Source organism: Electrophorus electricus, chromosome 15 (assembly GCF_041902795.1).
Source record: "Electrophorus electricus isolate QZ-2024a chromosome 15, ASM4190279v1, whole genome shotgun sequence".
Lineage (NCBI taxonomy): Eukaryota > Metazoa > Chordata > Actinopteri > Gymnotiformes > Gymnotidae > Electrophorus > Electrophorus electricus.
This window is the reverse complement of record NC_137511.1, coordinates 13,073,225-13,135,000: the sequence shown is the minus strand read 5'-3', so window position 1 is coordinate 13,135,000 and position 61,776 is coordinate 13,073,225. Positions and strand designations below refer to the sequence as shown.

The 61,776-nt window shown below is 39.6% G+C and overlaps 1 protein-coding gene across 4 annotated transcripts; it reads right to left on the bottom strand.

Moving 5' to 3' along the window:
* Window positions 1–8,663: 8,663 nt before the first annotated feature.
* On the bottom strand, window positions 8,664–35,252 carry pax2b (paired box 2b). 4 transcript variants are annotated; one of them, XM_027021548.3, is made up of 10 exons: window positions 34,648–35,252; window positions 33,140–33,305; window positions 32,310–32,507; window positions 28,300–28,379; window positions 27,540–27,659; window positions 21,176–21,351; window positions 18,426–18,543; window positions 12,261–12,362; window positions 11,432–11,518; window positions 8,664–11,052 (listed from the first exon to the last, which is right to left on the bottom strand). In XM_027021548.3, the coding sequence occupies exons 1-10, from the start codon at window positions 34,688–34,690 to the stop codon at window positions 10,979–10,981; spliced, it is 1,164 nt and encodes a 387-aa protein (XP_026877349.1). In that variant the 5' UTR covers window positions 34,691–35,252; the 3' UTR covers window positions 8,664–10,978. The 4 variants fall into 4 exon arrangements, with proteins under 4 accessions (XP_026877349.1, XP_026877350.1, XP_081554227.1 ...); XM_027021549.3 differs by having other exon boundaries at window positions 8,664–11,033; XM_081698101.1 differs by having other exon boundaries at window positions 33,208–33,305.
* Between the last annotated feature and the right edge of the window lie 26,524 nt (window positions 35,253–61,776).

Sequence of the window (61,776 nt, the reverse complement as noted above, 5' to 3'; positions counted from 1 at the left end):
TTCTGAACTTGGGAGCAAACAGCACTCCTCTGTTTGAGAACTACAAAACATTGCATTTAACTGGACCATTAAGGCAACATGACACAGACACCTGAACCCCTAAATGCCAATCAGATCACCCAATATAATCAAATTTACTCTAAACATTAGCCTTTAATTCATGATGCATCACACAATAGCCATTAGGAGTAATTATTTAACAGTGACAGAGAATGAGCTTTGGCTCTGAGAGTCCTGGCCAGTACCTTGGAACAGTTTGTCAGTCTTCAGTCTATCTCTCTGTCTGCTTCTCTCTTATAATAATAATAATAATAATAATAATAATAATAGATTCCATTTATAATGCACTTATAAGTCAAAGCATTACAAACCAACAATTAAAAAATACAAAAAAAGTCCATGAAGACTGAACTAAAAAGATAGGGTTTAAGTAGCTTTTTAAAAATAATCCCAAGTAGGTGTGTTTTTAATAGGGTCGGGTCTAGCATTCCACAATTGAGGTGCACTACAAGAAATATATATCTTGCTTAAGGATTTAAGATTTCAGAGAGGCTGCTCTAGAGTGAAAGCACTAACAGAGTGCAAAGAGTGAGAAGGAGTATAAAGCTTCACCAGGTCACAGAGGTAAATTGCAGCTAAACCATGAACAGCTTTATATGCTCAAATAAAAATGTTAAAATCAGTACCATCATGTACAGGAAGCCAGTGTGGCTCATCAAGTCATGGAGTGACATGAACACGAGATGTAGTGCGAGTGGGAACTCTGGCAGCACAGTGTTGTACATACTGAAACCTCTGGAGAGATTTAGACGGTAGACCAGCAAAAAACACCTTACAATAGCCGGCAGAGAATAAAGGCAACATAAAAGCTTCTTAGCATCAGATAAGAGAAAAGGCCTGAGTTTGGTAATATTACGTAGTTGGTGAAAAGAAGTTTTGGTAATGTTCTTGATGTATCAATTTTTAACTGACTATCAAAACTGAGTCCTAGGTTATGTACCACTATGTTATGTAAAGTGTAAAAACTAAACATTACCTATGTGAAGATTAAAATGACTAGATTTCAGGATAGATGTCTGTCTGCCAGCTAATATACTTCTCAGTCTTAGAAGAATTTAGCTGAAGCAAATTCTGTTGCATCCAGGTTATTTGATATAGGCTGTCAGAGATTAGAACACAAGCAGATGCCACAAATGGCTCTTAATGATGAGAAACTATCAAGGGCAGCACAAGAAAATATGCATATTAAGAGGCTCCGTGTTCAGTGACACAAGGAGATCATTCAGAACCCTCACCAAGGCACTTGCAGTAATATGCCCAGCTTGAAAACCAGACTTTTATTAAGATTGGTAGGAAGAGGGTCGAGTATAGTAGCAGACCTTAATGTTAGAAATCAGACTGGAACTTTACATGAGCAGAGATCTGCAGAGTACAAGGTTGAGGGCTTGAGATGGTACATTCTTTAAGAGGCGCAAACTGGTCTAACTAAGATGTTTAGCGAATGGTCGAAAGTCCAGTAACAGACTGAGAGAAGTGTTCATAATGAGCATGTTTAGTATTTGGGTAATTAACCACTCTCTTTACTAGAGAAGAGGAGTTGCATATAAATGTAAGGAGATTATGGTCAGAAAAAACCCATGTAGATATCCTGTAGATTTTCAGTATCGGTCCCAGATGTATAGACCAAACACAAAATGCAACCTTTGTTTTAGGTATGGCATTGAGTAAGGCTTAGACAGACTGATCTCAATGAGATGAGCTGCAAAATGACATGAAGGATCATCTACGTGAATGATAAAATCACCAATCAGAAGCAGGGCTGAGCACGTGGCACTAAAGAGATTTAGACGTTCCACAAATTCAGAGAGGAAAACTTAAAAGGCATTGTACTTAAAAGGATGTTAAGTGAAAACTACAAGAACAGGAGAGGTACAAAACATTTTAAACATTCAAAAGATGATACACTAGGAATAGCTATTCGAACAACTGGCAAGTCAGAGCTATAAATGACGGCAAAGCCACACCTCCTGCCCAGTGAGATACAAGTAGCATGATGGAGAGCCCAAATCGAGAGCTAAGTAATCATTAGGACAAAGCCAAGTTTCAGACATGCAAAGCAGATCAAGTTGTTTGTCAAAAATGATCTTGTTCAAGAAAGCACATTTGTTATTCATAGTGGGGATAATAAGGTGTGCTATTCTATCTCAGAAGGTCTCTGTCTCTGACTCTCTCTCTCTCTCTCTCTCTCTCTCTCTCCCCCTCTCCCTGTCCCCCCCTCTCTCTCACTCACTCACTTTCTCTCTATTTCTCTCTCTCCCTCTCCCTCTCCCTGTCCCCCCCTCTCTCTCTCACTCACTCACTTTCTCTCTATTTCTCTGTCTCCCTCTGTCTCTCTGTCCCGTTTCTAGTTTGTGTGCTTTATTTGCATGACTGTCTTTGTACAATATTGCTGAAGCATTACTGTCAAAGCGTACAGGAAACCTTTTGTTAGCAGGAATACTTCGAATTAACACACGCACAATCCAAATATGTCAGAGGGCGATTCCTGGTAGGGAGGTTATGTAACTTGTGCGTGTTGTTTTGAGGTGTGTGGGGCTCTGGGAAGGCTGGGTGCTCCATCCTCCCCCAGGCCCTGACACAGTAACACATACTTTGTGGCAATAGCATTGGCTGTGTCCTTCTTCAAGGATGAATTGAAAATGATCACATTCTGGTAAGAGAGAGAAATTTAGGATGACTTCTTTTTTTTTTTTTTTTAGATTTTAGTAAGTAGGTCTTTCTATTTCTGTAAAAGTTTTCACATTGAAGACTCGTTCTTGTTTTCCTCTCTCGTTTGTACTCCTTGTCTTTGTTAAAACATGAATGGTAAAATATTTAGCTTTTATGTATATTTTACTACTATAACATTTTAATTCAACCCAGCCAACACAGACACACATACACACCGGCCCTGTGGTCATAGTTTTCATGATATCCCACCATTCCCATGTGAACATATTCTTCTCATACTACATTGTTCTATACTATATTCTTATATCGTCTCTCTCTCTCTCTCTCTCTCTCTCTCTCTCTCTCTCTCTCTCTATATATATATATATATATATATATATATATATATATATATATATATATATATATATATATATATATATATATATATATATAAAATGGCTTAACTGTGGTGACTAAGCCAGTAATAGGTTAGGATCCATCTCTGCTTTTTATTACTGCCAATAGAAAATATTTCAATCATAAACTCTGTTTAGAGTTAGAATTTTAATTTGCGGTGCACTATAATCTCCCTATAGTGCTCCACTACAATCCGGCTTTATATTGATCATGTATTTTGCTGCACACTTCAGCACTGCCTGTTCATAGCTGTTGTGTGTGAGGGATTAGTGGTAAGCACCTCGTGGGTGGGCTTGATTTTATGGCTCTGTAACTCTTATCTCTGAGACGTGTCCCCAGTGCTTTTCTCCATACGTCGTTACAGGATCTGCATGATTATGGCTTGTGTTTGCCATATTTTGGTGGTGCTCTTTCAATCTCTAGTATACTTTTATCTTTTTTTACCCACTGCATTTCCATGGATTGTTTCTTAAGTGGACACAGTAGGCCTCACATTCTTAAGGTGATAATAGTTAGGTATCAAGATTTTAATTAGAATGTCTTTAAAGTGTTTTTTCAAACTGCATATAAATCTCTGGACATCTCTCTCTCCCATCTCCCTCTCTCTCTTTCTCTCTCTCTCTCTCTCCCTCTCTCTCTCTCTCTCCCATCTCCCTCTCTCTCTCCCTCTCTCTCTCTCTCCCTCTCTCTCTTTCTCTCTCTCTCTCTCTCTCTCTCTCTCTCTCTCTCTCTCTCTCTCTCTCCATCTCCCTCTCTCTCTCTCCCTCTCTCTCTTTCTCTCTCTCTCTCTCTCTCTCCCTCCCTCTCTCTCTCTCTCTCTCTCTCTCTCTCTCTCTCTCTCACACACACACACACACACACACACACACACACAACTCTTTCGCCCCTTTGCTCAAGCAGTCTATTTATTATCTTCAATCCATCATTGTTGGGCTATTAGCGGTATATCCACATAGAGTTTTCTGCACAGGCCTGTTGTCTCTGGTCAGATATTCATCCGTAATTGCTACTCAGCAGTCCTAACAAGCTGGGCTGCCTGCCTCCCTCAGGCCGTGGCTTGGCCTGACGGATGCCTGCCAGTGCCATAATTTATTGCCAAATCCAATTAGATGCAGAACATAAAGCAGCAGATAGATTGGCTGTTGGGTGATGTCGCCGAGCTCTTTTTGATAAGAAGATGTTAAACGTGTGTCTGATTCTTCCATTTCCAGAACGAGGCTGTGGCCAATCAAGCTATCCCGAGGATTATAGTGAAGATGAACTGATGAGACAAACTGTAGTTGCAGTATAATGCTGCCTTGTTTTAAACATGTCGCAGGCTGTTAAATGTTAAATGCTTATTCGTTGTGCACTGGGCTGTGACATTCAGACGGGTTTGTGGAATGATGCGGTTTTAGTGTCGTGAGAATGACAATCATATGTGGCATGCAAGGCCTGTTGCTTTTAAGCCCTTTTAAGTAGGCAAATGCACTTAACATTTCTGCAGCAAATAAGAACTACAGTTATGATTGTAAATGTATCATGGTTGATGAATACATTAGTAAATTAGTAAATCATGATATATTTACAATCATATCTGTAGTTCTTTTTTGCTGCGCAAATGTTAAGTGTATTGGTCTACTTAAAAGGGCTCCACCATCTCCACCATCAAACCGTAGATTTGAATTTTAATATTTTCAAATAAATTGAATCACATTAAAAAATATAATATGTGTGTTTGTATGTGTCTGTACCTCATGAATTAATAATGAATTTAGTGTTGACTTGTGCAAACTATTAGAAAAATAAATAAACTAATAAAGGTGCAGTTGAGCGCCGGCCCCCACCCTCACTGGTAGTACCCTCACTGTTTTAGGGGATCATAAGTAGCTGGTTGCTCAGTTACTGCTCGGCTTTGTTTAATATTGGTTCACACGCAAAACACTAAAAGGTTTATTGTTTGGTTCTTAATGATGTGTTTGCATATTGTATTTCCTGTGTTCCTGTGTTGCATATTGTCTCTCAACATGAGATCAAAAATCACTGTTAAAATCACTGTTTAACATTAAGAAGCTAGAAGGAACTGGTGAGCTTAATGACTGCAAAAAAAAATCTGGCAGACCACATAAGAAATGCAGAAATGAATGCACCAAGAAAAACGTTTAATTGTGAAGCTAAGCTGTAAAAGTGGTTTACAAGGATTCATCACCAAATGCCTTCCAGATCTAAGTCTGGTTCTCACCTGCTCTGATCCTAACATCTCTGAACTCAGTGTTAGGGACATTCACCTTGCAGTGGGACAATGATAACAGCAAGGACACTTCTGAATAACTATGTATCTCAGGACCAAAATGGATAATGCTTTGGACACCTTTGAATATCTAATGAATTATATCAATCCTTAATTAACATTATTAACATTGTAAATTATACAAAATGAATATTTCTGCTCCCTGTTCATATGTCCTCTTTGACCTACGTACCAGATTCAAGATTCAGAGTAGTTTTATTGGCATGACTGTACAATATTAGCAAAGCATTTCAACAATAACAAGAAAACAACAAAGCACAAACAGACACAGACAGATACACACACACACACACACACACACACACACACACACACACACACACACACACACACGTGCATGCACAAAGCCAATAGCAGCGGTAATTTCAAAATAAGATAATATCTAAAAGATAATAGCTAAAATATATATATATATGCACACTAAAAAAAAAGAAAGTATAGCAGCAGTATGACTGTAAATATTGCACATGGTTAGGTGTGTGTTGTACCAAAGGATATTGTAAGTTGTATAGTAATGCTGAACCTCAAGCTTTTTCCATTTGTTAACAATATATGGAACCAATCAGATGGTGTAGCTGATTTAAAGTTTTGTGTGTAGCAAAATGTGTGTGTGTGTGTGTTTGCTGAGTTAGTGAGCTTTCTCTGATTACCATGATGCAGAGCTTTATACTGTGTTGCAAAAACCTGTGCATGAGTAAATTTCCACAATGCAGTCAGTTTTGTGTGTGTTCATATAATCATAATATTGAGGAGCCCTGACAGTGGCAGGTGCATTTTTATAATGCCTCTCTGATGAAAGCCAATCAGCTTACCCTGTCTCAATCTGTGTCTGTCTTGTGTCGTTTTTTCTGCACCGGACGTCATCTGGCATGCTGAAGAAACACTGCGCTTGACTGGCAGCTGTAACCAGGTTCACAGTTTACTGGTTTCTGTGAAAGAGCCAGATATGCCAATTTAGACAGTGGAGTGACAACCCCCCCCCCCCCCCTCCAAAAAAACCCTGTGCCTTTATATGAAATAATTTTACCACAGGGATTTCCCGGCAGAGGAGAGAAAGAAATCAGGTGGGGTTTTCCTCTCACTCACTAGTAAGGCCTCAATGACAAACAGAGATGGCAGTTCGAAGCTGGCAACACATCCGACACTGATGCTTTGCAGGGGACTGTGGGAACAGACTCAAAGAAGAGTGGTAGTTGACAACACTGACAAAGAAATGATTAAAAATCTATTTGTTTATAATGTGAGAAAGCCACATACAAAAAAAAAAAATTAATAGAGGGCTAAACATATATCTGTTGTGACAAGGGGTGTTTTACCTGTGTACATTTTTACTGCTTAAATCGTTTGATTTGCTAATGAATGTATTTCATTTTGAAATATTAAATTATGCAATTATTAAAAACAGGAAAATGCAACGCTCATTGCAGGACATGGAACTACATTAAAAATTCTTTGTGAGCAATTTTGGAATTTTTTTTTAAGTACTCAGTAGTAAAAAAAAATGCCCTTTTGCTTCCTCATCCCTGTATGTCTCATGAACAACAGCTAGGAATTTACGTAAATTTAATTTGTTTAAGTGGACATGCTGTGTATTATGTGTTAATCTCTTAAACTCAGATTCTTTCTCACAAGAGTAAGAAATTGGTGTGTCCTTAAACTATAAGATGTTAACATACAAAGAAAACCCTCACAAAAAACCTGATCTTGCTGATTATTAATGAAGTATAGTAGGAGCTGGTTAACATAATGCAAATGAAGCCAGCCTAACTGTAGCCCACTAGATTTCATTCACTCTTTTAATGAGTAATTTTTTTTTAAATTTTTTTTTTGTTGTTTAACGAACGACCTCATTTTTCTCTGTTCATAAGGTCTGCTAAAGGAGCAATCGTGTAATGGTCAGGTTGCAGTTGGCTAGATGAAAATAGCCTGCAACAGGGCAAGTGAGCTAATTCGAGTGGAGAGAGCACAAGGGTGTCTTGCATCATTTCCTCCACACAATGGAAATCCATGAGCAATCCTGCAGTGTTAATCTACCCACCCCTGGGCCTATTCATGATCAATAACAAGACATAAAGACTTCTCCAAGAACCTGGAAGGATTACGAGGGTAAAAATATGTATATATTTCTAAAGAGTGGAAATAGCTTCCTGTGTTAGGTTTCCTGCATAAGTGTTTCTGGAATGTTTCTGGAATGCTTCTGGATGGTCGAATGAGCTCCCACTTGCTGTCCGGACAGCAGAGTGCCTTGCAGTCTTCAAACACAGACTGAAGACCCGTCTATTTGCAGAATATTTAAAGGACAACTGACACTGCTTCCATATTGACTGACTAAATTAGTACTTATTGTAGGGAACTGTTTGTGTTGTTTAACAAACTCTAGCACTTATTGTTTATAGCACTTATCATTGTTTAAGATGGACCTTATGTATTTTGCACTTCTAGGTATCAGCATTCATCCCTGTATTCTAGTTCATTGGTATGTTTGATTCTAACCTACTGTACTGTACTTGGATATATTCTATGAGTAAACGACAAAGCACTTTTGTAAGTCACTCTGGATAAGAGCGTCTGCTAAATGCCGTAAATGTAAATGCTTCTCTCTCTCTTTTATCCAGTTCTGCTAATTGAATTAATCTTCATCTTTAGAAATAGTATTTCTGCTTTCCAAAGCATGGAGAGGTTAAACACTTGATGTGCTCAGGCATCCAAATCATGAAGCAAACGTTCTTCCTCCCGTCTTCCCTCTGAATGCTGGTTTGCCTCCACCTCCCCAGTACTTCATTTGCTTCGCTTCAAATTTCCTAATTACATTTTGAATTGGCTGAATAGAATGTTGCATTAACATTAAGCGGTTTATATAAGCCCAAGGGACAGGCTCAATCAGTCCCTCAAGCGGTTTGTCAACAGGGATTCACAAATGATTTTGGGAGTGAATTGCAGATGCAATAAACAAGAACAGAAGTGCTAAGTGTGGTCAGACATGGTCTTCCTGAATGATGTGTTATTGGTTAGTGTACTCATATGAATAACACATCGTAATCACTCTGCTCTGAACCATCTTTTTTTCAATGATTTCTTTTTTAAAAACATTTTTTAAAGTCAGAATGAGAGATTTTTTTTTGCACTGGTTTTGGTGTTGGTAACCATAAAGTCTTAGTTTTATATTTAAACAAAACAACTTTTTAGAAAATATAATTATAGGTTTTAAAAACGAGTTCCACATATTGAAGTCTCTTATTTCACATATAAAATTTATTTCTCATGTGCACAAAAATTTAGACTCATATTTAAACAATGATTGAAGTCATACGATTTTGTCAAATAACTGACAGCATCTCTTCATGATTAGGACATCCTTTACCTCTCAATCTTTTCTTTTTTAAGTGTCAAGTCTGCATTTAATAATAAGTTATTGACAAACTGTGAACTGGAGGATTTATTTAGGAACACTGAACAGTTAGTGGAGTAGTCAGATTCTAAGTGAAGCTCAAATTTGACACACTTCCTTCAGAGCAGAGGAATAAGTCCTTCATAAATCTTGTTCAGTGCTTTCCCTCATTTACAGTGTGTTGCGTCATTCAGGTACTTTTTTATCAAAGTTTTCCCCAAAGTATCTTGTTATTGAGACAATCATACATTGGTATAGAGATTTTCATTTGATTGCTATTTTGAACAATTAAAGTGATTATTGTAGAAAAAAAACATTTCTGTGTTTCTTACAGCATCGCCATTTATAAAGGCATGCAGCTTACTCTCCCAGTGCTCAGAATCGTTGTGACCTGGAAGGGATATTCCAGAAGAAATGGAAAATATGTTTAAAAAACTGTATGTCTTTTAGGTGGAGATCTTTTGCAAAAATCCATCATACATACATATAGATTTCCAGGAAGGAAATGGATGGATGAACCAGTGGAAATGGATAAAACCCATACATTAACAAAAGATAATTTTTAGGTACTCAGTTAAACAGTGCAATTGTCCTGTAGTGATGTTAGTCCTCCCTAGGTTATCACTACAACTGTTGCATGACACCAAGAAGCCTGATACAGTTGAAGGTCATGTGTGATTGTTGTTGTTTTTTACATGACTGTATTTACAGAGGGAAAATTATTTGACTCAGTAGTAAAATAAAGCAACAAACTTTAGCAAAACAACAAAACTAACATAAATAATGATCAAATACAAACTAAAAATCTTTTTCAGTAGTTTTGTATCCATATGACAGCCATATTACTCTGCATAGATACATACATAAAAATTGTTTTTACCATAATACTGTTATCACAATACACTGTACTGTAAATAAAATGTCAAACAAATAATCTTTGGCAAGTGTGACAAAATTACTGTATATATTATTCACCATCAAATGCTGGAGCTTGTCTGATTTCCTGTGCATGGGAATAGGATGGACAGGGAATTGCACCTAAAGCTTTGGATGAAACAACTGTTGTTTACTGAAGAGCTGTTAAGCATCAAGCCTACTTCTTAGTTATTAAATTATAACTAAAGTGCAACTAAATAATTAATCTTGAAATGTCAGTTATCACATGAGTAAAGGATATCTTGAACCACTTTTGGAGCTTTGTTGAATTTTTTTCTTTATCAAACTATATTGTTTTCTTCTGTTCTTCTGTTCTTAATTTCTCTTTAAGATATTGGAATATTTGTGGTGCAAAAATGATACAGGAATGCATGGTGTTGCCAAATCCAGAGTACTTTGACAACTAACACTGCAAAAAATAAACATGTGTACTGCATTTAACCATTCAAAATTATGAAACCAAAATAAAATTTAAAAAATGAATTTTAAAATGTTATATATTTATTAATTCTGGAAACTGGTTATCTGGTGGACTTGTCTTCTGTTGTGGATTGACCTCTTTATCCTCTCATTTAAATTTTTATGTATGGTAATTTTTCAAAGGGGAGGTGTTCCAGTAGTCCTTCCATGGCTTAATCTGAAGGAGTTGTTTACAGGATGAGTTTAGATGCATGTTTAACTCTATGTTAAGCATGAGTGTATTAATTGCGTGCGGAGAAGCACCAAGCTGTAGGTCCAGATGAATGATACTGGATCTTGCATTGCACAGCTGAGAGGGGGGTGGGGAAGAGTGAAAGACAGAGAGGGGGGAGTGAAAGAGAGAGAGAGAGAGAACAAGAAATGTACGAGCAAGGAAAAGTTCACTGTCGCAAGACAGAAAAGAAATATTTTCCTCCAAAGACCAAACTCAAAATATGAAAAACAGAAACCAAAATGCATTGACTCATTAAAAAAATCACCTCATCTGCGTTCTGCCACTTATATAATAATTCTTATACTTGACTAAGAATTATTAATCAAGTTTTGGTAGTCTTTGAGATGTGTACGGCCACTGTAACAGTTGGCCTGTTGTATTCGGATGGATGAATGTGGGTTAGCCGTCTGGCATCCTGGTTGGCCTGTTCTTCATCATGTGATATGAAGGAGGCCTCTGTCCGATCAGCTGCACTGTTCACACTGGCACAATATGAAGTCCGAGGCTATGGATTTGGTGTCTGGTTCGGTTTCCGCGATAACTAGTGGCGGTCGTAGGCAGCGGCAGCAGTTGGGGGGACGGAAGCTCGGGATGCACTATAATAATAAGGGGAACCTGGAAGTTAATGAGAGAGGAATGTACTATTTCAATATATCATTCATACACTCATAAGATGAGAGTTACTGAGAGAGGAATGAGTGATCCAGATACAGATACAGCCAGATACATCTTTTTATGAATGAAAATCTGAAATCCTGACAATATTTTTGAGGATTTGCTCCAATACACAACATAAAAAAATGCAACTTGCCAATAGTAGATTAGTTTATATAAATAATTCTTTAATTAACTTAATTTATTCAAATTTAGAAATGAAGCTTAAGGAACATATTACCTAATGTTTTGAGTTTATTATTGCATGAATACCCAAGAAGGTTAATTAAGTACAGGTTTATGTTGGTATTATTTCTGAACAGGATGCATGGATACTCACTTAGTAAGGCTGGGTTGCTGAAGCGCCAGGCCTCGTTGTATGTTGTGTACTGTGGGTGACTGTAGGGATTCCCTGAAAATTCACTCCCTGTAGCAAAAGACACATTCAGCCAATTAAAACCTGCTTGTACTTCATCTTGGAAAAATGCCATTCATTCCCTCTCACAAGAGACTGACAGGCAGGCCCAATAACCACTGTGTACTGCTGCCTGGAACTTTGCCCTGGTTTCGCTGTTCTCCGCTGACTAGTAATCTCATGCTAAACTCAGGGCGGAGCGCCTTCCCAACCACACTGGCATGGTATTGTAGCCCAGATCCTTCCTTCTGACACTCAGAGTAAGCATCTTAGTGACTACTTTCTCTTCTGATCTTTCTACTTCACCAAGTTCCTGCTTTGTTTTTTTGCTGTGGAATGTCTTTCTGCCGGACGGCCGACTGTGGCAAGCTGTGGTGTGGGATAACAACCTCTCGTATTTATTAGCCTATAAAGGGCAGGTTTTATTTGACAAAGTTGAAGAATGTCTTTCTTGGCTTTAGCAGTTCTTGGGACCTGTCTCTAAATCACTTTCTAGTAGGCGTTGGAGAATAGGAAAGTATGCAACAAATCTCTAGCCACAGGACAGTCCAGATGTTTTGTATTGCAAAATCTCAAAAAAGAACCTGTCTCAAAAATGTGGGCTAAATTTATTATTTGTATTAGTGTTGGTACTTTTCAAAATAATAAACATTAAACTCACAAACTGTCTAAACCTTTGGATAAAAACTTAGTTAAACAGATTGGTGGCAGACAGTACTTGTTGGAAGTGAGACAAAAGTTCAACGTTACTCACCAGGAACCATTCCAGCCAGGGTGGATGCCGGGTAGCTACCCTGGCCAGCAGGGGGCACATGAGGTGGGTAGCCAGGTAGGGTTGTGTTGGCCATATCTCTGCCTACAAACCATGTAAAAATGCATTGAATTAATTGCTTCCTTTTAAGTGTTTATTTCATGGCTGTAGAACACTTCCATTTCCATTTTTTTATAAGCTTGCAGTGGAAACACTGGAAAGTACAAAGAGAAATACAATCACTCTACAAAACACTTCATATCACTTAAAAAGTAAAACGTAATGAAAAAAGCAGACTTTCATTCAAATTCGAATATCATTGTTTACTCTGTTGGAAATACAAAATGTCCATGAAAAACTATCCCAACATCTGAGTACACTATGCAAACTACAACAGGAGGTGTGTGAATTGCAACAAACTACTTAACCAGCCCCACCTGCCCCAATAGAATTGGCTAAGTGAGGATCTCTAATTTCTAGTACATTCAGGCACCTTTAAATTCTGGGTAATGTCCCACCTATGACACCGATGAGAACAGATGCAGGTCTAAGCCTTCCTGGCCCCTACTGTCACCCTGGCGGATAGTCAGAGCCGAGCACGGGGAGCTTTGCATTCAGAGCAGTAATTGGGACTGATGCTCCGCTTTTCCCAGGCAGCACGTGTAGCCCCAAGCCAGCCAAGGCAGACAGGCGAGGGCCCCTTAACGGTATGGTTGGAGTGCGAAAGTGGGAAGACAGAGAAATGAGGAGAGAGAGAGGCTGCAGGGACGAAGGGAAAGTCGGTCACCGGTGCAACTTTAATGAGCAGGCCAGCAACCATTACGGCAATCACAGACTATCCAGTCTACTCCACAGAGAGCTGGAGAAGAAGTAGCTTTGGCCAGTGTTTTTGCACAGTCTGCAGTGTTCTGTTTATTCAATATATTAAGCTTCCTCCAAACCTTTAGAAAGGGCCATCTCCCCTTTGCCATATGCACTCTCTTCCTATCTCTCTCTCTTTCACACACACACACACACACACACACACACACACACACACACACACACACACACACACACACAGAGAGAGAGAGAGAGAGAGAGACTAATTCCACACACGCAAAATTTGGTAATCAGTGGCTTCACCAGGATTTGAAATGTTTGTCACAAGTATAGTAATTCTACGACTTAACCTAATTGGATTTTAAGTGACTTAATGTGTCTACTGCACAAGAAAAAGCCATGAAGAGTATCAAGATTTTCAACGTAAAATGTTTGGTTTCACAACTATTTTAATGTATTATTACTCATTCATGCAAATATTGAAAACAAATGTTCAAGTACAGAGCCTGTTCTTTAATACAGCTGGCCATCCAACTTCATAGTCCCTTTGAGGCTTTCCTCGCACTTAGGACACTCTGTTCACAGAGTGGCAGGCCTCTGTAAACACACTCTGGCTTAGCCACGCTAGGGTTAGTTCTAGCTTAAAAGCCAAGGAAAGATTAGATATTTGGGGCATAAAATCAAAGAATAATAGAAAATAAATTGCCAAACTGCTGAATAAACTGATGGAAAATGTCGGCAGAAAAGGGGTTTTCAAACGGCCGGCAAACCAACATAATGAGACTTTTTATTAGGTCTGGCAGACTCGCCTACAGTAGTGGAGCGTACCACTGTCCATAACCCGCAACACACCAACATCACAGGAGACATGACACAAAGCAAGCCAACAAATAAACAAATAAGGAGAACACAAACTGCTAGGCTTTGGTCTGTACTGGCGCTGCCTTGAAATAACAGGAAGAGTTGAAATCCATGGTGCCATGGGAGCAAATCCTGGTGGACATGTCGGATCTAAAAACCCAGGATGTGTTTTATATGTGCCCTTGTCAAGGTGAGTGGGCACTCTGCACTTTAGCCTATAGCTTATAACCTTCGCTGTTGCAGATACATCTATTGTTTGCACTAGTCAAATGTTGTCTGTATCATCCCACTTAGAACTAGCTCTATACAGAATTATATCTGTACAATTTCACACAGTAATACATTGCATATACTGTATATATTATGTCTCTCTAGACCTCACCCATATGTACATATCAATATTCATTTTTATTTCATACATTTATTCTATTCTGTGTAATCTACTTTAAATAGCCCTTATATTTATATTTGATATGTTATATAGCTACTTTGCAACTTTCAATCATAGTTCATTTACTGAGATGGTTCTTATAGGTTCTAAATGACATCTGTTTAAGTATAGATTCTGGAAAAACACCTCTTAAACTACTTGATCTCAGTGTCACCTTTGTCATCATCAATGATAAAATACTCTGATGCAGACTTGAGAATGGGAACAGGCTCTAAGGATCAGTCCTAAACTGTTTTGGGTCATATTTCCACAGCAGGAACTACATTATTGAAATCTGCGGATACCTATGACCCTTTGGTGTCCCTCAGGGCTCTGTGTTTGGGCAACTTTTATTCAACTTATATATGCTTTCGCTTAATCTGATCATCTGATAACACTTTGGAATATCTCACCACAGCTATGCAGATGATTTATTTGGTTGTATCATTAAATTACTTTGGTCCGATCAAATCACCATGTCAGTGCCTTGCATGTGTTATTTGGAAATAACGCTGAGAGATTTAGATTTGCTGCCCATCTTGACTCTACAGCCATTCAAAAGAACATGTTTGCAACTGAGGTTTTCTCAAGGACTCTGATCTTGGTTTTAGTGGTCATGTCAAAGCAATTGCTAAATAAGCATTATATCATCTCAAAAATATTAACAAAATTAGAGACTTGTTGCCAAAAGAAGACCTTGAGAGACTCATTCATGCCTTTATTTCTAGCAGGACTGATTACTGTAATGGTCTCTCTACCGGTCTTCCTAAAAAGATAACAAATCCAGTTTATTTAAAATGCTGCTGCCAGAGTTCTTACTAGAGCCAAAAAACGGAACACATCAGCCCTATTCTTAAACCCATATACTGACTCCCAGTAAGTTACAGAATTGATCTTCAGGTACAATTTTTCATCTATAAATCACTAAATGGTTCAAGGCCAATGTATCTATTTGACATGCTCAAACAACACAATTTAAGCAGGCCTCTTTGATCACTAGGAGCTCATCAGTTAATCATGCACAAGGTCCACTCTAAGCACAGAGAAGCAGCATTTAGCTTGTGATGGAATCAACTGTCACATATCCTCCAATAGCCCTGACAGTGGACATTTTTAAATAATGACTTAAACCCTATCTGTTTGATTAAGCTTTTAGTTAGACACAATATATTGTGCTCTCATTTTTTTCCTTTTAACCAACTTTAACTATTTTAATAATTTCTCTTTTCTTTCAATGTATTTTCTTCTTTTAAACATTTTATTATTTCATTTGTTTTCTTTTCTATTTAAATCAACTGCATTTAATTTTTTTAAATAAATGGTTTTATGAAACTTTTTCTTCTTTTTATGGGTAAAAGCCTCCTGAGGTGATAGATCACAAGATATGATCATTTAGTTAATTCTTCTATATCTGTGTAAAACACTTTGAATTGCTGCTATGTATGGAAATAAACTTGCCTTGCTTTGTCTTATATGTGCACTCACCCAGACAAATTCTTCATATGTGTTGCATACCTGGCAGATAAAACTGATTCTGATTCTGATATTATACAACAATGCTCTGAATACAGCCTTTCCCTATTGTTATAATGGATTTAGATTGTAATTTGTAATTACCAAGATCTATAGCAAACCTATAATAATAATAATAATAATAATAATAATAATAATAATGCAGATGATGATGATAACAATAATAATAATCATAATAATGCAGATGATGATGATGATGATGATAATAATAGTAATAATAATAATATTAGTTATTATTATTATTATTATTATTATTACTATTATTATCATCATCATCATCATCATCTGCATTATTATTATTATTATTATTATTATTTTAAATAATGCTTTCTGTCAGGGAAATATTGTTGTACAAGAGCATCTTTTTTGTCTTTCTGCTGTGTTAAATCTCTCATGACAGGGACAACTTCATGTTTTCAACAAAAAGGCGCAGAGATCTCCTGACCTCCGTTTTCCATATTCCGGATGGAGCAATTTATCACCAGCCAAAAGCTCCAGCACCCTAATTAATTATGGCTAAGCAAAGGATGTTTGCAAAGCCAAATTGCCTTAATTCCCTGGCTGCATAGTGAAAGTCGTTCATTATCAAATGTGTGCTCAAAGGTTAGTTTGCTTTTGTGAAGACAAAATAAGCATTAATTCTTGAGCCTGAGAGCGTGAGTGTCTCCTGCGATTGCGAAGACAGGTGCTTCATTAGGAGACAAACTGCTGGGAGCTGGTGGTGAGCTGGCTGCTAGTGTGCTTACCTTCCCGCTAAAGTGGGAGTGGGTGTTTATACTTTACATTTATGCTGTAAGATATATCTGTGTAAAATAATTGGCAAGAGCTTTATGTGGTCTTTACAGTTAGTATTGGACAGCATTTTCTTTGTGAAAAATAACTTGAGCAAAGAGTTAATGTCTGTGTCTTTATAGTCGCACTGAGCTAGTGCCGGAATGTTCCTTGTGGCCTCATTAAACCCAGCTCATTAATTTACTTTGGTAACGTATAGAATGAAGCACAGGTATAGTCAGTATCAGCTTATGGCCAATCACAATGTTTCAACTTTTCAGCAGACATTGGGTTATGGCTAGCAATAGAACAGACCAGATTCTAATGAAGGAATTAATTATATGCTGCATATAATTGGATCATCTTCTCATGTCAAGATGCATTGAAAGGTTTTATTTAGTTTAAAAGAAGCAAAGCAATTTAATAAGTAATGCAGTGTCAGGGGTGAGGGCCGATAACTCTCTGGAGTTGACTTTTTGGCTATGAATTTTGATGATATGCACAATAAGTTTAAATCCCTCTCTCATTTTTGCAGTGCCTTTCTTGGTAGTGCAAAGGCTTAATGCAATGAGCAGAGGACACAAAAGATTCCTATCTGGAAAGTATTCACACTTCACCAACAATCCCTGTCTCTTCTGGCACAGGATGCCTCATGAATCATTCATTTTTAATAGATTATGCAAATTTCCCTCCAACTAAAATCAACATGATCAATAACTGTGGCCATTTTAATTGGTGCTGGAAAACATTTTAAGGATGAGTATAATCTGCGCTCCTGTCCCTCGTAAAGGAGCTATTCATTTGGAAATTGGATCTGGGCCTAAAGGCAGAGATCATTTAACTCCCTCTGCTTGGCTTGACTTTCAGTCTGCTGTTTATCACTCGAGTGTAAACTGAAGCACTGCCATTAGCACAGGCACAAACCATACACCTGATTACAACATACACAGAGCTTATTAGTGTTAGCAGTCACTGTGGGGAAAATAAACACCCACACACACACACACACACACACACAAATCTGCACATGCACACGCACGCATGCTGTGTACACAGTGAAATACATCCACACAACCTATTTAACTTTGATAATATGAATGGGCTAAAATTCTCAAAGGCCTTCCAGAAATAGTTCTACTTAAAAAAAGGCCCATTTCTTCACATCAACATTGTCCCGTCCTTCTGAACATTCACAAAAAAAGATCAGTATAATTTGTCGAGGTAGTCATTACTGCTCTCTGTCCATTTCTCTCTCTTCCTCTGGAGTTGCAAAGAGGAATCCACTTGTTATGGCCCATGTTGACTGGCACTGCCAAGCTACTGAAAAGTGATTTAACACTAACTCACATCCCTTTTTACAGCACTTTAAGTCGTCTGTGATTGAGTTGGTTCACTTTTATAGCTGTGTAATAAGAGCATCATGGTTAGAGGCTCGCCATAATTTCCTAAGAATGGAAATTTAAGTCAATGGAGGACCATCAGTGGAGGGATAATAACTCACAACATTATAAAGCTGAATAATTAGCATCGTATTCCATGACCATGTCAGCTCAGAGAACATGTTTTTGTTTTTGTTTTTTTGTTTTTTTTAATTTTATAACTGAGCCTACTTGAGTAAGGTAATTTAGGCTCACTCATTACATGAGTAGCGTGATTTAGGTGTGGGACTATGTAAGACAATGCAGTGCAGCTTCCCTGAGCTACACGTGTGGTGTGGTACGTGGTCATTGAGAGGGGCCAGGTGATCTTACCTACAGGGTAGCTTTGGGAGACGCTGGAGCCCAGGTCAGAGGAGGAGCTACTGGAGGCCAGGCCAGGCTTTACTTCATCCAGGCCCGCGTTCAGCGCCGGGAGGGCGTACTCGCTGGCCTGCAAGCATGGGCAAGATAACGGGATCATATTACTGGTACACTTATGCATTTGTGCATGACAGAAAAAGAATGCGAAAGAGCAGAAGAAGTTGGACTTGTAGTGTGTCTGTAGACAGTGCAATAAGGTTGTGTTTGTGTGTTCTTATTATGGAGAGAATAAGGCTTTACTGAGACTGAGACTTTACTAAAATGATTGGTCTTTTTAAGTTTTGTTTAAGTTTTGTACCTCCTGACACTTGGATAATGAGTATAGAAAATAATCACTGATAAGATCTATAAAAGGACCCTCATTAAAATCTTATTGGTTACTTTGGGATCAAATAAGTACTTCCACTTGGCTATGTCTTCATGGATACTCTCATTGTGAAAGTGCTCTCCTTTTGCCAAACAGACTCTTCGGACCATATCAACAGACATGAGATTTTTTTTCCTCCCTTTTGTTATTTAATCGAATGAGACTTCCGGCGTCTGTATGTTCATAATGTTTGGTGAGGGCTGTGTGTGTGTGTGTGTGTGTGTGCGTGTGTGTGTACGTGTGTACGTGTGTGCATGTGCTTGCATGTCACAAGAGAGGCCCCTGACCCCAGCCATGTCTGTCTCTATCACAGATAAACTCTAATTGTCTGCTACAACTGTTCGCTGTGGCCCCAGCTGATGTTCCCCTCTTTTCCTGGGAGGCCCTGGTGCAGAACGGCAGTATTCTCATGCAGATGCCAGCGTTGCGGGGGAGAGGAAGGTATGAAAAGGATGAGCACATGGCCAGCAGAAGTGTGGGGGGGGGGAGGCCATCTCGCTAGGCATCTTCAAAATGGCTTTGTAATGCCTCCAACAGAACACAGACACCTAACTAATAACCCTACATTTACATGCACCAGAGAGAGAGCGTATGAGTGAATGAGTGAGAGTTGGGTAGGAGATTCTAGAGCAGTGGGGAACGGGGAACTACAAATAGAAAAGTGATCTGATTAATACCTCAGCAAATTAAAGCCGATTTTTGTAGAACATTCCATGGCCATTTGATTTTCGTGTCCGGTCTCTCTCCTGGTTTCCCCCATACCTCTCCCACATGTTTAACACATTCTCTGGCGCTGTTTGTGATAGCGAGTCATTTCCAATTCATTTTGGTATTGATCTTGCAGTGAAAATCAGTTTTGTAATTAGCTGCAAATTAGGCCTTCTTCTGGAGGTGAGTGCTGTCGGCCTGATTAATCACTGAAGTAATGCCACACGATTGCACCCAAATTAAAATGAACTCAATTAGGTCGTTCCCTTTATGGTTCACATTTCTGTTTTCATGGGAAAATTAATAGTCGTGGGTTGTTTTTTTTTTAGTCTACCAAATGTAAATAATGTAAATTATCCACTGCAATAAACCATAGTGTCTTGGACATATAAAGGACACACTGTTGTAATAGCTCAGTGAGTTCTACTATTTATCTGTTTGAACAATCATATTCAATCAGAAATGTATCAATTTCCTCAGAGTCTCTGAATTTTGGAAATAATCCAATGTAGGATGATGGTTATTGGCTTGAAAGATTATTGGTTTAATTTTTGGTCTAAGATATTATGGTTCGGTTTATATTTTAAACATCTTAAATATGAAGGAATGTATTTATAGATTGATAATGTGTTCAACTAAAATGTATGATCTTTATTTATGTATTTTATGTATAATTTGAGCTTTGTTGGACAATATCAGATGTTATGAATGTCAGCTCTGTTACTATATTGCTGAAAATCAGAAATGGACAGAAAGGAACAGACAGCAGATGGGATTTCATTTAATGTTCACTTTTTCTTTTGCCGTATGGTGAGATTGGGAATGTTGTCTATTTATTTATTTGATTTTTTCCATCACAAGCACAATAAAACCTAGATGTTTTTACTCAGACAATCCCACTACATTGTCCATGCGCCTTTAGAAAGATGGTCAGCAACTGTTTAACAACACGGCCACTGGCCAGTTATTCTCTCTCTGTCCACCACCATGTCTCTCTCTCCTTCTCTCTCTCTCTTTCTCTCTTATGCTCTCTGTCTCTGCACAGTTTATAGCTTATTGGAACATTCTAGCCCCGCCGCTCCTATGGTAATGGCACATGGAAGATGACCAGGTCTAGAAGTATATCAGATACTACACATAGTCACAGTAGTTGGTGATGTATGAGAGAAAGCAAAACAATGTATTAACATCTGAAATAGAAGATTTATAAAGTAATCATGCTAAAGACATTCTAAAAAAAGACCATGGGCACACAATTTATGCATACTTTAGCCTTCTACTACATACTATAAAATTCATGTCTTCCCCCTACAGGAAATCTCATTGCTGAGCACTACACAGACACACATGAGGTATACATAGTGTGTAGGCCAATCTGCAGAAAATATGAATGCTTAGGTAGCTAATTCTGCTGTTATTAGAGAGAGAAAGAGAGAGAGATAGATAGATAGATAGATAGATAGATAGATAGATAGATAGATAGATAGATAGATAGATAGATAGATAGATAGATAGATAGATAGATAGATAGATAGATAGATAGATAGATAGATAGATAGATAGAGGGACAATTAGAAGGAGAGAAATACAGAGAGAGAGAGAGAGTGTGGGGGCCAAGGTTGCTCACCTGTTCCGGTTTGATGTGCTCAGAGCTGGAGAACACTTCCGGGTAGGCCGGCCGCTCAAACACTCGGTCCAGGGCCTCCAGCTGTTGCTGGGTGAAGGCATCTGCACGGAGGTGTTTCCTCAGGCTCTCCACACTGCCCTGGGAGTCACTGTTCTGCCCCGAGCCCTCTGAACCATCTACACATAGAGAGGGCAAGCAACGGACCTTATAAATGCAGATATCCACATAGAAAACCATTTTTGACGTTCTAGATACTACTGCACCAGCATTGAGACATGTAGCTGTCCATCTTTTCTAATCCTGTGAATTTGTGAAGCACTGTAGGACCCGGACAGAGTCTGTCCTTCAAACTGTGGAATCCTAAGAAACATCCATGCAAAAGTTCATTAGAATCCCTGTAGTGCCCTGTGGACTACTAAACAACAGGAATAATGACTGTTGTGTTGTGTGCAAGTGCAGATGTTTGTAAGAGTGTGTTTGGAAAGCATCACACTTTTTCACTGTTCTGGCTTTGGTCGGAATGCCCTGGACCTATTCATTCAGGCCTGGGGTGGAGCCAACACGGGTCAAATCAGATTGGTGTTGGTCGGTCACTTCACTGTCTTGCTTTAGAGCACATAGATGTGTTTGATTTTGATTCCTTTGTTAGAATTGCAACAAAATGGTTTAGGGATTTTTTTAGCACCCCCCCCCCCCCCTCCACACACACACACACACACAGGCACACACACATTGGCATGAGTCATAGTTCACTTACTCAGCTGCCAGTCTAAATTTGCAGCAGATTATGTCCTCTCCATGACACAGGACACTGATGATGTATGATATGTAGGAGCCCCTATTGATTGCCCTGACCGGGGGGTGAAGACAGAGAGAGTGTGTGAGACAAAGAGAGAGTGAGAGAGAGTGAGACAGGGAGAAAGAGAGCGATCCTAGGTGAGATATGGAGGTTGTGGAGACTGGGAATCCGAGTGGGGGAAGAGCAGACAGAGTTTGAAATGAAGCAGAGATGAACATCATGGCCTGACTCATTGTGGTCATAATCCCGAGCTTAATCCAGCACTTTTCTCTGCCGCGAAATTCAATTGATCAATCATGTCTGTGTGCTGGCTCCATTACAGCCCGATATTGCCTCTGTGGTCCTCTCTGTGACCTTCTCACCACGCAACCCTGAAGCAGCGGTGGCTTGCCCATCTCCTTCCCAATATCTCACAACCTCTAGTGTGCGTGCGTGTGTGTGTGTGTGTGTGTGTGTGTGTGTGTGTGTGTGTGTGTGTGTGTGTGTGTGTGTGTGTGTGTGTGTGTGTGTGTGTGTGCACATATATCGAATAATGCGCTCAACAAATCTGTGACCTTATCTCATATAGTGGTAGGAAGACACTAGACCCAGAAATATATGATCGTCTTTCAGACTCACATGATATGATTTCTATATAGCACCTAGGTTTTGCCTTGTGTATGTGTGTAGTTGTATATATGTAGTATGTATGTAGCTGAATTTTATTTCGCATCCCAATCCAAAGTTCTATAGGGTAGTGCATTTCTGAGCAGGCATTCTGGGCAGGCAGCTCCCATTGGTCCTAATGAAAGAGGGAGTATTTCTTCCAGTGTGTGCTGGGGCAAACAGAGTCATTAATTACTCTCCATTACAGGGCTGGGGCCACAAACCTGATCAATGCAAGTGCATTTGTCATTCACACTAGTGACACCTACATCCCACACACACGAGAAGCAGTCACACACACACACACACACACACACACACACACACACACACACAGGCTAATGTGGCCTTGGCATTTTAACTGCAGCTATCAAATGTCGTGGGCAGCCAACCAACAGAGCTTCTCTCTCATTCCAGTGGTAGAGTTGGCTAGCTCTTCAAAAGCAAACAAGCAAACAAACAAGCCACCCAGTGCTTTTTTAAAGTGATTTGTAAGCTTTTGTTAGTAGTCTTGGTATCATAGCCCAGAAACAATATATTTGTACCGAATATACTTCTTTATTTTTACACTAAACTTCTTTTTACTGGATTTCAAGAGCAATCAGGTCTCAGGTGAAGTGGTTCTCAAAGTGTGATCAAGACTCCAGAACAGCTTCACCCATCAGAGATGGGGCCACCGTTTCCCCATCAGCGCTTATGTAATAACAATCCCCCTGGAGCCAGAATGGCTGTGCGCTCTGTGCTGCCGGCCCCCAGTTGCACTGTCCCCTGCCCTGTTGCTGGAGTATTGATCCGAAACTGCGAGGAGTGGATTCGTTTTGACGTGAGGTGGTATTAGGGCTGAGGTAACGAGGGAGGCCACTCTATCAGAGCTACAGGGATGCGCACCCCTAGGCCATGACCCCAAGGGTGGGGGGGACAGAGCGAAGAGATTGAGAGCCATGATCGTGCGGCTGGGATTCAGCTGGGGCATGAGTGGAGAGAGGTGGCAGGGCGACTCTCAAAGTGTCCATTAGGACTACAACGCTGTCTCGTTTCTTAATTTACCATCTGCTATGTTGATATTTCATATAAACACACACGCACACACATAAAACACACACACATACAAACACACTTTGCTATTCTCTTAATCAGATTGTATTACCTATGTCACTGAGAAACTGTTATGTAATTACTCCATATGAATGTAGAATAACTGCGATAACTACTGTGTAGGGCAGGACTGTTTGTTCTTGTTGCACTAATGCTTATGTAAAGTGGCGTGGAGTCTGAATGCACTTCTCTTTAGGAGTTTTGTATATTGAATGATGCACAGCTGGGAAGATTTTTCAAATGCTGCACTGGAAACAAGAAAAAATCTTGGTGCTGAAATCCAGCCAGTGTCTCATATGTAATCAATCTAATGAATCCAGCTGTTTGTTGATCCTCTCTCTTGTTCCTTCTATTACTGTTTTCCCCTGAACCAACTTATCCTGCTCAAGCAGTGACAGACTGAATCCTACAATGACCTTATGCTTGTTGTGTTTTTATGGAGTCCGGATCGGAGTAGCCAAGTCCATGGTTGAGTCTGGCTGGGGCGAGTATGAGGGTGACCGGTGCGATCTTTCATCTCCTTAATGGCCTGAGTGTATGAGCCGGAGGTAAAGTAATGGCTCTGATATGAGGTGGGGGCTGGTGGAGGCGTTGGGGGGTGGGGGTGTAGATATAATATAGATGGTAGATGTTAATTTGTGAGGTAATTGCTTTTCTCGGCGGAATTGCAAATTCCCTTAAATGTCACTTCCACCTCGCTGCTCGGACAGCCATGGGTGCCGGAGACACAGTCGATCTCTCATGCTCTCCTGCTCTCTCTCTCTCTCTCTCTCTCTGACTCCATTTCACTGGCTTTAATTTGCAGTAATACAGTGGCAGCGGCAGATTAATGGCTGAGGTGACACCTGTGTCCCTGTGGCCGTCCCTGGCTGGGTGGCGGTGTACATAACGTGTGTCACCTCCGCAATATCTCCCCGCCCGAGTGTACGGTTGGCGGCCCGTGCCCACCCCAGCCCTGCTGTCAGGTGACCGGGTCAGTGGACGGCCCTGCCTGGCGCCTGGCCACGGCCTGGGCCAAAAACAAACACACTACCACCATCTATTCCTCCCCAGCTGAGCTGGCTAGTCGTGCTTTTCTATGGAGTGGGTCGCCCACCCCACCCTCTGCTTCCACAGAGTCCTTACTCCAGTGCTCCCTCCGAGGCCTCTCCCTGCACTGCTGATGTGCTCACGTAATGACACACGTCAGTCCTGAAACATCCTCTTGTGTGCATTTTCCTGCACTGATGTACAGACTCTTGCTCGGTGGTATTATTAGACTCCAGCCCGATGTACCAGCACTAGGATAACTTCCACAGAGCTAACAAAGCATTTCTGTAAGCCCTTCACTTTGAATGAGATGTAAATGTGAATGTTGTACTCACTAGGCCCCCATACCCTGTACCAGCTGCTGGGAGGGGAATACACTTGTTCTGGGACCAGATATATGCCATATATCACATATATGCCATGTTTTACATTCTATGCAGGTCATTAGTCCTTTTCATCAATTACCTTTTTCTGTCAACACAGCAGGCACTGCCCAGAGATGTACAGATATAAACAAGTTTATATGTATACATAAACTTTAAAAGACATGATTCAGTGCATCTGTAATGTCATTGCTGCATATACTGTGAGGAGTTAGCAACATAAAAAATAAATAAACAAACAAACAAACTGTTGCTCTCCCTATGAATTGCATACACAGATATATAATTATGTAGAACATCCAGGTAACATGGGCTCTGTCATTAGAAACAATTTTTTTGTTTTTTTTAAAGAATCCAATTGAGACTGACATGACGAAGAAAACAAGACATGTTACAGTCAGTCAGCGAAAATATGGAACAGATGCACTGCCAGTCACGGCTGCTAGCTCGCAGTGTGGTGGCCATAGGGTAGGAGTCCTTGATGTTTTTACACTAGATGCTGTACACAAGGCATGACAAAATGACAAATATATTTGCATCCAAATAACAAACCGAACACTTTTAGAGTATATACATGTTTTTGAGCAAGTAGTGAGTAGCTGTGTTTATGTTCATGTGACTAGAAGCCAAAGATAAAATATAACCCATTCTTAGTCACCAGGTGTCACATGCATGTGTGAGTGTGCATGTTTGGTTGGGTCACATCCATTCATGTAGGGGCATATGAATTCCCCAGACATCACATCATCTCTTTCCCCATGCTCTCATCTCTTTCTCTCATCCCTCTCTTTCCCCATGCTCTCATCTCTTTCTCTCATCCCTCTCTTTCCCCATACTCTCATCTCTTTCTCTCCATCCCTCTCTTTCCCCATGCTCTCATCTCTTTCTCTCATCCCTCTCTTTCCCCATACTCTCATCTCTTTCTCTCCATCCCTCTCTTTCCCCATGCTCTCATCTCTTTCTCTCCATCCCTCTCTTTCCCCATGCTCTCATCTCGTTCTCTCCATACCTCTTTCTCCCACTTTCTCTGTGTTCTCATCTCTCTTTCTCTCGATCTCTCTCTTCAGTTCCGATGCTTAAATCAAGAAAATAGCCTCCCATCACGAGGGCCATTTCAGAGGGAGGAAAACCCCCACAACAGTCAGTCATCTTGGAGAGTGCAGAACACACACACACACACACACACACACACCACGGTCTCCCAGCTCTCATTATTATAGTGATTCAGCTGTGGTGCTTTGCCCTTGCAGTGCCCAGCGAATGGAAGGGGCCCATAGTGACTGATGCTCTGTGTGGGCCAACAGCACTTTCCCCAGAGCTTTGTGCCGTGTGCCTGTTAAATGCATCTGCCATGTGGTTCAGCTTCACGCTGGGTACTGCACTCTGCACTGAGGTGATTTAGCTGCTATGGGCTACATACACTAAGCCATTTACCCCCTATACACAAGAACATCAAAATGTCAGTTCTGTGCCACATCGTTCAAACCTTGCTTAAATGGTGACCTTATGGAGGCAAATAACAGCACTGAAGCACACTTGGGATTGTAAAACGGGATTGTTTCTGTGAAGCTCAAATTCATCCCTAGACTTGTTTTGCAACTTGATCTGACATAGCTGTTTATTAGATTTAAAATAAATAAATAACTAATGGGATATACAGTAGTGTTTGTATGGATTGAGAGGGTCTAACCCTTCATCAGAATCTAGAATAGCTGCATACCCCTGAGTTATGGCTCACCCTTTCTGTGGATACCCTCCCAGCAGAGGGACTTTAAAGTTTGTTGGTGTACTGTAAAATACAGTAGGACAGGAGGCAGCGAGGGAGCCCTTGTGCTGCATGTCTTTCTGAAGCCACTGTGGCCTTGTCTCCTGTTTCTCTGAGTTAGCTAGTTGGCTGCATCGACCTGACACGTAATTACTGAGACGCTCTTAATCACAGTAGAGCAGATTAACCACAGGGACACCCTCCGAGGTCATGGTTCCAAAACCAAAATACTGATGATGTCACTCGTCCTCACACTTCTAGACCAATAGAAACATGCCGTTGAAACATAGTTCACATGCTTTGATCATGGTGGGGTCTCAAATTCTGTATGCATCACTACTGTCTAATGCAGAAAATGTGAATTTAACATTTATATTGAATTAATTACTACAAAAACCTAATGCATGACACACCTGAATCTAGGTGCTCTGTACATTTAAAAGAAGGGAAAACAATCTGATAGAGTACAGTGTCTTGCACTAACTGACAATGCAAATAGTTCTTTGAGGGCAAAGATCATATCGTGTCAGACATTCCCACAAGGCAGGTCACACATAGAACCTCGGCAGACAGACCCTTACGGCAGACAGACCCTTGCAGCTGTGTGCCTCTGTTAGGCGACAGGCGGAAATCAGCTTTCATGCTTACCGTCATCTCTTTTCCTCTTCTCTCCATTGGAGCGAGGAATACCCAGAATGCCGTTGATGGAGTAGGAGCCCACTGGATCACTGGATCCACTTGAAAGTGGAGGGGACACCGTGCTAGGGACTACAGAGGGAGAGACAGGGATGCAATGAACTCAACAACTGTAGATGGGTTGGAAATGTTCTACCAGTGCTAATCTAGGAGTGATACTGGACAATAAACCTTGAATACTGGGATCTGTTAATTAAGCTTTATAGTTAGTTTTTATGGGTTTAGAATCTGTGCTTCTGCAAGAACGCAATCTTTATGCTACATTTATGCATGATTAATGTGGCATTGAATTTGGGACAAAATTCTGCATTTTTCCCATATGTTTCAAAATGCAGACTATGAAAACAAAAAGGTACGATATTTTCATCTGGTTTTTTTTTTTTGAAGAAGAAGAATGCATAATTTAGAAAAACAAAAACATTATTTTAATAACATCAAAACCCATCACAGAAACCGTGTATGAGAGAATTGTGCTGAGCTAAGCATCGTTGTAACAGCTATCTACATCTAGATTATTATGAACTGGCACTGAAATTTAATTTGATCTAATTAAATTTTCTGTACATGGAATAAACCTAGTCCCAAAATAGGACTTTATAGTGAAAGTCAATTTTAGTCTGGAACATGTATGTAATTTTAGTCTAAAAATATAATGTTCGTATAAATATGCATGTAAAACTACAGCTCACAAGGCACACTGTCATGACCGCACCTATAGTGTGTCCCGCTGTGGAGAGGGAGGTTCCATCTGGAGAAGGGTGGTACTGCTGCTGAACCTTCGTCCGAATGATCCTGCAGAATGAACATAGAATGGCTCACACACTCTTACAACCATAGAGCCTGTGCAGTCTGAGTGCGTGCCTCTGATAGCAGCACAACATAAGCCTTGGTTCAGTTTGCGGCTGTGAATGGTGGTATAGAAGAGGTGGTTTTTAGACCAGGTGGAAAAGGAGCCTGGTCTCCCTTTGAAGTGAGTGATGAGAAAAACTCCAGCTGCACTTTTGCAAACAAAGCATGAAATCACATCAATTCACCTCAATGATCGCCTTCACCATCCTTACCTGCCGCACGCTCATCATCTCTCTCTCTCTCTTACACACACACACACACACACACACACACACACACACTATTCTCTCTTCTCTCTCTATCTCCATGCCTTTCTTTCTCTCTTTCTCTTCCTGAGGAAAGCCCCAGGGCTGCTGTGGATGAGGTTTTATTGATCGAAACTCAGGTATAAAAAAGTTCTGGATTAGCCACATGGGCACACGGATGCAAATGGAAGGCCATAAATTACATGTGACAGGAAAGCTATAGTTCCTCGGTGCCTTTGCACCAGCTTATGCTAGCATCTGATTCCTTTAATCCAAGAGGCACTTTGAGAAAAAAAGAGGCCGTCATGCCCATTTGTAAACTTAAGCTTCATTCATCATTGATGACATCATGTCTGATTAGTTTAAATATACAAATTTTGGTTTAGAACTTACTTAGAATATTTGCAGTAAGCTAGCATTCAGTGGCTATGTATGTACAATAGGATAATTGGTCTCTATACTTATATGAGCTTACTCATTGTTTCTTCTTGTTTGGCACATATTTACATGAAGCAATACAAAAACATTTACATGGTTAAGTATTTTTCATTTCATGGTTTATAGGCAATATTGATTCTAAAAATGTTTTGATCATAATTTACTTTGGTTGTTGCCTTGTACTGCTTGTATTGCAGTTATCCTATTCAAAAGTCAGAAATGTACCTATTAAAATGGCTGTGCTAGTATTGACGTTTGATGAAATGCATGCTGCTGTAGCTACCTTTAGCATGGAACTACTGCCCCTAGGCCAGCGTTTCAGAGACAATGCTTCAGCACTGATCACATATCAATATTCATTTCTAGTTTCTTGTTTTACACACACATACACACACACACACACACACACACACACACACACAAACACACACACGTGCGCACGCACGCACACCTACACACACGCACGCGCACATGCGCACACACACACACTAATTTGACCCCATGGCTGGTGGTGGCTGTATAAATCCAGGGGCTTTATTCAGGATTCGTTATTCTTGTTATTGAATAAGTCATTTGCCAGAATGAATTAATGACACAGCTGTAGCTGAAAATTCCCCGAAGAAGTATTAAAATTGTCTTACACAATCAATAATATTGAGTCCCACTGGGGGCCTGTTTTGATATCTTGCGGCCACTACAGCGAGTGGGCCGATGGAGGACCAGACACGCTAGTGCAACAGGAACTCACTAAGTGTTAATAATGCATGCCAAAGTAAAGTGCTTAAAGCTAAAACATCCTCTCACTGTCAACAGCCCCAAGCTCAGCTTTCTACACACATCTACACACACAACCATTCACACACACACACACACACACACATACACAGAGGAAGAAATACAAATAGGAAAAAAACAACCGGGACTGTAATTTTGCTCATTCTTCAAGCTTGTAAAATAAACCTGCACTGTGCAGCCATGGACACCTTGAAACCTAGGTCGTCATTCACAAAGGGAAAAAAGGTTTTAACTGAGATTTCTTAATTAGGAAGTCTTTCTTTCTTCTCTCTCTCGCTCTCTCTCTCTCTCTCTCTCTCTCTCTCTCTCTCTCTCTCTCTCATTCTCTCTTGCTCTGCCTGTGTCATTCTCTCTCACCGTTTCACTGTTTGGAGACTTTTGTTTTTAGTTTTGGTTGCCCGCACTGAAAGGAAGGGGGAAAAGTCATCTTATTAATTTGATTTTAGGGCAAGTCAAAATGTCAATTTATAATAGTGGGAAGAAAATGTTGAAGTAGGTCAGAACTGGAATGTGTTGTCACTTTTTTACAGAGTGGTGAGAACATGGATACTGCTGGAAGACAGATGGTATAGTTGTACTCAGGGCCTGTGGGTTTGACATGGTGTGGAATTTCAATGGAGCATTTTCACTTTTAATAACAGTGAAATAATCTTTGCTAATATTCTCAGTCAAATGCACCCAACTAAAATTTGTTTACAAAAATGAAATGTTAAAACTCAAAAACATCTCTGCCATCCCTGTCTGTTTCTTTCTTTCTCTCTCTCTCTCTCTCTCTCTCTCTCTCTCTCTCTCTCTCTCTCTCTCTCTCTCTCACTTTCTGTGTCCATCTCTCTCTCTGTCTCTCTCTCTTTCTCTCTCATCCTCTGTCTTTTTTTTCTTTGTGTGGGTGTAACAGGGTCTCCATGCATGAATGAACCAACATTTTTTTATTAAAATAAAGACACAAAGACACAAAAGTGGAATGAATTTTGTTTTTCAATAGAGTTGGGAAGATCTCTCAACCTTTTGAAGAATAACAGAAGAATAACACAGCTAATGAAAGAAATGCCCAGTTCCTTATATTCATATTTTAATTTTAATCATAATCAGACTTAGTTTCTCATTGCTAAATAAGCAGCCCGCATTAAATTAAAATTCAGAAAAAGTTTAAAGACCCCTTTAATTATATTAATGCAGCCTACATCTTGAATTTCTCATACATTTGCGTCAAAAGCTGCTTAAATGGGTCTTTTTAGGCAACCACGAGGCATGAAATGAATTTTTTTCAGGTCTTTTCTTGTCTGAGACGTCTATTCTGTGGCATCGGCTCATTAAAATGTAATGCAGAGGCTTTTATGGAAGAGTGCATTTTAACCAAAGTTCAGCGCGGGCCCCATGCGTGGTATCCCTCTCTGTCCACAGTTGTTTTATTTATTTATCTCCATATAGGTTTTGGTTGTTATCAGTAACCATCTCGGTACAAGTTCATAGCTTTCCATCGAAAGCTAAATTTCAAACTAGTATATATACACCGTATTTTTATTTATTTATTGCTTGAAAATGTTCTGTGAGTATCTGACTAATGCGAATGAGGCCTACTAGACACTGAACGCGATGCATTCAGAAGACTATTGGCAGGTTCATTCATTCATTCATTCGTTCGTTTAGTAATACCGATATAGTGAGTAGATTTACGGCTGATGATTTCCTCACGCAGCAGCGCTTTCAATAGTTTATATCTCCCTTCTCGTAGTAACCTGTGCTTCCCCAGTCATTTCTAAGAGAAAATAAGTACGTGAATCGTCTCTATAAACGAAACATACCTATACCGCGGCACGAACTGTTATTGAACGCTCTGCGTGACGCTGTATCCCGGTGATATGGGATCTGCACCGCGCATTGATCGGTTTTCAGTCGGACAGATGAGAATTCCGACGATCGCAGGCCGAGATCTACCGCTGACTGCCGAGGGAGTTGGAACTAATGGATTGAATTGCACTCTCAAGACCACCATCGATGCGAAACTCTGGCAATACGGCTCCCCTTGACCACGAGAATACACACGTGCGCTTTTCCTGGACATCGATTTTGGTCTAAATCGTCAAAAACGAATAAAACAAAAGTTCTATTTCATTCTGAGAATTAAGAAATACCAAGCATTGAGTTATTCATGGCCTAGTGTGCTTAGGATCTGCACATTTGGGTAATTGTTTTGTTAAGTCTTTCTTTCTTGATCTTAAATAGTGATTATCAAAAATGTATAGGTTACTTGGTTATTATTCTGTTACACTTGAATTTAGATTCGGATTTGATTGTAATTCCCGTCTTTATATCCCGGTAATCCATAATTTCTCTTTCAATACTAACCCCAGCATTCATTTCTGGAGTCTACCTTAAATATGTCAGTCTTTCTTACCTGTTTATGGACGAGACACTGGGAACTGTGTCATTATCGCAGATCCCCTCTGCCAACAGACGGTCTCGAATCTCCCAGGCGAACATGGTGGGATTCTGTCTCTTATAGTCCGCTATTTTATCCACTACTTTTGGCGTAGCGACCTTTGGCTTGGATCCCCCAATTACTCCAGGTTTTATACTCCCGGTTTCGTAGTACCTACAGTAACAATAAGGAACGTGATATACATAACAGACAGTAATCAAAGCGAAACATAATACGCGGATCAGCATTGCCTACCACGGACATTACAAATGTATAAACAATGCCTATGTAATTTTGCTGGTATTGGTTGGCTGATCGTATAGCTTATTTAGCCCAAGCATCAGTTGACTTGAGGGAAAAAGATGCCGAATATAACGCTTTAAATTATTTATTAAGACATGTCCGTTCCACTGGAGGTGAACACTGGGGACTAGAACGTAATCCTCGACCCCGAAATAGAAATCGTGCGGATAAACGCCTTAAGTGGCGACAAATGTGTGCATAATCAAAGTCCCATTTAAAGTCGCTTACACTAATTAAAGATACACAAATGCACCGATATACAAACTTAATTTAGGGCCTACATTTCTGAATAACCAACCTGACAAATATTTATGTGTCTTTGTGTCTTGTAGTCATATCTTTTACCGCCAAATACTCCCAATGTTTTGTGTTATTTAGGCATTTTTAAAAATTTTGCGTACAGAATGCACGAATCTTTCTCTCTCTCTCGCTCTCTCTCTCTCTCTCTCTCTCTCTCTCTCTCTCTCTCTCTCTCTCTCTCTCTCTCTCTCTCTCTCTCTCACCTGCCCAGAATCTTGCTGACGCAGCCGTGGCTGACCCTCAGTTGTCTGGATATGTCACAGGGTCTCACCCCTTGATGTGCGAGCTCCACAATTCTCTGGCGCACCACGTCAGGTAGGGGTCTGCCATTCACGAACACCCCGCCTAGCTGGTTCACTCCCCCATGCCCTATACGGGAGACAACAGCAGCAAGAGATAACGTCACATTACACCCAGTTCGCTTTATCTGAGAGCTTTAATAGCCTTTTTAAAAAAGGCGTTCTAATATATTGCAATTTTAATAAGCATAATTAATTGTTTCCATTAACCATTTGCCACTCTGCTTCTTCCCTTCCACGTTAAGGCTTTAATCAGAAAATAGCGGTTATAGCTTAAAAACATTCAACACCCTGTATATTTGGGGATATAAGAAATTGTTCTAAAATATAGACATCCTTCTGCTATCTCATAACTAAAACAGATTTCTTTTTTGCAATCTTTATTTGTTTCATCGTTATAAACAAACCTACATCTGTGATCGGTTAGGCGGAAGGTGTTTTGAATAAAGTACTATTAATTTAACCTCTTTACAGCGTCATGAGCGTGGACTCGGTGTGGTTTCATGCACTGTTTGTACATTTTAAAACAATGTGGAAAAAGGTAGTATATTATGAAACAAAACGCTTTGTTATTATATACGTGATTAATCTGGCAGCTACAAGCAACGCTTACTGTCTTATATCTAACAATATTACATGCGTTTGGAGGGCTTTTGCGTGTGATTTATGACATTCAAAAAATATTTTTCAGTGACATTTCTTCCAACTTAAAGGCATCCGTATTCTGAGCAAAATAGTGGTACTTGTTATTCTTCTTAGATGGGCTATTATATTACCTGCTTAATCATATTCCGCGCTCCCTAATTATAAATAATTAAGAGTTTTGTTACTCGTGTTACACATTACTAAAAAGAATTTGAGTTTCAGTTTGAAATTTCAATACCTAAATAATAATGTTGAAAGAAGGGTTGAATCAATAACGTGTTGGCGAAATTAGCAGGGCTAGTTTAACGTGGAAATAGACTTTTTTTTTTTCCGTTTTGGCTTTAATGGATTATTTTTGCAAAACTGGTCCTCTGCGTCTCCCTTGCTCTTTTGAATGGCAAAACTTACTTTTGTGAAAACATGCCTATTAGACTTTTGTTATCAATTTTATTTCAATGAAACAACATCGTTTATCATCGTACAAATAATATAAGCTGCTTCTTTGTGCTACAATCCAAGAAAACTGTTCCTACATCATTCTAGATTCCAAATGTCTGGATATATTCCAGTATTGTTGTTGTTCAGTTAAACTCTGCTCTTCACTCGACCTTTTCTATTTCTAATGATGTAGATGGCATGACAAAAAATGAAAATAGGCCTGTTGCAGCACAGTTCATGTAGATAAACTAACCCAGCCTAATTTTAGATGTGTAAATATGAAATAATTGTCAGTACTAGAGATCAAACCAAACTCGGGTGCAACTTACGGTGCATCGCGCTGAAGGGGTCTGCTTTGCAGTGAATATCCATTGGATACCGAAGAAAAGACAGGTAATCAACTGAAGTCGCCGTCTCGCTTTCCTTATTCGGATAAATTATGAGGAAAAAACTGGTAGTTGTATTATGAAGAACCGAACTACGATTCCCTTTGGGTCCAGCCGAGGAACGGGAAACTTCAGAAAGTTCCCTCTCGTGAAACTGTCCGCTCAGCGAAAATGGACGGAGGACTGGTCAGGTGTCAAACATGACCGAAGCTTGTTTTGTAAATTTCTATTTAAAAAAAACCAACCTGTATATAAAACAGGCTCACGTCTAAACCTTTTCACCGTGCATATGGACGCCACAAAAATAAACGCTGTTCTCCCACATCGTCCCATCAAAGCTGCGTTATGTCCTAATTCCTGGTGGCCTTGGTCAGTCGGTGGCGGGCTATTTCGGATACGCTTGTAAATGAGAGTAGAAGCGTGGACTCGGAGGGTTTCCTTTGGTTACCTTTCTCATTTACTAACGAGATACGTATGGCTAAATCTGTGGGCCGGGTCTGAAGACCCAGGCCGGTAATGTAGGTTTCTAAAAGCTGCAGCCCCCCTCGTTTGCGCAGATCCCCTTTGCTTATATGGATGACTTCTCAGACAAAGGCAGTAGATTCCAACACTTTGTGATTCGCTAACGTAAAAACGAGCGGCTAAAATTAGGAGGGCGCTCTGCCTGTCACTCCAGAGGGGGAGGGATATGCACTGCGAACTCGCAGTTATGAATAGAGTTTTGTAGATATCCAACGAGAAAGCAAACGAGTCATTTCCTTTTCTGCGCAAATATTCATACAACTGTCAGGTGTTCGTCAGGTTCTTTGAAATAATTCAGGAGTACCAGTACAGTTGTTATACGCGTTGTAGATTGTACCATAGTAATTTTTTCGAGTCGACTACAGAAACATTGCACACTGGAAATTGAATGAAAAATTAACTTTGCTTTATTGTACTTGCGATGTGCTTATAGGTTAATATAAACACACATCGCGCTCTGTTTACTGGCCAAGAATGCTAACCGGTACAAATGCAGTGCTTATACTTTTATCTATTTACCGTTCATTCTGAGTCAATTGCACATTCATTGTTTTATTTATCTCCATCTTGTTTTGATTTCCTTCCCATTGCTCTGCGGTAAGCAGGTTGGCTGGTGGTGTGACACGCGCCTTAGCAACATCTCAGCAGGGTGCGCGCACGAACCCACTGTAGGTGGCGCTCTGTAATTTCCATGCTGCTGGGGAAAGAGAAATTTTAAAAACTTCCCACAGGAGTAAGGCCAGATATCGTCAATAATCATTATTGATAGGACCCAGTTTCAAGTAAGCAAGTACAAACCGATCTCGTACAAATATTTGATGTATAATCTGCAGTCTTCTTCCCTTTATTTATTTATATGTTTGTTTGTTTGTTTGCTTTTTTGGGGAAGGGGGAGGGTGGATTCTTTTTTAGTATTCCCCCCGGCTGTTTTTCATCACTGAACAGACATTAACAGCGCAACTCTTGCAAGAAACGTAGACACGTTAATCTAATCACTACTGTAGAACGTTGTTCCATAAGCAAACAAGTAGGGCTATAGCTATGTGCTTTAATGCTACTCTTTATTCTCTACCCGTAGCCTAATTAGACTGCTAGAATGTATTACAATAGTTATGCCCTTGCGTTATAACATCGGCGCTACGGAATAGCTCTTTTATTGTTATAGTTTGTTATGTTTATGGGTGAGAAAATTATATATATATATATATATATATATATATATATATATATATATATATATATATATATGTGTGTATATATATATATATATATGTGTATATATATATATATATATATATATATATATATATATATATATATATATATATATATATATATATATATAATTCCCCATACGAAATATGAAATAATTTAGCGTGTCTATTAAAAAAAGAGCAGCGAAAGGACCGATAAAGTAGACACGGGCGATGCGTGCGCGGGACTGCGATGCTGCGGAGCTATCTCTTAGGGATAGGCGAGCAGGGCGGAGAGTCTGCCTCCTAGTTAGGTTAGGGGATGATTTTTCTTGCTCGCGCTGCATTTGGAGGAGCTTCTGGTACAATATGTAGCACTATGGGCTGCAATTTCACCCTTCACTGCACACTTACCCCAAAGCTACATTTCTCTTCCCTGAGACCCCCCCCCCCATCAGCCTTTCTCCACTTGCCCTTGTGCTCTGCGCGTTTTGCCTCTTTCTGTACTAAAATTAAGTGTTGCTGTGTTTTTCTGGGGGAAAAAAGCTCTAACTGATTGTAAGCAGATATAGTGAATCAACGGTTTGTTTGCTCCGATCCCCACGCGCTGACCGGTGTGTGTACTCTGAGCGGAGCCATTTAACCCTTCCTTTTGTCGTGCGGCCCGCTCTGTTCTGCAATCACACAGGCTCATGTCCTTTTTTAAAAAACTATTTAAATTAGCATAATGTCAGTGAATAATTCCAGTCTTCAATGAACATTTCACGGAATACAGTTTGTCTGCTATTTGAAGCACAAAGGATAAATGATAATATCTATTCGCACAGAACTGCTTATAGTAGGACTTAAGATGTGTTCTTTTTTGTGTCGGATATGACATTTTTACACAGTTATTTTTACTGCAGTATCAGTCATGACATTGTATTACATTTTTCATAGAACTGGTTTTAGTTTCGCTAATTAACCTAAACATGATAAACACAACGAAAACAAAACCAAATAAATAAATAAAGCATAAGTCCTGAAACGGACATAGAACAAAATATAATGTTTGCAATATAAAACATGAGGTCTAATTTCATAACGGCCTTGCAAAGTGACAGTAAGTAATCCATCTTCAGTCGTGCGCTGCGTCTTTCCTCTGACCGCGAAGGGAAACGACTGTTGGAAGAAAGAAAACGGAGCACTCCGAGCCCCACATGGGTATAGCATCCGACAAGAGAATGAGCTACATCCCACTGGAGAGGCGAGTTTCCCTGCTCTTTCGTGTCACCCTCATGCACATGAAATAAGTTTTATTTCAGGGAGAGATCGTCCCCCTCTCTATTTTCTGCCTGTTCCCTAATACACTTACGTCCTAGTGGCAACGTCATCGATCGATAAAGCTCTTCCCCGCTGACTTCGCTAACACTTTATTATAGAGCATACGCGAGAGATAGTCGAATCCTCCTAGATTTCAAGAAAATTTTGCAAACTTGGCGTGACACATAAAAAGCCATCTTTATAACGCTGCTCTAAAACACTGATCAAATTCATCTCTGTAGCCTATTAAATTCTAGCAACTTCACTGTGAATATTTGGCTGTTTATTTGATCATTCTGCAATGTTTTAATGAGTAATGTTGGGTGTTTACCGGGCTGTCTAATTATCCTACCAGTGTTATAGCAAATCAGTGTTGTTAAAGTTTAATTGCATGTGAATGACTATCTCAAACTGATAAGCACAACTCTAGGATTCTCTCGTTTGTAACATAGAAATTGGGATGCTTTGTAATCTTTGTATTGTAATATTTTAGTTAATAGTAGTGGTGATAATAATAATAATAATAATAATAATAATAATAATAATAATAATAATAATAATAATGATGATGATGATATAATTCTTAATATAATTAATAATAATAATAATAATAATTATTATTATTGTTGTTGTTGTTGTTGTTATTGTTGTTGTTGTTACCAGGTTATTATTACCACAAGCTTCCTACTAGCAATGGTTCAGGCTGGTAGTAAATTATTTTCTTAATTAAATTATGAAAAATAATCAAGCACGTGTATGCATTTTCTGCTTTGTTATTCTAATGGCTGCAATAGAAAACACAGAGAATATTCACAGAGCTACGTGAGAATGGTGGAGTAGGTCCATTTCTACAAAACATATAGGCTATTTTCATTAAATCAAATATACAGCTTGTACGAGCAAAAAACAACACAAAGCAAAACAAAAACAAAAAATCAAACAAACAAAAAAACAAGAATTAATCTCTCACATAAACAAAGATCACACCGAAAGCTTCTATATAAGTATAAAGAAACTGTATGTAAAATGTTTAAAACTGTGTTATGGCCGGATCCTGTCATGAACGCTCACTCACAGCGCTGGGGAACAGATGGAGTCACCATTCCATCCCATCCAGGCGACGCCCGTGAGAGATTGATTTTGCGCTAGGGTTTAATTTCGACATAATTAATTAGATCATTACAACTGTTTTCCATTGATCTTACCATTTAGATTCAAAATTAAAAGGCAAATCCGTTTGCTCTTGGATCCATGTTTTCTATACAATAATTACAGGGGAAACCCCTTTGTTGGGTATATAACTTAGTGCTGTAGGCAGTTCTTCAACCGCGATCTTCCCGTGGAGCTTATTAGCGTTGTCTTCTGACGTTCTGTCAATCACACACGGATCATTTTGTCTCGTCGTTTGACTGCGCAGCATTCATAACGAATTTGTAGCCTCATAATAACAAACCTGTTCAGCATAAAGTGCTTTTATAATAACTTAGGTTATTTATACTTAGGTGAACTAGACCTGTATTTTATTTTATTCAGTGTTTTCTTGGATCGAGGTTGCAATGGGTAAGATTGTCTTTGGAAGTAACTTACCGCTTAAACCGTCACAAACTACTGATCATTAGAGTTACTCTTTATGAAAGCCCCAGAAATTAAATTAAATATTGTATTTCTATGAAATTAATTTGCAGGTTTTGCAGGTGTTTAGCTAATAGGCCTATTTTAGAATGAATTTAATATGAATATTGCAAAAATAGCCTGTGATTACACACAATACACTGAAATCAGACCAAGTTTCTTAGACTAGGTCGAAATAAGGTAAGCTAACAGGTATAATTGAATGGTGGGACAATATATTGATATTAGGCGCCTATATATATATATATATATATATATATATATATATATATATATATATATATATATATATATATATATATATATATATATATATATATAGTTGTCGTTTTTGTAAAATTGTCTGTTACAAATGAATGTTTATGAATCACCAGTCCACTATGCTGACATTAATTGTTTTATGTTATTAAATGTTTTGTATATGTTTTGTAAGGCTAGTCCAGATCAGATCAGTTCACTGAAATTTTCAATATAAGGCCGTTTTCCAGTATGCAGCCTCTGCTTGTTACACTTGTTTAAAGTAATGTCTTACTCTCAGGTTGTCAAATTATGTTTTCTTTTCTAGACGTTTCCTGCACACCTCGCCTCACCTCATTACTCTTCTGAGTTAAGAATTAAAGTGAAACGGGACACTATAGGTTCCTAGTTTGCCGATGCGCATTTTATTGCTTTTTGGACATTTTTTGTTCCCTGTGGCAAAACAGCCCCGAAGTTTTGTTTTCAGTTTTGAGACTTTCGAAGGTTACCTTGTTCTGGTAGAACCGTTGATATTTGTCGCCTTTATAGCGTTTACGGTTTATCAGTCAAACGCGCGCCCGCTGTCACGAACCTTCCTCTCATAAGGAGATGCTCAGAAGTGCAAAACCAGAGGCTGGACCACGCGAGTGTGAACGAGCCTGCCTGCGAAGAGGGGCGCACGCGCGCGTATGCACGCCCGTGTGCACGTATGCATGCATGTATGTTTCTCAGAAACAAACCTGCGACAGGACAGGAAACAGCTTTCCTTCACATCGCGCCAATACGGGAAGCAGTCCCGCTGTTTCCTCAGCCTCGGGCGTGTAGCCTGCTTTCACGGCTCTGCCCTGCGGCATATTAGACCACCTCCGTCTGCCTATAGTTATGCTAATAGAGTGATCATAAAAAACAGCCTTCTGAGCTCTGTTCCTGTTCATGAGAGACCTCTTGGCAATGGCTGATCATAATGAGTAATGCTAGGAAGTGTGTGTGCGTGCGTGTGTGCGTGCGTGTGTGTGTGCGCGCGCGTGCGCATATGCGCCAAGATGAGTAAACCGGGACAATATTTTGTAAGGTCCTGCATCCCTGCTCACTGGAGTTTGGTTTATGTTGTTTGCGTATGTGTGTTTAATGCCATATACTGCTCGGAACATTGAGTTTATAGACAGCAAACAATAATAATTTTCCAGAAAAAAAGTAGAGGCAAATACTAATGCCCTGTACACTGAAGGTAAAGGCATCACTTTGTTAGTTCCTGTTCACTTTCACATAATATTTCCTGTAAAGATTATTGATAATGTAATCTTTGCTCTTTGCTCCATAGCTAACAATGGCATTGAGAGTCATCCATCCATCCATCCATCCATCCATCCATCCATCCATCCATTTTTTTTCTGCATGCCTGCCTTTCTCTGTCTCTGTCTCTGTCTGTCTCTCTCTCTCTCTCTCTCTCTCTCTCTCTTTATCTCTATCTCTCTCTCACACACACACACACACACACACACACACTCAAACACAAACACACATACACACACACACGCAAACATCTTTTGAAGAAAATATAAACCTTTTCCTAGATTTTTCAAAATGATCACATGACTTCAGTGTTTTGGCGTGTCCTGACTTACCATTGCTCTAAAATTATAACCAGTTGAGAGTAATATTGTTTTACCAGCAGATTCAATCAGTGGTTTAAACAAGAGAGTGTACTGTGCATGCAATCTGATTTAGTTCATACAGTTTATTTCTTTGATAACAATGTGTATATCACATTCTTTTTATTGGGTTTATTGTTTATCGAGAGGAGACGTGCACTGTGAGAAACATTTGGTGCTCAGATAAACAGAAGTCCCCGTGCTGCTCATGCACGGGTCCAGCGTGCATGTGACCACCCTCTTCGACAGGTTGTCATATTTAAATCTGCAAAGGTTTAATTACCAAATGATTATAGTGTCATATGGTGCCATCATCTCACAGACCATTCACAGTGAAATAAAAAAGATAGGAGAGAGAGAGAGAGAGAGAGAGAGAGAGAGAGAGAGAGAGAGAGAGAGAGAGAGAGAGAGAGAGAGAGAGCATTAAAGAGAGAGACAGGGACAAATAGAGAGAAAGACAGGGACAATCAGAGAAAGAGACGGATGATCAGGGAGAGACAGGGATGATCAGAGGAAGAGAGACCGTGACAGTCAGAAAGAGAGGGACAATTAGAGAGAGACAGGAACAATCACAAAAGGAGAGACAGGGACAATGGGAGAGAGGGAGACAGGGCAAGGGATACAGGCAGGGATGATCAGAGGAAGAGAGACTGCAGGATGAGAAAAACCGACTGGATTGAGATACCATGAACAAAACGAGGACTTCCATTGCATGTGAAGTGTCCTGTGGTAATGTTCTGGTATAAGGTTTTGTTGTGTTTATGTTTATTGGATTTATCCACACTGGGTCAGAGAGGGCATGGAGGAACCCAGCGAGATTTCCCTCTATCACCCATAGTACCATTCACTGAAAAAACAAATGCACAGTCCACAGTGGCTTTGCTTGTCACTAGTACAGACGAGTGTGTGCAAATAACTTTTAGTTTGGTTTTATTTCCTTGCTAATCTGAATATGTTCACAGGGATTTGTTGCCATTAGGCAGTCAGTACACACTGATTGTTTCTGTTACTCACTGGTGCTCATCAGCGTTGTGTGCTGGGTGACAGTGTGCAGTTGGAGCATGGGAGCCATACGAGAGCTCGCCCGTTTCTGACTGTACCAGAATCCCATCTGCTGTTGCACTGCCCAACACCCAGCGGGCAGTGTGTCGGGTGAGGGTGGGTGAGGTGGTCGATGGCTGGGCACATGGTGTGGCTGAAGTCATTAACAGGTATGCAGGGTCGAGGGGAGGAGCCGCTCTGCCAGCTTGCAGGAAGGTCAGTGCTGACATCACCAGACTTCACCTTGTACAGAAGGCCTGAATATTATTCTTCCTAAGAACAGTCTGTCAGGCTTCATAGGACCAATATAGCTGTCTGTACGCTTATGGAATAACTCAGGAAATGACATGGTAATAGAACACTGCAATCTCTCTCTCTCTCTCTCTCTCTCTCTCTCTCTCTCTCTCTCTCTCTCTCTCTCTCTCTCTCTCTCTTTGTAATATTGTTCTCTATCTACCTCTCTGTCTTATGTCTCTTTAGTTCTCTGTACATTTTGTGGTATTGTAGACATGGAAATAAACCACAGTCACATTAACACCTCTAGATGTTAACATGGTATCTTATTAACTGCATTTATTCATGAATTTGCTGTTATGTCACCATAAGTGTTTGGTGAGTAAGATCAGTGTGGCCTGTACACCCATTCTGTTAGGGTGTTTAGGTTCACTAGTGACAGGTCCTTTATTGAATAGGTGATATTGTGAGAACAGTAAGCATCTTTTGTGTAGCTTTGTACAGTATATTGTTGAGTTAAGGAAGATATTTGTGTAGATATGTATATTTACTTACATATGTTTTCCTTATGAACGTATATGGTTTCCATATGAGACTGTGTGTATGTGGTTGTGTGTGTGTGTGTATTTGTGTGTATTTGTGGTTGTCTGTCTGTGAGTGTTTGCCTATGTGCAGAAGGTTGGCTAGCTGTGCTGTTTTACCAACAGTATTGATTTCATGTGATGTGCACAGAGTCCACCTGACCCCACAGGGGCTTAAATGTATCACTGTCCTACTGGGACCTCCAGAGACCTGTGTGTGTGTGTGTGTGTGTGTGTGTGTGTGTGTGTGTGTGTGTGTGTGTGTGTGTGTGTGCGTGTGTGCGCGCGTGTGTGTGTGTGTGTGTGTGTGTGTGTGTGTGATAGACCTATCAGTGAAAAAATAAGAGAAGAACCTACATGCTCTATATTTACATTTTATTTATAAATGCACAGAATGGGGAGAAATCAATGAATGCTGCAATTAAAATAAAGCTCAACACAGTGGTCTCACTTCCTTGTGGAGGTGTCTAGAGTTCTGGAGTCCATTGCAGTAGTGTTGTTTGGTCCCCCTTTCTGTCTGTGGACTCTGCTGGAGTGCACCCGCAGCTGCACCTGTGTGTAAAGTGAACAGCTTTTGAAGAATAGCCATCATCTCTGTCCTGTAGCTGCCACATCCTTCACCTTCAGTCAGGTGTCTGCGGGTCTAAAGTGAGATCAATGCTTCTTTCTCGGAGCAGAGAAGAGCCCGGAACAGGGGCGGGCTCGGTCACTCACACAGGAGCACCTCGGAATGGCCACAACCCTGGCAACCAGCTAAGTGCGCACACACTCTACACCAAATACACATTGCTATGCGCGTTTCTATTTTTTAAATATTAACATTGTTCCTTCCGTTTTCATGCTGAGCAGTTATATACACTTGAGTATATTAGAAGAATACAAATAAGATGAAAAATAGCTTCAATTTTGGCATGTATTCAGGTTCAGATGTAAAAAAAAAAAAATCAGTTTAAACTTAAAATAAAATAAAATAAATACATAATAAATAAATATTTTATTCATTAAAATATTATTACAAAAGTTTGTGAAACAATGAATGTCAGTTGGGAAAGAAGGATTAATTTAGCATATATTATTAAATGCAAATTTATTGTTACGCCATTCTTTACACTGAATTTATGAGCAAATAAATGAAGAAATAACAGCGGTTGCATTAAAGTTTCTAAAGTCTCAAGTTTTAAAATCAGTTTTTCTTTTTTTTTTTTTGTCGGGGGAAAAACACCATTATAGTTCTCACTGGCATGGTTTAAGAGGGAAGTTAATTAGAAGGTTGATTACTAAAAAAGTATTTTGTTAAAATCACATAAAAATGCTAATTAGCTTGAGGCTGTGAACTCATTGTGTGTGTGTTTTTGGGTGTACTCCTTTTTGGTCACCTTGTGGGGATCAAATCTTCACAATGACCGAAAAAACAAGAAACTCCCAACATTGTAGGGATATTTGACATAAGGTGGGTACTGTAGGGTGGTGGCTTAAACTGGAATGTTTAAACTAGAAGATTCAACTAAAACATTTTCTTAATGTTCCTGAGGTTAAAGGTAAGGTTATGTTTTTTTTAAATATTTGAAATGGCAATATTTAGCCACAGTTGCATGTTTCACTGTAATTCTCTCATAAAGGTGTGTGTGCGTGTGTGTGTGTGTGTGCGCGCGCACGCATGTGCGCGCTGTTATATTTCATGTTTTCCATGAATGGTTTCTTCAGAGTAACTGCATGACGTCTCAACAAATGAAAAGCTGGCAAAAGACAGGAGAAAAAATATGAAATCTGGAAGGTTATCCAAAGGGGTCTGGATGGTTTAGTTTCACTTTTGTAACTGTTTCAGAGAGAATAATGTAGACATATGGGCAGAGAAATGAGTCGTGAGCCAAGGTCAAACGCAGCTCACCATTCCTCTCTGATCTCTCACACTCCGGAGCTATTAGCACACACACTTGTCTATATTATGAACATCTCAGTGAGAGAAGGAATAGCTGGAAGCAGAGGTGGGACCGAGAAAGGCTGGGATTCATTGATCTATCAGGAACACCCGGGAAGTAGATGAAAGGTTCTGAAAGCTCCTGCTTACAGCTTCTTCTTTTTTTTTTTTTTTGGCAATTGCTGGTTTTTTGGTTTTTTTTGGCCTCAGTGTTCACACTGGATTGTAGTGCATCCAACATTATGTATGCTCCCTATGATGTAGCTGAAGGCTTCTCATGGATAGCCAAAGTCAACGCTTCAGAAAGCCACATTGTCCTTAAGGGTATCAGAATCATACTACAAATACAGCCCACAAGGGCGGTAGGGTATCATCTTTTCTCAAAGTCACTAGTGTTACTGAAGTTTGAAACTGTGTTTGAGTTGAATGCCAGTGGCATTAGTCAAGTCACAATATCTATCCAGACCTTTCTGTGATTAAAAAAATGCTTTGTTGATTATGGCTGACATGAATAGTTTAGTTGCATATTAGGGAAGGATTTGGTATTGCTGGACAGGCAATGCCAAGGTCATGTCCATGTAATGTTGAGTTGTGCTGCTTGGTTGATTGCAGTTTTGAGTAGATTCATTTTGGTGTGACTGGATCAATTTGGTTGGGCGGACACTGAGTACATACTGAGATCCACAGGGGCACTGCGGTTCAGGGGGTTTGAACCCATTTGATCAATTTGATTGATTGTCATTTGATTGATTGGGGCTTAGGGTGGACCTTGGTGCCACTGGTTTGGCTGTTCTGCCGCTGGTTTGGCTGTTCGCATCGCTGAGATGCGAGTGGGAAGAGGGAGTCTGTATCGCTTCCCTTTTTTGGAGTCACAGGAGTGTAATAACTGAACATGGACGTAGTGATGTCGTTTCCATTTCTCTCCCCTTTCTGATGATGATCAATTAAAATGTAATGGACAACCTGCTGTGCTCTGAGCATGGTCTACACCTGCATTAAAATGTGCACACACTTAAGAAATACTAGCAAAAATCTACCATCATGAAATATTTCACTAAAAATACCTCATGCCTTTAAACCCCCAGATCGTTAAACCTTCAGACCTTCATATCAAAACATTTGAACAAACTGACCCTCTTTTAATCCATGTGTCATCCTGGACCATTTATCATACCATAAACAATATGATATAATCCTACATTAATCGTCAGACAGCAGAAGCACTTTGTCAGCGTATTTATTGACCATTGCAGCCTTATTGGTGAAAACGTAATTGAAAAATTAAATTAGTGTTTTCTGTGATCGGATTTCTTTGGCAGAGTTTGTGGCTACGTTATGATTTCAGAGTGAAGAACCTTTATTTTTGCCTGACTCAGCAAAATGTGACTAAACACTATATCAGCTCAGTGAGTTACAGAGAGCACAAATGCACTACTTGACTTCACACTCCATTTCCTTTCACTGATACTGACTAATTATATCGAAAGACAAATTTATGCCACTGCTTTTAAAACCACACTGGAAAATGTTATCTGATTGGGGCTATTTTTTGATTAATGACTCTCGGCTAGAGCCTAATGCGGGCACTACATTTTAAATCACAGCAGATTTTCCGATGCCATCTATAGCCTCAAGTTGTCTGCTTTTGCAGTGATAGTAGAAATATTCTGTAAAAACATTAAAGAACTAAAGTTATGGTGTAAGAGCATCCGGCCTCTCTGATAACTTGAGATAAACTTACATGCATGTATTTACTTGGTATCGTGTAGTCTGTGAATTCTGGTTAAATTAGAAGCAGCAATTTGTCAATGGTTAAAATGATTTTTAGTAGAAGTGGATGAATACTTAATCACAGATCACACTAGATATATGAAACTATGAAATATTGCACGATTTATTTTTCTTCAATTTTAAGGAACAGAGAATAATTTAGCTCAAGAAAACAGAGAAAGAAAGAAAAAGGGAGAGGAAAAAGACATGGGCTTTAAACAAGGCAAGAAACGTTTAGAATTTTTTCCTGTGCAGTGTGCTGTAAGGTTCTTCTGACTCCATAAATACAGCAATACAGCCTAACAGAGCATCAGAATATATAAAGACAAATGGTATTATGCAAAGTCCTATTTAATGACAAATATTTAATTCTCTGTACCTGGTCATTTTTTGGCTTTCTAGCTATGAGGAGCTTATCACAATCGAATCTCAGCGAAAAATAACTCCTCATTTTCAGGGATAATGGAAGAGAAATGTTCGGGATTAATGGCACTATTCATCTTTTTTAAATATCTGTCTTTTGGTGCTGACGGCTCTGCTCACAAAGCCAAAATAGAGGCTGTAACTTAATAGGTTATAAAAATCTTCTCAGCATGCAGGATTTCTCCTTTGGACAAGCTGTATCTTAAATTGAAGTCTTTGGTGTTTATGGAATCACATGCCCTGGGTGTTTCATTTATTGAATTATTTTTAATGATGAGACAGTAAATGGGGTCCTTTCATTGTTTGTGTTGGCCATTCAAATGTAATGGTGAACCAGATTAGTGGGAAGGCAAGGTTGTGTGTGTTATAATAGCTGACGAGCCCAGCGGTCGTCTAGCATGTATGTCCATTTGCCAACCCCAGCATCCACACGCTTGTTAAAGCAGTTATTGTTTTTTACATCCTCTCTCCACCATTGTAGGAGACCAGGCATGAATATCACTCACTTGTCAGCTTCCACCCACCCCAACGGTTATGGGGATATGTGGTATAAGTACATGGCTTTATAATATATAATAATATATTATTTAATATATATATATAGTGGTAGTGGGGGCTTTACATCAGGAGGACGTAGTTTGAAAGCTTTGTGGTGGAATAACTATAGCACAGCGCACAGTCTCAGGTCCTTCAGTCTTTGTGTGTGTTCTGGATTACAGAACAGATCAGTGGACAGATCAGCTTTTTTTTCCCTCAGGGTTCTACCGAAGCCTACAGTGGCGAGGTTTTACGCATTCCTCTCTGCCTATGATGCGCCTCCATGTGGCTAATCATAAGCGCGTTTCTGTTATAGGGTGCTAACGATAACACATTTTTTATTTGGCCTTCAAGGATACAGCAGTGGGGTTTGTTATGTTTGCACATTATTTCAAAAATGGGGTGCTTAAGAGATTTGTTATGCAGTTTAATCTAAATATAAAACAGGTTAAACAAGTGGTTATTGTACTGTGCTTTATGATGTACTGCTTTTCAGTGTGAATTTCACTGTGAATTCCATGGTGTATTTCAGTGAAAAATTATTTTGTGAGCACAGTCCTCAACTGTATTTTTACTTGGCTACAATACAATCTCAGTTCTAAGGGCAAATTACTAGCGTTTCATGATTTAGTTTCTAGCCTAATGACTCTTCTATTAATGCCATAAAATTTTGCATTTAACTTTGTTTGGGTTACAATGGAAGGTTTTAATGTCTGAACTACTACTGTACAGCACCAGTTTAAAAAATCAATAGGACATGCTATTGATTGGCAGCTCCCGGGAAAGCAAGGAAAAGTTATTTTTATGATAGTATCCAGTAAAGGCTTACAGCAGATTTTTTTTCTTTAATTATTTTATATTCCTGACTGAGTTTGCCATATAATTTTTCATGTGTGACAACCAAGAAATATTAACCCTCAAATATCTAAGAGACAACTACTGTCTCTACCCTGTTTTTGGGAGAGAAATATTATTACATTTTGTGGTACTGTTCTGTGTTGACCTCTTGACAGCTTGAAAATTAATAACGTTTTGTTCGTTCATTAAAATAAATCCCTGTGCTGTTCAGATGTGTCATTTCTTTAGACGGGGGCTCTCTGCTGCCAGTCTCCCCCTCCCTTTTTCAATTTCTACTTAGAAATTCTGCATGGTGAAAAGCTTAAAGTAGAACATATTGGGGTGCTCCGATGCGCCTGACCTGTTTACGCGAGGGGAAGTTGATAGGCTGTCGGGCTCCCCTGCGGCCGTCCGCCCGGCAAGGGGGGCTATCTTTTTAAACGGACTCGGCGATACCCCGACATAATATAAGGAATAACCCAGACAACAGGGTTGAATATTTCATTTGTTATCCATATTCCTTATGGGCAGAAATGGTAGGGAAATGTAAAAACAGAGGCTGGAGCCCCTGGGGACGGCGTGTTGGAGATGCTGTTTTGCTGTCTGAAGATGGAGCGGATGCTAACCCCCTCTCCACCCCTCCGCCTTAAGCTCATCCATCTGGTAGGTGGATGGGATCACTGCCCTTTTACGCTGCTGTGGTGGACCCAGTTCTTCCAGGCCTGGTGCTCTCCTACACAGGGACCCATGATGGGACTATGTTCACTACAAAGCTCCATGTCATTCATTGAATGCCTTTGCTGCTACATGACCCAATGGTTGGGTCAGTTACTATTAATTTTTCAGTTACTTTTCAACAGATTTGCTCAATTTTTCATTTCATAAGGATTTTTTTTTTTTTATGGCAATGCTATGGCATAAAACTAACAGTTAAAAAAATTAATTTCAATGTTTCCACCGATAGAAAAGGATCAAAATGTAGCACTATCTTGTGGTAAACAGATCTAGTTCTGGTTTAACAAAGTGTGTATTCTTGTTTTTTTGCCCTTTCATTTACACAAAACATAAAATGCCCAATCCCCAGTAGGTTCAACATTTATAGAAATGCAGAAAAATGCAGGTAAAAAGTTATAAAGTTATAAAGAACAAAACTTAACTTGTTTGTTCCGTCCAAGCTTTTTGTACAGTGCCCTTCTTATATAACCAAATCATTCTCAAAACATTCTTTGTTTCAGCACAGCATTGTGTGTAGAAGTAACATCTTGTCAACCAGCTCTCACCTGCCTGGTTGCTGTGAGCCTGTGAGGCTGTGTAGCCTTCAGTAGCACCATAACACTCTCACCTGCATTCGCTCACCTGTTAACTGATGATCATGGGAGAGCAGCTACCATACCGAGAGCCGTCACCTTCCAGCATCCTCCACCTGCCAGCCTGCTCCATCTTCTAGCCTGCTCCACCAGCCCAGCTCAGCTAATCTTGGCTAGCAGCACCCAGTCCTGTTCGTGTGCATGCTGGGACCGTTTGTTGCTCAGTGTTAGCCTGCTCTTTAACCAGACCATTGTATTCATGTTTCATTATTTTTAGCCCCCTGGATCATCTCTCTCTCTCTCGCTCTCTCTCTCTCTCTCTCTCTCTCTCTCTCTCTCTCTCTCTCTCTTAATCTTGCTCTCTCTCTCTCTCCCTTTCTCTCTGTCCCTCCTGCGTTCTCTCTTTCTTCTCTCTCTCTCCTCTCTCTCTCTTTCCCTCCCTCTCATTCTCTCTCGCTTCTTCCATGCCTATTTTGTGCTAATTTTCCTCCATCTGCCTGTGCATCTGTTTGCGGGCCAGAAAAAGGAGGTGAAATATTGCTTGCGGAAAGGAAAAGTCAGCTTTTCCTTTTCGGTTTTGGCTCACTCCATCTTTTGTCACCTTTTGACGTTGTTGCTTTTTTCTTTTTTTTTATTGTGCATCTCTTTGTCTTTGTTTGGGGGGGGGGGGGGCTTTGATTTGCACACTAAGCTTAAGCCTCTTTTACAGGCTAATTCCACATGTAAACCTGGGTGCTGGAGAGAGGGTGTTTAAAGGAGAGCTGAAACAGAAGGAAAAAAAAACGTGTGTATGTGTGTGCGTGTGTGTTGGTGGGGGAAAGAAGGTAATTTCCTTTCCATGTCCAACTGTTTGACCAATAAGCACAGTCAACAAGGTGACACAAAAGATCAGAAACGTGTTATTGTAATAATCAGACAAAAGCCAAGGGTGCTCTCAGCATTACATGACAGAGAAAGGACATTGGGCCCCACCCACCCCAAATCCAAAGCTTCCTTCTCTCCCCACTCTTTGAGGCAGGACAATAAGCCTTGGCGGGTGGGGATGTGGGGAAGGTCTCTGTCCCCCTTCAGTACCCGCGTGGATTACACATTCCTGGAGAGGCCCAGGGTTGCCGGGCAGTCAGAACGCTCGTGACTCTTTCAAACCTCTATTTTTTTGTTCTCTCTCTCTCTCTCTCTCTCTCTCTCTCTCTCTCTCTCTCTCTTTCTCAGCCTCACAAGAGCTGTTCATTTGACAGGCAGCAAGTAAATCTATTGTAATCACCCTTTAGTCTGAGTCTCACACCATGCAGTTAATAGTTTCCATATGTTTTAGTTTCCTTTATATTTTTATTTCAGCTTAAACAAATTCTTGGTTCTTTAGCACATCTCAGCAGTAGCGCTATGTTAATTTGGATTTTGATAAATATTCAAAAAAGCAATATTTATAAGGTGGCTGTACTCACCATTAAACTTGTTTACACTAACCTTAACCTCAAGCTCAACCCCACTGTAGCTCCATGTCAGTGGAGTAACTTGTGACAAGGTTACAAGGTTTTGTGAGCCCAATATTTTGGCTGCTGTGAGACACATAATTCAACTCATCCACTAGGCTTTCATTGGAGGAAACAGGTGCACAAAAGCTGTAGAAACCCTAAATTGTGCAGTGAAATCTTAAATTGTGCAGTGCTGTGCATCGAAACCCAAAATTGTGCAGTGTTGTGCAGTGAAACCTTAAATTATGCAATGTGCTTGGTGGGAGTGTAATCCTTGTTTTATCTCTGTGTGCAGGGAATTGCAGGGCTGACAGCAGTATGGAGACTAAAGTAGCACAGCCATTAGAATATAAGTATGTAGTTAATGCATAAGCCATATGCAAAACATTTGAGGTTTAAGGCCAATTAAATGCAGAGGTAGAAGTTACAGTTTTGATTACATTATTAAGCCATTTATAAGGCTTGAAGTGACATTTCTCCACATTGCAGCAACAAATTCTTTGTGTGGATTTGTTTGTTTGTTTGTTTGTTTTCCCCTGCAGTTATTAAGTTATTAAGTTAAAATACTTTTATATATTTTAACAGGCTTTTGGAAATACATTACCTTTCTTTGCTTTCTTTGCTATTGTCTTTTTTCTGTTTCTCATGGTTTAATTGATCTGTAGGAGAGTTTCATCATAAACCGCGTTGCAAAATATCTCATGGTATGGAATAGATACTTGTGGTCTCTTAGAGCAGTCTAACAGAGTAGGTCTTGTCTTGTGGATTTATTTGCCCATGTTCCATAACTGCCTGGAGTGATATTTGATTTGCTAGGATTGTTCATCGGCACACGTTTTCCCTGGGTGCTTTTTCCCGACTCCACGGGGAAGGGTTTAGTTAACTCACCACATTACATGCTTACTTTTCCGTGCTCCCACATTCTCTCCCCCTTTCACCTCTCTCTCTCTTCTTCTCTTCTTTTCTCTCTCTTTTCCCCTCTTCTCTCCTTCTCTCTGTCTCTCTTCCTTCTTTGTCTTCTCTCTCTCTCTCTCTCTCTCTCTCTCTCTCTCTCTCTCTCTCTCTCTCTCTCTGTCTGTCTTTCTCTCAGTTTTATATTAGTGATCAGTGAAAGACGCCTCTGGCGATCCCTGCGCAAATAAAAGCTGACACGGTCTTTTGCTCAGATCTTCTCCCCTCTCTCGGCCTGTGTGCCCCCTCCAGAGATTACCCCTGTAACAACAATTATTCCAAATGTCAATGCTTCCTGCCCAGAGGGCCTCAGGCAAACGAAGATTAAATCTTTCAACACGGGGTGAAAAAAAAAATTAAAATGCACTTCAGTAGATGTACTGTGTACTGTGAAGCGAAGCTTCTTGGTCATCAGGGGCAGAATGGTGGTGTTTCACTGAGTGTGTTTTCTTGCTGTTGACTATTAACCCCTCTCTAAGAGGGGCTACATGTCTCATCATGAGCAAAGGCCCACTGGAGGGAAAGACATTACTGCTTGCAGCAGAGGCCTGTCACATCAACTGCAAGACGGAGAAAAAATGGTCACCTCTGGTGCTAAAGCATTCAAGCATCATCTGGCTATAGTTTTAGTCCAAGTGTAAATTTGATAATATCTGTACTTTTCTGACCTTTTACACTGCATTGACCAAAACTGAATGAGTTTTAAAATCTCTATGAATGGCATATGCAATAAAGCATCATCACAAAATAGACTGCAAAGGAAAGCACTGGCGATCCAGACATTGTGTATTGTGTGTGTGTGTGTGTGTGTGTGTGTGTGTGTGTGTGTGTGTGTGTGTGCATGCATGCATGCACATGTGCATGCATGCATGCACATGTGCATAATAGGTCATGATAGTGTTGTTTGTAGCATGTAGCTGTTTTCTGGTTTTTGGACAAGGGCCAGTCCAGTGGAGTGAATCTGTGCATGCCAGTCTGGTGAATCTGTTGGTTCTGGATGACCTCTGTGACGCCTGCTGTCCTCCCCAGAGTACCTGGCTTTTCAGCGTCACTGGATTTACAGCAGTCCTGCCACGTGGTCCCTGCAAACCAGCAGAATGCATGTTGCTTTCTGTAAATGAAGATTAAAGGTGTGTGTAGAAGAACTCCCCCAATGGCATATACTGTAGACATTATTGAAATCACACTCAGGCTGTTTATTTACAAGATTGGTAAGAAATGACTAAAAATGAGCTGTGGACAAAAAGTGCTCATTAGTAACTGATTACAACATGATCTCTTGCACATTTGTAGAAATTTGCATGTGCCAACACTGATTAAAAATGATTACCTGTCCAAGTCAGGCCCAGGGAGGGGTTCATGGGTTTTTGTGTTTCTTGCATCCATATTATCACAGTGGCTCTCAGTGAGACACGTTACAAAGATTTCCGTAAAGGCAGCTGCTTTGTTGGCATTGAGTCCCAGTCAGGTGAACAGGTGTATGTGAGCTGCCTAGAGCCTGCTCAGGTTCCTGGGGTGCCCGCCAGAGACATGAGCCCCACTTAGAGCATTTAAATACACTTAAATTCCAAACACTTCAGAATATCTTGGGAAACTTGACAAAGGTGATTACGTCAGGAATAGTGTTATGGTTAGGTCCAGTGGACCATCGAAATGAAATGTTACCCACATGTATTGCCTTGCCCCAGTGCATATTACTCCAACTTGAAGAAAAAGAAAAAAGAACAGCACCGTTTACATGAAGAGGCATACATGGTACTGAATGTACCTTTTAAGAGACATTAGAAAGGTATAAAAAGTTCAAGTGCTGTCAGCAGCACTGGGACCCTCAGCTGATTGAAAATAAGTGTGTGTAGCAGCTTGCTCTCCATTTTAATTGTAAAACAGATAAGCGCTAAACACTCCTCAAGAATAAATGACTTGTGAGTAATTACTATCTATTACCTCTCTTCCCCAGAGAGCTGTTTACGTGGGCCAGATGGCCACCAAAATGGGATTTAGGGAGAAAATTGACAACATTATTCACCGAGGCATTATCAATTACCCGGATATCAATTTTACAGTAATCAAGTTGAATATGAGGAAGGTTTCTTGGAGTTTCCATAATTTAAACCTTTTTGAGGCTCTGGACATTTGGTTGTCATTGTCATTGAGATTTATAAGGTTGTGTGGGGTGGCTCTCCTCCTTTGTTTGAGCGAGAGCGGCGGTAGACGGAGGCTAAAGAGAGGATGTGCACAGGCTATAAAGAACAAAGACAATGGTTTTTATGCTTTTTGTACAGCAGGCGTTATTTGCATGGCTAGTTTGAGCAAGGTGAAACGTAGCCATCGTTCCCCAGACCGAAGAGCCCCAATTACCAAAACGCTCCACTAAGAAGCGTCATTAGGCAATACTTTAGTGCTTTCATTATAGAAGCATAATGAACCCACTCAAATCAAGTGTGACTTTCATTTTCCTGATTGTCAGGTGTTTTATTTGTGTTTTATGTAATATTTCCATATTGTAATGATGATGGCTGTGGATAAGCACTAACCTACAAATTAAGAGATGGAGCTTAGCATTGCCCAGCTTCATAATGTCCTATCAGACCTGCAGCAGAAGCTGCTATTACATAGTGATGCTAACAGGCTTCAATGGCCAAATTAGTCTTTTGTAATGCTACGGTTACTAATGACACAGGGCTGGGATGTCATTAGATTGGATGTGTATTCTGCATTTAAACCACCACTAGAACATCCTAGCTGATGTAAAATAGAAGGAATGGTTATGTTCCTTGCAAATGACACTGTCCATAAATTCCTGAAGTCCCGGGAGTTAGCCACTGTGTTTTGGAGCTACGTTTTCCATATTTGGCTCAGGAAATATTCCTGTCCTCCCCAGTTTTCCTGGTTCTACCCTCATCTCATTCATCAGGTGAAGGGTTTGATAATTATCCAGTGAGCTGAGTCAGGTGTCAGAGAAAGCACTCCAGTGTCACAGCTCAGCATGCCTGGAGGAGTAAACAATCTGACTGCTCAGTCTGACGTGATCTAGCAGTTAGCCTGCCCCCAGCAGCTGTGCCAAAAAGGGACAGAGGTATTTTCCCCTCCAGTGAGGGTACTCTGGACCATAAATGGTCATGACATCACTGGCGCTTGGACTATCTTCACAGCTCTGGAGGAGGCGGTGCCTCACTGGTCAATCTACTCCAAGCATAGCTACTTTTCTCATACCAGTTAAATGAAAACTGCAGTACTTTTAGTTCACAAACCTTGTCCATTTACTCCCACAGCACTGTAAAGGTTTTGTACAGACTCTACTGACACTGAAGCGTTCTTCACATTACATTCCCATTAGCATTACTAGCCAATTAATCAATATCATTCATGTAGGAACACTGTACAACAACCATTTCAGTTATTTGACTCAGTTTCATTAAGAATACTTTATATGAAGTTGAGGATTTGTATCTCAAAATTAAAATCTGTTCTAAATATGAATCAAACAACCATTTGTCTCAGTGCCATGTTCCATGTTATATCAGTGGAGACTGTTCTGATGTGGTATTGGAGGTTTTCCTAAAACCATTCACTAACCCTTTGCCATAAACCTTGATTTATTGTTTTAAGTCATTTCCTCTTTTCATTTAGTCTTTAGTTAATCCTGTGTGTGTGTGTGTGTGTGTGTGTGTGTGTATGTGTGTGTGTGTGTGTGTGTGTGTATGTGTGTGTGTGTGTGTGTGTGTGTGTGTGTGTGTGTGTGTGTGTGTGTGTGTGTGTGTGTCAAAATGTATATGTGCTTACGCTTGAAATAAATTATGTAACAGCATTTTAAATAAATGTCAATTAGGTGAACAAAAAGAAAGAATGAATGAATGAATGAATGAATGAATGAATGAATGAATGAATGAATGGGAAAAAAAACCTTGATAATGAGCTGACATAATATATGAGAAATTGGGGGATTTTGAGGAAGTACATCTGTCTTGAATACAGGACTTCGCTTGGTTCTTGGCAGTAGTAACAGTGTTTGGTCTCATTCCTCTGATGTTTTTTTGGGGTTTCTCCCTGTTGGCAATGAGTGAGCATATTAATCTAACGCATCAGTAGCCTTGTATTTATTTTAATTTGAACACAAATATGCAAGCATGGACCCTCTCTGGGGGAATGAGGATGAGAATATCTGTAAAAGAGAATGTTAACGAGTGGCCCAAACATATATAAGCAGAATGAATGAATGGACTGTAATATATGTCATTACGGGAGTAGAGTGGGGAAAAGGAAAACAAGTTTAAATTGAGAAATGATATCCTCTTATGCAAAGCATTTTTACACCATTTCTTTGCTTTGTAAAAGCAGAATGGCTGTGACCTTCCTCATTTTGACTGTAAAAGTACAAATGTCTGTCTATCTGCTATAAATGTCTGTCTATCTGTTTATCTAGTACAAATGTCTGTCTATCTGCTAGAAATGTCTGTCTATCTGTCTATCTAGTACAAATACCTGTCTATCTGCTATAAATATCTGTCTGTCTGTTTATCTAGTACAAATATATGTCTATCTGCTATAAATGCCTGTCTATCTGTCTATCTAGTACAAATGTCTGTCTATCTGATATAAATGTCTGTCTATCTGTTTAGTACAAATGTCTGTCTATCTGCTATAAATGTATGTCTATCTGTTTAGTACAAATGTCTGTCTATCTGCTATAAATGTATGTCCATCTGTTTAGTACAAATGTCTGTCTATCTGCTGTAAATGTCTATCTGTCTATCTAGTACAAATGTCTGTCTATCTGCTATAAATATCTATCTATCTGTTTATCTAGTACAAATGTCTGTCTATCTGCTATAAATGTCTGTCTATCTGTTTCTCAAGTACAAATGTCTGTCTATCTGCTATAAATGTCTGTCTATCTGTTTAGTACAAATGTCTGTCTATCTGCTATAAATGTCTGTCTATCTGTCTATCTAGTACAAATGTCTGTCTATCTGCTATAAATATCTGTCTATCTGTTTATCTAGTACAAATGTCTGTCTATCTGCTATAAATGTCTGTCTATCTGTTTCTCAAGTACAAATGTCTGTCTATCTGCTATAAATGTCTGTCTATCTGTTTAGTACAAATGTCTGTCTATCTGCTATAAATATCTGTCTATCTGTTTATCTAGTACAAATGTCTGTCTATCTGCAATACATGTCTGTCTATCTGTTTATCTAGTACAAATATATGTCTATCTGCTATAAATGCCTGTCTATCTGTCTATCTAGTACAAATGTCTGTCTATCTGATATAAATGTCTGTCTATCTGTTTAGTACAAATGTCTGTCTATCTGCTATAAATGTATGTCTATCTGTTTAGTACAAATGTCTGTCTATCTGCTATAAATGTCTGTCTATCTGTCTATCTAGTACAAATGTCTGTCTATCTGCTATAAATATCTGTCTATCTGTTTATCTAGTACAAATGTCTGTCTATCTGCTATAAATGTCTGTCTATCTGTTTCTCAAGTACAAATGTCTGTCTATCTGCTATAAATGTCTGTCTATCTGTTTAGTACAAATGTCTGTCTATCTGCTATAAATGTATGTCTATCTGTTTAGTACAAATGTCTGTCTATCTGCTATAAATGTATGTCTATCTGTTTAGTACAAATGTCTGTCTATCTGCTATAAATGTATGTCCATCTGTTTAGTACAAATGTCTGTCTATCTGCTGTAAATGTCTATCTGTCTATCTAGTACAAATGTCTGTCTATCTGCTATAAATATCTATCTATCTGTTTATCTAGTACAAATGTCTGTCTATCTGCTATAAATGTCTGTCTATCTGTTTCTCAAGTACAAATGTCTGTCTATCTGCTATAAATGTCTGTCTATCTGTTTAGTACAAATGTCTGTCTATCTGCTATAAATGTCTGTCTATCTGTCTATCTAGTACAAATGTCTGTCTATCTGCTATAAATATCTGTCTATCTGTTTATCTAGTACAAATGTCTGTCTATCTGCTATAAATGTCTGTCTATCTGTTTCTCAAGTACAAATGTCTGTCTATCTGCTATAAATGTCTGTCTATCTGTTTAGTACAAATGTCTGTCTATCTGCTATAAATATCTGTCTATCTGTTTATCTAGTACAAATGTCTGTCTATCTGCAATACATGTCTGTCTATCTGTTTATCTAGTACAAATATATGTCTATCTGCTATAAATGTCTGTCTATCTGTCTATCTAGTACAAATGTCTGTCTATCTGATATAAATGTCTGTCTATCTGTTTAGTACAAATGTCTGTCTATCTGCTATAAATGTATGTCTATCTGTTTAGTACAAATGTCTGTCTATCTGCTATAAATGTATGTCTATCTGTTTAGTACAAATGTCTGTCTATCTGCTATAAATGTATGTCCATCTGTTTAGTACAAATGTCTGTCTATCTGCTGTAAATGTCTATCTGTCTATCTAGTACAAATGTCTGTCTATCTGCTATAAATATCTATCTATCTGTTTATCTAGTACAAATGTCTGTCTATCTGCTATAAATGTCTGTCTATCTGTTTCTCAAGTACAAATGTCTGTCTATCTGCTATAAATGTCTGTCTATCTGTTTAGTACAAATGTCTGTCTATCTGCTATAAATGTCTGTCTATCTGTTTAGTACAAATGTCTGTCTATCTGCTATAAATGTCTGTCTATCTGTCTATCTAGTACAAATGTCTGTCTATCTGCTATAAATGTCTGTCTATCTGTTTAGTACAAATGTCTGTCTATCTGCTATAAATGTATGTCTATCTGTTTAGTACAAATGTCTGTCTATCTGCTGTAAATGTCTATCTGTCTATCTAGTACAAATGTCTGTCTATCTGCTATAAATGTATGTCTATCTGTTTAGTACAAATGACTGTCTATCTGCTATAAATGTCTGTCTATCTGTCTATCTAGTACAAATGTCTGTCTATCTGCTATAAATATCTGTTTATCTAGTACAAATGTCTGTCTATCTGCTATAAATGTCTGTCTATCTGTCTATCTAGTACAAATGTCTGTATATCTGCTATAAATGTCTGTCTATCTGTTTATCAAGTACAAATGTCTGTCTATCTGGTATAAATGTCTGTCTATCTGTCTATCTAGTACAAATATCTGTCTATCTGCTATAAATGTCTGTCTATCTGTTTACCTAATACAAATGTCTGTCTGTATATCTGCTATAAATGTCTGTCTATCTGTTTATCTAGTACAAATGTCTGTCTATCTGCTACAAATGTGTCTATCTGTCTATCTGCTACAAATTTGTGTCTATCTGTCAATCTTCTATAAATGTTTGTCTATCTGTCTATCTAGTACAAATGTCTGTCTATCTGCTATAAATGCTGAAGTCACAGCCCAATGTTTTCTAACAAAAGAGTCACTGAGTTTCAGCTGACTGTGTTTTTGTGCCATTGCACCAGAAAGGCAACCTGTTACATATATTTTCTAAAAATTTCTTACTCCTTAACTGTTGTGGATGTGTCATAATCAATCGCAAAGCTCTTTGTAAAGTGAATGAAGATGCTTTATGCGTGTGTATGTGTGTGTGTGTGTGTTTTGTCCCAGTGCAGTGACCTTGTGTGTGTAACACTGCTGTTAGTCTTTGGCCTCGGGCTCTACAGCACCCCCTCAATCACCACGGTAACCCTCCATCGCCTGGCGATTGCTGCAAACTCTATTGGTATGAGAGCTGAGAGAGATGGCCTGACAGGGGAAAATAAGAGAATTTGTCTTGATCTTTGCTCGATTGTTTTCTCCGAGGGTCTGTGGTTTATGCCCTCAGCTTAAAGGAGAACTTTAGGGAGATAAAAAAGGTTTCAGAGTTTGTCAGTAAGTGACAGTGTTTGACACTATGGGGCCTTTAGTCAAGGCAGGTGTAGTTCTTTTTTTCTCTTCCAATCTTTCTTTTTTCTACACAAGCCTCAAGAAACATGTATGAAAGCAAAGATTCATAACAATTTGTAACTTAAAGCAACTTTTTTTGGCTTGATCTTTTCAATGTAGCCAGAGTTCAATATTAGTTCTCTATGCTCATTCATAAAGGAGGTGCGTAATTACCTGTTGGATGATTGGCAGATTGTATAAATTAAAACCTTAGCGGCTGTACTTGTTAAGTAGTGCCATGGCCGTGGCCTGCGAGGTACCTGGTGAAACTGGGTGGAGTGGGGTTCGAATGCTTGCATGTACCACGGGTGATGGAAGACTGCAAAGTCCTCTACTTGCAACAGACTCCTCCTTACAACAAATTGCACTGCAGTGTCAATATCCCTCCCGGCAACAGGGTCACCTGGAAATAAAAACTGGATGCAGAATAATGGCTCTTTGACAATTCCGTGCCAACAAGCCACAGTGTTTCCAGCTTACCTCATAGGCAGACCTCGTTTGCCCTCCTTGTCTAGGAAGTTGTCCTCTATGGAGGACTCTGGGAGAAACAGCCTATCAGTGAGCTGGAAATCATCCTCCAATCAGCCGTAGCGTCTCAGCTCACGCCGTGCCTGGATGTCCGTGTGCTTACTCCAACACAGTCTCCTTACTGCTTCAGCCACCTTGGCCTGTGAAAAGCACCATGGCGCACCTCAGTCTCCTCGCGTTTCTGGAGAACGGAGACGGAGGAAAGGAGGCGCAGAAGCGGCTCCTGCATCGTGAACAGTGCTGGCACCTGGTCGAACATAGAACGCATAGCAATTGTGAGCAAGGGCTTGTTTGTGACTTGGATTTCTTTGCCCCCAAAACAGGCTTCGTATTCAGAAAACACAGACAAAAAAAATTCTTGACGTTTGATAGAAGAATTATTTACCTAAAATGACAAGGGAGAAATAGTTTATAGATAAGTACAGTAATATTAATGCCAACAAAATGTTGACACCTTTAAGTAAAATTTCATTTTGATGAGCATGACTTGGAGTGTCATAATCTTTATTATTTTCTGTAATTCACAATGTGATTTATTCAAACTAATATAGTATATATGGGTCCATTTCCAGGTTCACAGGCATACAGAGAATATTCTGTGAAACATGTCCAAATGTAAGCCACAATACATAACCTTCACGTGTTTTCTGATTTAGCTCCTAGTTGGATCCTGTGTTATTTTGAGATTATTGGCTGCAATTCAGTGAGTAAGGTTTCATTTATCCTTCTTTCTTTTTCTTTCTTTCTTTCTTTCTTTCTTTCTTTCTTTCTTTCTTTCTTTCTTTCTTTCTGTCTATCTTTCTACATCCATATCTCAGAGATTTAGACTCCTCAGTGTGGTGGCTCCTCTAAATCTAATCAGTGGGTTGAGAGGGTGAAGCGTCACACATCGGTTCATCTTAAGGGTGCACTGCTGGTGTAAGAAACAATCCAGTCATATCTGGCTTTGAGAGATAAAGTGATATCTACTTCTATGGGGCTATAAGCTTCTGGATCCTCAGAGACTTCCAGCAAGTCCACAAAGTCATCAGGTCATCCACT

Coding starts and splice junctions, on each gene's coding strand:
- pax2b (XM_027021549.3), bottom strand. CDS start 34,690: ATGGATATTCACTGCAAAGCAGACCCCTTCAGCGCGATGCACC. Junction 28,380..32,309: donor AGTGTCTCGTCCATAAACAG/GTAAGAAAGACT, acceptor TTCATTCTGCAG/GATCATTCGGACGAAGGTTC. Junction 11,519..12,260: donor CCTGGCTGGAATGGTTCCTG/GTGAGTAACGTT, acceptor CTTTTGCTACAG/GGAGTGAATTTTCAGGGAAT.